General features: G+C 40.7%; 3 protein-coding genes across 3 annotated transcripts; 2 read left to right on the top strand and 1 right to left on the bottom strand.

The window, feature by feature from the left end:
* The first annotated feature begins 3,457 nt into the window (after positions 1–3,457).
* NUDX14 (nudix hydrolase homolog 14) lies at positions 3,458–18,767 on the top strand. The gene is made up of 7 exons (XM_089142542.1): positions 3,458–3,758; positions 4,062–4,167; positions 4,379–4,456; positions 14,494–14,586; positions 14,673–14,765; positions 17,570–17,668; positions 17,990–18,767. Exons 1-7 carry the CDS (start codon positions 3,496–3,498, stop codon positions 18,215–18,217), a joined length of 960 nt encoding a protein of 319 aa, XP_088998668.1. The 5' UTR covers positions 3,458–3,495; the 3' UTR covers positions 18,218–18,767.
* Positions 18,768–23,171: 4,404 nt separating this feature from the next.
* On the bottom strand, positions 23,172–24,749 carry LOC149030248 (geraniol 8-hydroxylase-like). The gene is made up of 2 exons (XM_089152635.1): positions 23,874–24,749; positions 23,172–23,798 (listed from the first exon to the last, which is right to left on the bottom strand). The coding sequence occupies exons 1-2, from the start codon at positions 24,747–24,749 to the stop codon at positions 23,172–23,174; spliced, it is 1,503 nt and encodes a 500-aa protein (XP_089008761.1).
* Positions 24,750–28,446: 3,697 nt separating this feature from the next.
* LOC149030247 (geraniol 8-hydroxylase-like) lies at positions 28,447–50,159 on the top strand. The gene is given in 6 exon segments (XM_089144827.1): positions 28,447–28,497; positions 28,500–28,686; positions 29,335–29,632; positions 49,075–49,453; positions 49,537–50,062; positions 50,065–50,159. Coding segments are annotated over 6 exon segments (1,536 nt in total).
* Positions 50,160–51,123: the final 964 nt, after the last annotated feature.

Here is a 51,123-nt window from a genome sequence, read left to right as displayed (position 1 = left end):
ACAAAAGAAAAGGCTCTAGAGTCGCAACATGTTTCACATAGTTTCAGGTATTGACATCTTATCATTCGATGCAAATGATAATGTATCGATTTGAACCTCCTGGATACTGATATTGAATTGATATTTTGTTAGTTCTATCTATAAGGAAGAGATATGATCAGGTCAAAACTCTAAGAAATTTTCAGGATGAGTCTCTACGATATTATTAATTCATTATGATACCAAATCACATAACATATTGATGTTCGTGACTTCATGTCTTTGTTTTCATATTATGAACTACAACCATTTCTTTTATATATACTAGTAAACACACTCACGTCAATTACACAGGACTTTTCGCTCATCTTCTTTCTTTTATCACTTAGGAGCCGTGTGAGATGAAAGTCTCATGCACAGTTTTGAATGAAAGAAAGAAGATGCAAAATGCAAAACGAAAGTAGATCGATTTTTTTCATTCCAAAGGAAGTGCATATCTTACCCGGATCTTCTTCCATAATGGTATAGAACAATGGTATTATTGGTGTAAATACACGAATCACTTTGAATACAAGAAGCCGAGTAGACTTATTGGTCCTTTTTTATGATTAGAGAGAACAACAGTAAGTATAGATTCTTATCAGAAAAATTATCTTGTGCAAATAAATTGTGTTTTTAATTATTTTTTAAAGATGAAAAAATTTTTAGAGTTTTTTTTTTTTTTTAATGAACTTTGATTGTTAGTGAAGGGTGAGAGTTGACAATGGAGAGACAAAGAGAAGTGGTCGCATCATCTCTGCTTTGACTTGTAATAGAAAGCAAAGGATGTGAATTGGCTTTTGATATCAAAACCATCATCCTATTTTGTGTCTATAGAATAAGTCAAGTTTTTTGTCATCATACATTTTCTAAACCTTAGGTTATGCTCAAATGAGGTTCTTGAAGTGCCATGTTTTCTTTCATAAATAAGTCTACCACTTTTGTTGGTTTCCTTATGTTGGCTTTGCCTTCCAAAATCTTGAAGATTTGCTTTGTTTTATTCCAATCAAGAGATATCAGTTAAGGAATATTTCCTTACACAACTGTTGAGTTCTTTGACCTTGAAGGGGCTTACAATGTTGAAGAATAGTCGAAGTTTCCAGTATACTTATACACATGTAAATGATGGAAAGATAGAGCATTATTGCCTTCTACAGTCTCTCACTGCATTCTAATTGAATATTGGGAAAACCATTTTCAAATTCAATATCCTAATTAAAACCTATGAACAATAATGACATGAAGTGTTTAACCAAGGGATTTGATTACCTATAACCTCAACAGATTCAAATTATTTTCTTATCACTTATGTTCAAAGAGGGTCATCCCATTGAAGTCTGAATTTTTAGAGATTTCTGTTTTGCAATGTAAAGCCTTTGTACACTTGAGACCACCCATCAACCTATACCACAAGAGAGAGTGCAGAAACAAAAGTAGACAATGAGAAGATGCATATGCAACAACCATAAGCTAGAATTGGAGAACAAGGTTAGGATTTCATCAACTTTTTTTCTTTTCTCAGTAAGAGGATTTTAGGAGCTTACCTTCTAATGTCAAACCAGGGATACCAGATGATGATACTTGGTAACTTAAGAGCACTAAGGTTTTGAGACAACCACTCAGCTATTAAGAATTGATTCCAAGGTTTTGAACAAAATATTAAAGTGAAGTTTAAGAGAACTTATCAAAATACCCAAATCTTTGAGTTCACTGTATAATTGAAAGAAAGACTTACAGGTTTGCCATGGGGTTGCAAGGGTTCAAATTCCTTGAAGATGATCAAGAAGAACAAATGAACATGAAATGGAGTGAATTATATTAGTTTAAAGTGAAATGAAATAAACTATATTAGTTTAAGGCTTACATGTGAAAATTTAATAGAAACAATTGCCTCCCCCTTTCCCCTCACATATAGGAAACTAAAATTCAGCTCCTGCTACTTCTCTATGAATTGATCTACCATCAGCATTATTTGTGAATGAAGGTAAAATTTGACAATTTAAGAAACTCTTTAAAACATCCATAAACAGAATGAGTGAGAGAATCAAAATAATGAGATAATTATTTTTTGTTTTCACCGAAAAAAATAAAAAGAATATTATTTTTTGTTTTCACAATAAAAGGAGATAATTATATTTGACAATTAATGTTTTTATGGTCAATTTTGACCAAATAATAAAATTTAATTCTTTCAATATAATAGCTTTGTGAATAGTCTTTATAAATAAGAAAAAGGATAATTTTGTTAAATGAAAGATTTGTCACAAATTAAAATACGTACTTTTATATATAATAATAATAATAATAATAATAATAATAATAATAATAATAATAAATGTACATATAAAAATTTACTTCCAACCTCATTTTATTAAAAAAAAAAAAAAAAATCTATTTGAGGGGTTGTTCGTTATGCTTAGGGCCAAAGTCAAAGTTACTTAAGTGTGCATAAGTTGGCTAAGCAAACTCAAAAAAACCCATGGAATAACTTGGCCAAAGTTAGTTAAGTGTGCATAAGTTGGCTAAGCAAACTTAAATCCTTGAAAAACCATGGAATAACAAGATATATATATATATATATATATATATATATATATATATATATATATATATATATATATATATATATATATATATATATATATATATATATATATATATATATATATATATATATATATATATATATATATATATATATATATAATCATCTTTTGCAAAAGAACAATAGAAAATTGCATTGGCACCCCAAAATGGAGGTTTTAAAACATTGATACCTGATTTTAGCAAATTGCACTAGCATCCCAAAATGGAGGCTTTAAAGCACTAACATCTCACTTTATATTTAAAAGGAACAGAGACCCCAAAATTAGATTTTCATTGAATATATTTGTTAAATTTGTCACTGAAAACCTTTCAGATACTGTTTATTATAAGGACATTTTGAAAAATAAATAGTGATTTAATTGTTTTTAGTGATAAATTTGATAAATATATCCAATAAAAATTCAATTTTGGGGTTCTATGCTTTTTAAACATAAAGTGAGGTATTAGTGCTTTAAGTCATTTATTTTGGGGTGCCAGTGCAATTTGTTCTTAAAAAATAGAGAGACCCCAAAATTAAATTTTCATTGGATATAGTTGTCAAATTTATCAATGAAAATAGTTAAATTATTATTTATTTTAAAAAATATCTTTATTTTTATAATAAATAATATCTGAAAAATTTTTAGTAATAAATTAGACAAATATATCTAATAAAAATTAAATCTTAACTTTTGAAATCAAATATGATATCAATGGTGGCCTCCATTTTGAGGTAACCGTGCAATGGAGAAAATCAATATCATGGTATTCGCCAACGCGACTTAGAGGAAGTCAAGTCATGTAATTCTTTTCTACCAAAAAAAAAAAAAAAAAAAATCATGTAATTCTTTAGTAAAACGATCCGCTACGCTGCCTGCAGGAGCTGAAGGTATGATGACATTAAAGCTTTTTCATTCTTCGAGGCTCTCTTCCACTCCTCTAGCTTCCTGTGCACTCCAGCTATTATCTCAGAAGTTTCCCAACTCTTTTCCTTCTCCGTTTCGTAGGAGAAAAATTAGGATTTCTGCAACAATGTCTACGGTGGAACACTCGCCTCTCACCCACACTATCAGCCTGGCCGTGCCTGCAAAAGGAGGAGTAGAAGAACCTATCCAGATCATTGCAGCGCCTGGGATTTCCCAAAATGAATTCAGGTTCTTCGCTTTTCCTTTTATCATCAGTTCGTAGGCCCTTAATTTCATTTGGGCTTCCGGTTTCAAGCTTGGTTGATTTCTTCTTCACAGTAGCAGTTCTAGGATATGGGCCCTCTAGAGTAGGTTAAGCATAGTGTTTACTCAACGAAGGATTCGAAAAAAAGAGCATTCTGACAAAGGGGAAATTTTTGGATAGTGAGAATGGATAAACAGGATATACTATACATTTCGTTTTCATTCGACTTGCAGATGACCTATCAAAGCAAAATTAACCCTAGATAGTTTTTTTTTTTTCGGTTGCAGGGATGCTATTGAATCCTCTTTGTTCAAGCAATGGTTGAAAAACATGCAAAGTGAAGCTGGTATTTTAGCTAAAGGAGACATGTCTATGAAAAGTGTACTTATTCAGGTAATTCTTTTCTGGGCATCAGTTTGTATTGTGTGCGAGTGTTCCCTCTCCCATAAGTATATGCACAAACACATAATTCCCATCTCTTTTGGCATAACCTTCGATTCATTTGCCTGGAAGAAAAAAAATCCCAGTGAAGTGCTAATGATAGTTCTCATCTAAAATGAAACATTCCCACCTCACAATTCTAATATGTTTCTATGGACATCAGGGAGTAGATATGTTTGGAAAACGTGTTGGTTTCCTAAAGTTCAAAGCAGATGTTATTGACGTTGAAACTGGGAAAAAGGTATTTGATTGGTATCTCGATTGAAAGAATTCAGCTTTATGGAATTAAGTTTGTCTTTTGTAAATCATTTCTGGGAATCAAGTTGCTTTTTCTTTCGGAAGCATACTTTGGCGTCTGACATCAGGAATACTGGGCTGGCTGTATTTCTGTTCTACTTGATAATAGGTTCTTAAGAACTGTGCTGCTTGGATCTTTTCTCCTTGATTACATTTGCAAGTGTTAACAGTTCATGATATTAAAACCTAGGTTCACGGCCTTATCCCCATAGATTAAATACTTGCATGTTTTGTAATCCTAGCAATAACTATAAGAAATATCATGCACAATATTAATGTTGGAGATAATAAAATGATGAATAATTTAGAAATAAAAACTAATCATTGACAAAGAACCACGAAAGGAAGCTTTGAAATAAAATAAAAGAATGCATATCTAGAGGCAACTGCTATGTTTTCTAAGGAATATGAATTGGTTTGCATTAATGATGCCAAAACAAGGGCTGGACATATAAATAAAGAAGTAAAGCAGTCTTTTCAGTTTGGGGTGAACCGGATGTTCGCTCAAACTTCAATCGTCTTCCCAAAACAGGCTCTACCTGTTGCCACTGGAAGTATAAAGGCATGTAAAAGTGAAGATTGAAAAGGCCTTATAGCCTGATCATATCCAATTTAGGATTGAGATGGCTGGAATTTAGTCTGTATTCAAGAACCTGGTTTTGGAGCCCAACCCAATCAGCCAAAAACGGAGTTGGTGCACTTATTTTTGGTTAAGCTGGTTGACTTGGTTGACTTGGTTGACTTGTAGCCATGTTTCTTTGTGAAGCATCCAGTTACAACAAATACTGCGATCTTACTGAGATATGCTCAAGATGCTGAGATACTAACACACACATCCTGTCATGTCTTATAACTTCAAAGAAAGTGAGATTAGGGATCTTGTTGATCTTTTGATATATGACATTAAGGTCACAAAAGAAATGAGAAGGTTGATAGAGTCATCTGAACCCCTAAATTTTTGGCATACAGATGGTCAAGCCAGGCACCAAACAATTAAGTGACCATCTTCAATGGAATAAATGGGTTATGGCTTGAGAAGAGCTACAATGAAGGGATAGTCCCACTTCTTGATATAATCCTAGGTTGAAAGGGATCAACTAGGACCAATAAGTAAGATCTCTTCAAAACCAGCCAATTCAACTTGGCTAAACTGAGTGTGGGGCTCACTTTGTGGTTAGGGCCAATGGTGGGATCATGTCAAGTGGAATTGGAGGGGTATATGCTAAAAGATATAACTAAATATGGTGTTAACTATGAAGTTATGGAGGATTCCTAGTAGAAATATGACTAAAGAGTGAAAGAGTAATTTTGGGAAATCAGCTGGGTGGATGGCTTTGGAACTTGGATCAGCCTCTCTTAGTATTTGAAGAAGATTCAATAAAAATTTCACCAGGTTTTAACGGTTATATTTGGCTGTGTAGAATCTATGTGAAAAAACACCTCTTGTATGTTCTCTTGGAAGATAGCTGCATGTCACGGCCTTAGTTCTTGACTAAGCCAACCATGCTGGCATTTAACACTTACTTGCACTAAGTTAGCCAAAAACCCAACTAGAGAGAGTAGAGAGAACTTAGAGCTTTGAAGAGAACCTTGAAAAATCTTGTATTGATCACTTATTGAATGCTTTATACGAATGACACTCTACCTTATTTATAGGTGAGGTAGGATACAATGAATGGTCATGCTTATGTACAAGTGTCTATCATTTAATGGTTATGAACATCCTAGTGGGTTTAGATATTTCTAGGGACATTTCTAGAGACACGAAATTTTCTACTTGTAAGATTCCTCTAGAATCTCCCTTCTTTCTAGAATGTTTTCTAAGTTTAGTCCATTAATAATTTTGGTTAAGTTGGGCTAGGCCATGTGTGTCCCATTCATACTATACCATTGGGCTCATAACAAATTGGGCCATGTCATAATAAATCGGGCTGTGTCATTCTCCCCCACCTAATCCCTCGACGTCCTCATCGAGTCTTGTTTGTGGAACCTCCTTATGTGCTTTTAGAACTACCATAATGCATCTTCCAGTCCTCAACTTGCTTCGCTTTTGGGCAATTCCTTCCACTTCACCAAATACTCTCTACTCGAAGGTACTCTACGCTTGCGCATCATTCGATCTGCCATTATGTACTCCGCCTCCTTGTCATAGGATATTGTTATGCTTACAGGTGTCATTGTAGAAGTCCCACGACTAGGATCCTCCACATCTCCTTGGTAAGGTTTCAACATATTTGCGTGGAAGACTTGATGGATCTTGAGCTTTGGTGGTAGGTCTAGTTGGTAGGAAACCTTACCTACCTTTTTCACAAGCTTGAATCGGCCTTCATACTGACGGACCAACCCTTTGTGCACTTTCCGTAGGGACTTAAGTTGTTGTTGTAATAACTTCACCATGACCATGTCCCCAACCTCAAAGTTTGCGGGTCGCCTATCTTTATCGGCCCACTTCTTCATCTTCTTTATGGCTTTGTCCAAGCTTGGCTACATGGAGCTTCTCTCGCCACTCCTTGGCAAACTTGTAGGCTGAGGGGCTCTTTCCCATATAGTCTATCATTTTCTTGTGCGGCGTCAATGGTTGTTGGCCCGTGGCAATCTCGAATGGACTTTGATTTGTCATCTCATTCCTTTGGAGAGTGTAGGAGAATTGAGCCACATCTAGCAACTTGGTCCATTCCCCCTGGTTAGCACTCACAAAGTGCCTTAAGTATAGTTCTAAGAAGTTGTTGACACGTTCCGTTTTCCCATCCGTTTGGGGATGAAAGCTCGTTGATTAACACAACGACGTACTCGACAACTTTAACAGTTCGTTCCAAAACCTCCCATAAAGCGAGGATCACAATCACTTATGATTGATTGGGCACACCCCAATACTTCACGATGTTCTTTAGGAATAACCTTGCCGCTTCTTCTGCCGTACAATCCCTTGGTGCCGCCACAAATGTGCCATACTTAGAGAACTAATCTACTACCACCATAATCGACTCACATCCTTCCAACTAGGTGTAGGCAATGGCTCCAGCAAACCTTGTGGTAGTTGTTGCTCCACCTTGTCTTGTTTACAAGACAAGTCCTAGCCAATAATAAGCTGCCTTCAATAGAGCATGTGTGCGTTTTTGCCTTGATTGGCCAGCCCACTTGGTGTTGTGGCACTCACATATAAGATTCCTCCTTAGGCTGTTCCACTTTGGAACATAAACCCTCCTCTTCTTGGCATAGAGAACACCATCCTTCTCCCAAAACCGCCTTGTTTTGCCTTCCATGGCTAGGGCGAGTAAGCTCTTAGCCATTGGATCATGCTTGTACCCCTCCTTGATAAAGCTCAAGAATTCTCTTTCTGGTTGGCTAAGAGATGCCAACTCTGCCTTCCCACTTAGTGCGTTAACCACCTCGTTCGCTTTCATGGGTTTATACTCGAAGGTGAAGTCAAACTCCACCAAGAAGTCTTGCCTACAAGCTTGTTTTGAGCTCAATTTCTTTTGGGTTTGGAAGTAGCTAGTAGCCACATTATCCGTCTTCACTACGAACCTCGAACCCAACAAGTAGTGACATCATGTTTGTAGGCAATGAACCACTGCTGTCATCTCTTTCTCGTGCGCGGTATAATGCCACTGCGTTTCATTCAGCTTGCGGCTCTTGTATGCAATGGGGTGCCTTCTTTGCATTAGCACACCCCCAATGGCAAAGTCCGATGCATCAGTGTGTACTTTAAATGGCTTGCCATAGTTTGGTAAGGCAAGATGGATTCCTTCATCATTGCCTCCTTCAAATCATTGAATGCAACTTGACAAGCATCGGACCACTCCTACGCCTTGTTCTTCTTTAGTAGATTTGTGAGGGGAGCTGCCCTCTTTGAATACCTTGCTATAAACCTCCTATAGTAGTTCATAAGGCTTAGGAAAGACCTCAACACCAACCTTGGTGGGCGCCTCCCATTCTTGAATTGCTTGCACCTTGCTCTTGTCCATCCTCAATGTTTTGCCCCTACCTTGTGACCTAAGAACATCATCTCCTCCTAGGCAAATGTGCACTTCTCCTTCTTTATGTATAGTTGATTCTCTTTTAGGGTTTGAAGAACCAACCTTAGATGTTGTGCATGTTCCTCCAACATGTTGCTATAGATGACGATGTCATCCAAGTACACAACCATGAACTTGTCGAGATAAGGGTGGAAGATCTTGTCTATGAGGGTGCAAATGTGGCCGGTGCATTGGTGAGGCCAAAGGGCATTACTAGGAACTCGTATGCCTCACACAAGTGGTAATACCCTAACTGCAAATCTAACTTGGTGAAGTATCTTTGCACCGCCAAGCCTATTAAAGAGATCTTTCAATCAACAGAATGGGGTACTTTTTTTTAATAGTTACCTTATTGAGTGGCCAATAATCTATTCGAAGCCACAATGAGTCATCATGCTTTCGTTTGAACAACATGGGTGTGCCATATTGTGCCTTCAACGGTCATATGTAGCCTACATCCAATAATTCCTTAAGTTGCTTGCTTAACTCTTCCAACTCTGGCAGGGACATCCTATAGGGTGCCATCGCTGGTGGTTTGGCACCCGGCTCCGACTCAATTGCATGGTCCACCTCCCTCCTAGGTGGTAGTCATTTAGGTAGCTCCGGGGGCATCACATCCTTGAACTCCTCTAGGGCTTTCTCAATAGCTTTAGGCAACATATCTTCAAACCATAGTTGTCACGGCGACGAGGCGATGCGAGGCGGTTTTAGCTTGATGAGTCAACGAGGCGCCCTCAGAGGCACTTTTGAGGCTGTCGAGGCGTTTTAAGTGAAATTTTTACTTTTTAGTGTACATCTCATACACTAATTCATTATAAACCTATCTTATATATAATAAAAAAAAATTAATATTAGCCATTTAGCCTACCTCAAGTCATCCAACATACTACAAACCACACATAGTAAGTCCTAAATAAATTCCAAGTATCATACTATCATTTACAAGAATCAAGATACGATAAAATGTAACTAAATAGTAAACACATAGATGCATGAGCAAAACAAATAGACACTAGACAAATAGAACTTGGTCAAAGGAATAGATGAGCAAACAATTATGGTTGAATGCCATTCTATCATTCTATGAGAATACAATCACTGCTGAAACCTCACCTAGATCCAGCAATCAATCAAGCAATTGTATAAGCATAGACCAATAAAAAAACAGCAATCCAGATTCACTTGCAGTAAAAATATGAAGAGAATAAGAGGAATTTGTATTGAATTACAGATCTACCAAATTAGTAGTACTCATGACAAAGAAGACATAATGGCTGCAACATCCTCTATACTAACACTTGAAAAGCGAAAGAAACACTTACCAAAGACTGCCCAAATAACTTTAAGCCTAAACAATAACAAAAACGGGAAACAGCCAATGCAGACTTAAACCAAGAGGAAATCAAAACCAAAATTCCAGAATAACAGAGGAGTAAGTCAAATAGAGCACACCCGACATGTAACTATCTAATCAGTTAACAATCTCCAAACATAAATTAAAAGTAGCAACTTATAACATTGTTACAACGCAGAAAAAAAAAAAAAAAAAAAGAAGCATTCTGGCAACATACCATCGCTTGAGATGGTGACCAAAGTTACCGGAAGCCGCTACAACTTGGTTGCTGCAGGCTCTGCAACTATGGTGGCTTTCGTATGAGCCTATAAGGGGGAAAAAAAGAAGAAGCAAAAGTAAGAGAGTAGCAGCAAGCGTCGATCAATTTTGGACCTTCCAAACTGAAAAAGAGAGTATAGTGGTGTCGCCGGTGATGTTTCTGGCTGTCGCCGGCGTCGCTGGATGTCGCCGTCGATCGAGTGGAACTCTGGAAGATAGTAGTTGGCATCGATAGAAGAAATGAAAAGCTGAAAGAGAGTAACAGCATCTCTGATTGTCGCTGGTGATGTTTTTGGCTATCGCCGGAGTTGATGACTGTTGCCGGAGTTGCTGATTTCGTCGTCGATCAAGTGGAAGCTGAAGAGAGTAGCAGAGGGAGAGGGTCGAGAGGTAGAGACGATGAGAGATTAGGGGCTTAGGGCTCGCAAGAGTGAAGAGTCTCGAGTGAAATTCTCGGGTTTTCTTCTTTTTGTTTTTTTTTTTTTTTTTTTTTTTTTTTTTTTGATTTAATGTTAGAATGATCCCATGTATCTCATGTAAAACTTATATAAGCACTCAACCATTAGATGACCCCCAATTGGAATCTAATTTCTTTTGGCCTTTGATTTGGAGTAAAAATATGGTGGTTTTTAAAATCCACAAAGGCGGTCGCCTAGGGGTCTGCGGCGTCTGAGGAGTCTGAGGCGACCACCTTATGGACTCCACATGAGGCGCTTCTCGCCTCATCCCCTCAAACTCCACCAAGACGCCAAGGCGTGGTGACGCCTTGACAACTATGCTTCGAGCCATTCTCTTTGTTTTCGAAGGGTGTCGCCAAGTAAGTGACTTGCCCTTTCTTTATCCCTTGCTTTAGTTGTATTGCCGAATGAAGCTTTGGACCTTCCTTGGTCCCTTGCATCGTTGGTACCATATATGGTACACCTTCCTTCATAACGCACACCTTGCTTATAAATGGCATGGGTATGGCTTTGACTTGTATCATGAATTCCATGCCAAACACCAATTGAAAATCATCTATTGGCACCACCAACAAGTCTACAATTCCTTTCCATGCCCCAATCGTCATCTTGACTCCATAGGAGACTCCTTCGATAGGGCACGCCTTTGAGTTGACGACCTTAAGGCTTCCTCTTGCTCATTTTGAGCCCCAAATGCTTTGCCTCCTTTGTCTTGACAAAGTTATGTGTCGCCCTTGTATCAACTATAGCCCTTGCCATCTTACCATTGATACACGCCTCCACGTACATTAACCCCTTTTGTGATGTAGGGGCCTTCTCCTCTTTTTTGCTATGGCCTCCACTGCCTTGGCCTTAATGTCACCAAGCTGCCGTAGGTGATCCCACATGTGCCTCCTTTTCATTCTTGTCTTCGAGTAGCGGACTTAGAGCTTTCTGCTTTGGGCAATCCCTAACTCGATGTGGCCTGTCACAAAGGAAGCACTTGTCTTTGGGTTGGAATTTTTTCTTCTTTTTTCGCTTGCCACCTTCCTTGCTCGAAGAGGGTTTGCTTGTGCCTTCCTTTGTGTGGTCGGTCTTTGACCCCTTTTCTCCCCCACCTTTTCTGTTGTTGCTTTTCTTGGCCTTGGACTCATCTCTTTTGAACTCTATCAAGGACTCCGCTCGCTGCTATAGCCGTCGTAAGATCTTGCACGCCACGGCGTTGTAGCTCTTGCGAGGCCCAATTTTGAAGCCCGTCCATAAAGTCGAAGAGAAGTTCCTCTTTAGTCATACTCGGGACCTCCAACATGAGCATCGAGAACTCCTTCACGTAATCCTGAATTGACCCTATGTGCTTTAGCTTCTTGATGCTCTTCCTTGCCAAGAATGTGGCATTCTCTGGGTAGAACTGCTTCTTAAGCTCCTTTTTGAAGTCTTCCCATGTGTCTATGGTGCAAGTACCCCTTTGTATGTTGTTGTACCTTCATCACCACCATAGAGTTGCAGTCTAGGTGAGGTAAAGCTGCACGGTCTTGATCTTGGTGGGCTTGTCCTCTGTCAACATAGCCTCAAAGTAGCGCTCTATATGCCATAGGAAGTTGTCAACCTATTGGGCATCTTTTGTTCCCTCAAATGCTTTAGGCTTTGGCACCTTCACCTTTGGTGCATCAGGCCACATGTTACCTCCGATCATGGTTCTCCTACACATTGCCAACTTCCCACTCAACTCCTACACATGAGCTTCCACCATGGCGACCCCTTCCACCACTTGGGCACGAAGAGCATCGAACTGTTGTTGTTGTTTGTGCTCCATGGTGTTGAGAGCACCCAATAGGAACTCCTTGAGTTCCTCCATCCCTTGCTCTCCCTCATCGAGGTTTTCCCTTACCTCGGTCATCGCCACTTCCACACGGGTAAGAAGTGGTTCCATAGACCCCCCGACGTCAACGGACTTCTCTTTGCCCTTGCGCTTATCCTTGTTGGTGTGGATCTTCCTCCCAGCAACATTGAGCGCCTTGAATTTGCTCACCATAGTGCCTGCCCACAAGCTTGACGCACGCAACCAAAGCTCTGAGATCACAATTGTCACAACCTTAATTCTTGACTAAGCCAACCACACTGGCACTTTGCACTTACTTGCACTAATTCAGCCGAAAACCCAACTAAAGAGAGTAGAAGAGAACTTAGAGCTTTGCTTTGAAGAGAATTTGTATTGATCACTTATTGGATGCTTTGTACAAATAACATCCTCCCTTGTTTATAGGTGAGGAAGAATACATTGAATGGTCATGATTATGTACAAGTGTCTATCATCTAATGGTTAGGAGCATCCTAGTGGGTCTAGATATTTCTAGGGACATTTCTAGAGACAAGATATTTCTAATTGTAAGATTCCTCTAGAATCTCCATTCTTTCTAGAATGTGGGCTAAGTGTAGCCCATTAGTAATTTTTGTTAAGTTGGGCTAGGCCATGTGTGGCTCATTCATACTATACCATTGGGCTCATAACAAATTGGGCCATGTCATGCAGGTTTCATTTCCAGCAGCATCTTTGAACTTTAAACTTGAATACAATTGGGTAGATGCCATCATCAGGTTTTGGTGGAATTCTTGGGTGGCAGCTAGGATTATTAAATAAAGGGGATGAAGTATGGAGGCTTAGGTTAGATCTTGAATCAATTTGACTGGTAAAATAGAATTGGTGGGTTCCTGTGAAGGAAGATTACCAAAGTGAAGGGAGAAAAGGGGAAAGAGGAGAAGGTGACTCAGATTAGATCCCCTTATCTAGTACAAGTTTCCCAAGTTCTAACCCCTGCTGAAGACTGAATCTACATTCGAAGAAACTAGGACTTTAAACACCCAGCATCCACGATACTCCTGGGCTTTTGAACCACGAGGGAACCAGCATTTGGACTTTAAACACCAAGCATAATTGGTTAAGTAGACCTTAAGCACCAGAAAACACTCTTTCATTGAGAAGGAAGGCAGCAGCCAAGTTTGCTCATGCGAAAATTTGATTGTCACTTATTTCTCCATGATGGGGGTGTATAAAGGGCTAATAAGCTTTACAATGTAGAAGTCCTAGGTCTAATAGGACTTGAAAATCTTATTAAAATAGAAATACAACTCTAATTGACTAGATTACTAAACGGATGCAACTCTAACTAATTTGACACAAAATATAACTAACTTAAACTAACTCTTATCTTTTGGGGGATAAGAAATACATTTCTAAAGCGATATAAGTTTGATTCTATACTCAAAGTGGTCATGTGACCTCTAAATAAACCAATGTAATAACAAACAAATTAAATTGGATAAGATTCGTGTACCATGTTTTAGACCCATAGGGGAGTCCCATTACCAAGTAGACCCCTGGATCAAAAGGCCAACTCTAAGGTTGTTCTTAGGAAAACAAGCCCAGATAGGGGCTGAATCTTCATCACTTGTCTGAGGGCATTACCAAAAGACATCTTATAAGTTGGCCCAGTGAAGCATTCTACCAGTTGCTCAAACTGATTGCACCTGCGAGCCAGGCTCAGAGGTATTTTATACTGATGGGTTGCTCATATTGCTAACAAGACTAGGAGGAATCTACTGAGATAGTCCTGTCACATAAGATGAATATCAGTGGTGCAGCATTAAAGCCATAAAAGGATCTGGGGAGGCTAATAATAAGTTGGGTTGAAGTACTGAGAAAAACAGTGGTACGCCTTTTTTAACGTAATGTATTGAATTTTAGGATGCCCTGTTAAAAAAGTCCAATTTTAGAACCATTCAAGTTGTACATCTTTGTATTTCTATTTGTTTTTGCGTTACTTTATTGGAACAAATTTAAGCCTTTTTTTCCTCCCAATAGTCAAGTATGTTGATTAATGTTCTGCTTTTAAGCATATGAATTAAAACTTGTTAGGTTCCAAGTATTGTATTCTCACGAGGACCAGCTGTTGCTGTGCTACTCCTTTTGGAATCAGAGGGTGAAACTTATGCCGTACTGACAGAGCAGGTAGTTGCTAGTATTTTGAAATGTGTTAAATAATTCTTTGACTTAATTGTTATTTATTCATATTAATAGACCACATGTGCTTGCAGCCCAGGGTTCCAGTTGGGAGGGTTATTCTAGAATTGCCAGCTGGAATGTTGGATGGTGACAAGGGTGATGTTGTCGGCGCAGCAGTTCATGAGGTAAATTCCCTCTGACAAATCCACCTTGGCTAATGCTGTATATTTTTGTCTAATTGTCAGGCTATTGTTTGTTACCAAAAATATTCTTCTTCTCGTGTTTTTCAATATCAAATTGACATTGAGAGGGTGAATCAGTGCCTACAAAAACTTTTTAAACTTCAACTTGTCAACCATCACACTAACGGTGATATGTTCAAGCAAACACTGATTAGCAGGGCCAGTCCCAAGTTTACCAAGCTCACTCAGAGTTCAAATGCAAATCCACCTTGCTGCCACTAAATGGTCAGGTGTACCAGACAATGTGCACCCATTCTCCAACTCATACATACTCCAATGTGCAAGGGAAATATAAAGGATACAAATGACACCAGATGTAAGAAATTTGGCTGAGATGCCTATGTTCACAGAGCAGTGCCCTGGTTGTTCTACGTATATTGCCTGATGTGGTTGATTTCATCCTTCCTTCAGCCTACTAAATAGACTAGGGCTACAACCCCAATTTGATGTGTCAAAAATTTTAGATTAAAAACAACCCCTCCTCCCCCCCCCCCCCCCCACCCCCAAAAAAAGTAAAAGAGTACAGCAGGAGTACAAGTTTTTCATGATTTGTATGAACCAGCCAATTTAAACTAAGTGTGCAGGGTGGGATTGGTCATGGTTAGGTTTGAATGTATGGTTATGATCGGCAAGTGGTGGGGAATCTAACAGTGAAGATTTGGGATTCCACAATAGAGGTTTGAAGGCTAAATTTGAAATTCCAGCAAATTAGCTTTTGGTCTCCAGGTTTTGGAAAGGAGGGAAAACTGGCGATTTAGGGTTTAAAATTTGAATTTTGAAGGGGCTGGGTTTCCATTGTAATTGGCTAACTTGGGGTTGATATACGTAATGGACTGGGCCTTCATTGAGTGGGTTTCCATTGTAATTGGCTAATGGTGAAACTTGTGGTGTCATCCGTCTGATGAAATGATCCACACCTCCTTTCAAATCTGCCATTTGACCTACTCAAATTGATTGCAAAATCAACACATCTGCATAAACGTATGAAATCTCCAACCAGAGTGCATGTGTCTGTCACCCAATATTACTTTCCAATCACTGAAGTGATGCTCTATTATACTACCAATCACTGCTATATATATTTGGATGATTCAGTATCACTGCCAAACACTGTTCTGACCATCCAAGGATTTGGCATTAATTTGAGATCAGCCATAAACTGGAAATAGACAGAAAAGAGAGCATATTCAAGGAGTATAATACTGGAGCTGAACTCAGAAACTAACCTGTTATGGGGAGTTGTTGGGTAGTTATAGGACAATGCTCATTCCAGAAATCAGGTACGAGATCTTCCCAATAAGTACCAATGTCGACCAGCAACTGGAAACTGCAGGTAGTTGGGCTGTAGCTTGTAGAACACAGAAAGAAGAATAAAACCTATCTCATGTCCAAAGTATCTCACCCACTGTATCACATAGCTTTCTTGCAAAAAACGCAATCTTAAAACATCTTGATCAAATCATGAATGGCTTTAGCAGTCTTTGTTGTTTTGCATGGGCTGAAAGTAAACTCCTAACCATTCTATGGATATGAAAATCGAACTGTTACTATGAAGATGAGTACTAAAAGAGCTAGGACAACTTTCTGGAAATCAATCAGTAAAGAGAAATCTAGTAACAGACTGTTTCTACCTGAACTACGAATGCAAATAAGAAAATACTAAACTGGTGCATTTCAACTAAAAATAATTTGTAACAAAAGCCTCCACGCATACGTAATCCAACCAAATGCTCATTTCCTCTAAAATAAGCTTGTTAAGTTCCTTATCTGCATCTGCTGCCCACGAAATCAGGGTTTTGTTGAAACATTGCGTTTATTCCTTCATGCATACTGCTTAAAACTTGCATCAGAGAAACATGGCTGTATGCAAAATTACACATACAAACACATAACAATATGTCAATAACAATCCATAATGAAGTAGAGTAACATAAGAAAAACTAGAACATTCAGCAAAATAAATATATATGGTGTTTATAGTTCAATTATCATTAAGGGAGAAGCAACGGTTGGTTGTAGCTTGGGTGACATGGAAAACTGATGTGGTTTATAGATCGTAACTTTCCACCAATGGTTGAATTGGACAATTTGTGGATTCTTTTTATGTAAAATTGTATAGTTTTGATCCTCATGGGCGTCATAGTTCGTTTCTGTAGCCTATTCCAGTTCTCAGCCCCTCTGCACTGTTTCTTTTCTTGTTGGTTAAAGTGGAGATCTAGTCGTCGTTATTGCCGACAGCTTAAGGGAAGAGAAATTCTAGGGTGCTAGTTTCCCAGCTGATATCTTGAGTCCCTTTGTATCCAGGTTCATGAATTGAACCAGTACTGGCCCTGAGTAAATTGACTAGCTGACTCCTCATTCTTAACAGATTGTGACAAAGCAAGAATAAGTTCAGGCAGCACTGAACCAATAGCCTTGCTGAACCCATCTTAAATGGGTTGAGCTTTCTATGGGTCAGGACCAGATCATGGCTTCTTGGCAAGACCCTGATCAGATTTGGACAGACTTGCAATAGAGACGGGAAGGATGAGGTAGAGGGCCTCTAGTGTTTCGAAATGAACTTATTGCTGGATTCTTACTTTCCTCTATCATCTTCAAATTTTCTTATTGGTTGTGTCCACTTTAAAAAAGAAAAAAAAATCCAAGTGATAAGACTTAAATTCCTGCTTTTTTTGTTGTTGAATTGAAGGATTATAGATTTAATCTCAGGTTTTAATTTTAAGATGCTGTTGAATTGATTGTGACAGGTAGAGGAGGAGACTGGTATACATTTAAATCTGGAAGACATGGTTAACCTGACGGATTTCCTGGAACCATCAACTGGAAGCAGGGTTTTCCCTTCACCGGTATGTTGATTATTGCTTTCATTTATTGTGCTTTGCTTCCCATCCCCCTTCAGAGTACCAGTATTATTATTACAAGTTACAGGTAGCTAACTTCTTGGTACACAACTAACCTAAATAGATACTGCATCTTTATACAACCATGACCTATTAGTATTATAATGCTGAGCCTGGCCTACTAGGGTATGAGACGTAGCTACTTTGTTACAACTGCCTGTGCATGTTCACACTCCATCAAATAAAAAAAGTTTTTCCCCTTTGCTGTTCTTATTATCCCAGTCTTATCTATTATGTCCTCATCTGTACTTTGTTTTCCACTGTCAGGGTGGATGTGATGAGGAAATTTGCCTTTTCCTGTATAAGGGCAATGTCAAGCCAGAGGTCATTACAGCCCTGCATGGAAAGAAAACAGGCCTTCGTGATCGTGGCGAGCTGATTAAAGTGCATGTGGTTCCTTATAAACAACTTTGGCGTGTCACAGCTGATGCAAAGGCTTTAATGGCCATAGCTCTATACGAGATGGCCAAGAGAGAAGGGTTCCTTCCTTCCTGAATCTTACCTGATTCAATTTCTGTATCTGTTTAATGTTGTTCAGAATTGCATACTGGTGCGTCGTGATTCACTGCCCTGACTCATTTTATCAATCTTATGTATAGCAATCAGAATTTCATTGTCTTAGTTTAGAAACAATGGATCATGACTGGTGATAATCTGAAAAGAATCACACCATGGCCTGGTCCTGTATAGCTCGAAATGCAGTTCAAGTCTCGACTACATTGGCCTGCTCATATCCCTTGGTTTTATAATCTGTTTGATTTTAACTAAAAAAAAAAAAGAAGCAAGCTCTGGGGGAAAGTTAAGATGTTTGAATGCGAGGATGGCATTGTTCTAGTCTTCTTAGAACAGCTCCCCAAGATTTATCAAGTGACATGGTTCAGAAGCAAGGGAATAAGCGTAATTGTGAATGCAGCCATTCTCCTGTGATTATTTTTTTCACTACGAAAGAGTTAGTTTGGTTGACTTCTTAGTGAAGAGGTCACAGTTTCAATTCTAGCCATCCTTATTACAAAAGAAATCCCTTTTCTTTAGAGGTGTCAATAAAAAATTGTCGTGCCAAAGCTGCAAGCCTATCTTGAGCTTGTTCAAACTCAGCTGATTTTTCATATTAAAAGGGTGAGTCTGGTTTAAAAATTAACTAATTGTTGTAGGGTTGGGTACTCTTGAAAAAGACTGATCCTTTGAGCTTGAGATTTCTTTTTTGGATAAGCTAGAGAAAAGTTTAAGCTATGGAAATACATTGTTCATCCTTCCTACCAAACGTAGATGGTAAGAGTTACTAGGTAGTCTATGAGTGTGGGATCCTTAAATAAACATACATTAACATTCTAATATAGGAAAGAAGATAAAAAAAAAAAAAAAAAAGATAGGAATTTGGCTGATTGGCATGGAGTTGGTCTTCCTAGAGAATAGGTTGATCGAGCGCTTCTTCACATTGCATCATGCTGTTCTTTATTTCACATACTATCGCTTCCAGCTTGGATCCTTTCGTTATGCTTCCATGGCCCACAAAATGAAATGTTCCCTTCAAAGCGATCCCCATACTCCATGCAGCCACATCTAAAACTGTCTGATACCCCTTCACAAATTGAAGTGGTTAAATCTTAAATGTACTGATTTGAAAGTTTCATACAATCTACTTAATTGACATGTGGTTAAATTTTTTTTGTGGGGATGGGTTTGAGATGTAGAGATTGGGATAGATTTAAATCCTTCATCCATGTAGACACACTATGTATCAATCTCTTTGGGTTGGGCCTCTCGAGGGTGAAAATGCATTGATCTCTTTCTTTCCACATAAAGTAGCACGTGATAATGAAGATAGACATTAGTCATATTTTCAATGCTCTATCTATTGTCCAGGTGTTGATCATCGAGGTGCATAGATAGGTTAGAGATGAAAGTCTAGTTTAGCAGAGCTGTTCTTAGTCCCATGGATGCTGCTGCCTATGTCCTCTTGGTCCATTCACATAAAATGAACAGGTGCCAAGTAGTTTATGTGTTATTACCACAAAGTTGACATACAAGCCATCCATTTGGATAATTGTATTGAGGGGAAGCCCTGCATTCAAGAGTTGCCAGAAAAAAAGTTTTAAATTTAAGATGGATGGGTGTTTCCAAAAGAAATTCCACCAATATGTATTATTGGTAGAAGTATTAGGCTTGAACTTATATAGTGCCTTCGTAGCTAATTTGGTAGAGAAGTCACCATTTTAAGAGCCAATGGAGGTGGGAGAGGTAATAGGGAATGAAGGAAGTGATAGAGAATACTCCTTGTTTTTGTATGTGTCGAGCTTGACCTTTTTAGTAAAGGCCTACTTCCCTACTAGGCTACTAACTTTTTTTTTTTTTGGGGGTAATCGACATTTCATTAAAGAAGGCTGGGGAGGAAATTGAATAAAGAGTTAGCAACCACTCAGAAGAACACAATCAATAACTCGGGCCCTGAACCAAGTAAGCCTTTCGGGCTAGCAAGTCTACTACAACATTGGACCTTCTAGGAGCATAAGAATAATTTTAAGAATAATTTTGGTTTTAAAAAGGCAAAAATACCCTAGAAGGAAATATACAGTAGGTCTTCTTCTTCGAGAATATCTCACAAGAAGTGCTCAATGAATTACTGTACTTTGCCAAGTATAAGATGCTTAACTGGCGACTATGATAAAAACCCAGAATTTTATCAAGTCCATTTCTTTGTCAAAAATGGACCATCCGTTTCCTTCTAGATGAATGACACATGTACATCAGTCAACATCTAAAGTTTAAAATTAAATTAAAATAAAAAAATTTATATCTTCTACATCTTACTTCAACCTTTGGATGTGATTAATGGACATATGTCCTTTATTCAAAGGGAAATGGATGGTCCATTTCTTTGGAATAACTAAAACCCATTTCTAGAAATCAGTAGTGGTTGGTTCAAACCCGACAAGATCCTATCTTTCCCCTTCCTCTCAAATCCCTACCAATTGCCGCAGTGCTTGGAGAAAGGATCGAAACCAGAAGCATCGTAACACTTTTTTTGGGTAGGAAGTAAGTTACTATATTGAAAGGAAAAACCTCGATTACAACCTAATCCTAACATATCATAAAGTAAAAGCAAGTTAATAAGGGGGGAGGGGTGTTGACAATTAAGAATGTTTTCTAGGTAAGAGTGCTCTCTTTAGCTAATGAATCAGCCACCATATTAGCTTCGCGCAAGTACATATCTGAACGATATAGTGTCTAAAGATGGCTCAAGCACCGTAACACGCTTAAGCCATCTCGCCGCGTGGAATTTTGGCCAACAATCTGAGTCTTCTCTCCTCCTTTTCTTCCCTTGCTTCCATCTCTTTTTGTTCTTTTCCATTGAGATTGTTAATGGGCAACAAAATGGATTCATTTATTTCAGACACGCCACGAGTAGGGATGTCAACGGTGTGGTTTGGAGCAGTTTCGGGTTGGGCTTAACGGCTTCGGGACGGTTTCGGTTTGGTGCGGTTTGGGTTCATGCTAACTAACGGTTTAGGCTAACGGTCTATACTCGGGTTGACTAACGGTTTGGGCTAACAATTTATGGTATGCAAAAAAAAGAACAAAAAGAAATAATTGAGCATCTTGCAACAAAAGCCAAAATTCTTTGGAAAGCAAAATTGTTATTGATCAATTTCCATTAAAAAATGATAAGTCATTTCACATTACTTAATTTAACTTGATATGCAAAGACACATTTCTGGATAAATATTTACTTAATTTAAACAAACTTGGTACATTCAATTGGGCATTCATACGTAATCCTTTTAATTTTCCTTTACAAGTAGTAGAAGATTATTTGATCTTTGAATTCATACTCAATTTTTTTGATAGTCTATACCAACTACCTAGTGGTAATACGATAATTCAAACAATATTTAATGTAAAACTATAAAACGGGTTGTACAATGGTTTATAACGGGTTGCGGTTTGGGTTAGGGTTGATATGGGTTCTACCACCCTCAGCCCAACCATAGCCCATTAAGGTTAGGTCCGGGCCGGTTCGGGCTATAACGGGCTGATGTGGTTCGGTTTTAACGGTTTTGAGTTGCAATTTGACACCCCTAGCCACGAGTGACACCAACTGGGCCTTCCCCCCCAAGCTCTAATGTTCTAAACCTTCAATTTCAAAACGATAGTTATTATTCTGGCAAACAAGTGAGGTAGTAACTGAGCTTTTGGAGTCTTACTCAAAAATAAAAACTGAACTTTTAGAGGGAAATGCTTTGGAGACTTATTTCTTTAATTTAAAGAAATTTGTCTCTAACTTTCCCACTCCAAGCAATTAAATAATATACACTTTTAGGATTTAAAGGAAAATATTTGTTTTTTTAAAGAATTTTTTCACCCATTTTTTTCCACCCTACCTTTATTCCAACAAACAAACGCAACCTTAGAGATAAAACTTACTTTGAGAGGGATTGCCATTGAAGACGTAAGCTCGAAGCTAAAAGCTATGAAAAGTCAAATGGAGAGGACGGTGTAAGACAGGATCTTCTTCTTCTTTTTCTTCTTCTTCTTCTTCTTCTTTTTTTTCTTATTCTTTCTTTCTTTTTTTTTTTTTTTTTTCAGTACTAGTACTCTGAGAAATATGGATGTTTACCACTCAACCAATGTAGGACTATAGATATTTACCACTCAACCAACCCTACATTTGGGAATAGAAATGGATTTTGGTTATCCTAAGAAATAAGGTTTTTATCATAGCCATTAGATATGCATCTTAGATGTCGCTGAATGATGTAGCCAACCCGACCCTAGATTTCTTCACCAGTTGCATATATATCGATGCTATATTCTAATCATTAGTATTTATTCATATTATAACTTTAAATTAAAATAAAAACTAGATTAATGATCATTAATGAGAAATCAAGATAGACATCAACCAACGGCTGCGATCTTTTGGTTGCAATGTGGCGCTCATCCTCAGCAAGTCGCTAGATGGCCGCTATGAATGGTGCCACCGAGGATTTCAACCCTGTATGTGTAATCTGGACTTGTTTACTGGGCCAAATGATTCACTCTCAACCCATGCCTCTCACTGGTTCTAGTTTTTTTTCTTTATTATGTAGAATTTACCAGATCTTCAAGAACTTGATTGTTAGTTTCTTGAATCTTGAGTGTCTTTTTTATGGGTTAAATGAAATCGCAGGAACATGATCGGAGAAAAATGGAAAAAAAAAAAAAGAAATCCTAACCAACAATATTTAGAATCAGGTCTCAAAAACGGATTTTTTTTTTTTGTTAAAACAGATCATAAGATGGGTTATTTTCACTTAAAACCATGACTTCTAATCTGAACTATTCATTAAGAATACACCACGTGTCAAATTGTGATGCCACATTCCAGTACTGCGGATGATTTTTTTTCCACTCTAATCATTAGTATTTATTAAAATTATATTTAATTAAAAAAAAATTGGATTGATTAACATTAACGGACGGCTGACCACGTGTCAAATGGTATCGCCCGAAGGGGCAGGGCCTTCTGCAAAGTGATTCCAAACTTATCAGTCATGTTCATTTCCTTGTGGCTCATCCCACCATCAAGCTTCCAATCAAACGATTGCAGAAGTGAAGCCAACATCAGGTTCACCATCTTAATAGCAAGTGGCAAACCTGGACAAATCCTTCTCCCAGCCCCAAATGGTATGAGCTCAAAGTCCCGGCTTCTGAAATCAAGCCCTGCCGACGACCCCAAGAACCTCTCTGGAACGAACGAATCTGGCTTCGTCCATAGGCTAGTATCTCGACTAATAGCCCACGCATTCACCAGAACTTGAGCATCCTTCGGCACAGTGAACCCACATATCTGTACTTCAATTTTGGCTCTGTGAGGGATCAATAGCGGAACTGGTGGATGCAGCCGGAGAGTTTCCTTCACCACCGCATTTAAATAAGGGAGCCGAGCGACATCAGCCTCTTCCATCAATTTCCCTTCACCGAAATTTTCTCGGAGCTCCAATTGAACCTTCACCATGGTGTCTGGATTATGAAGTAGTTCCGCCATCGCCCACTCTACTGTCGTAGAAGTCGTGTCTGTTCCCGCTGCGAGTAGGTCCTGATATTTTGTATAAATTAATGGGCAAATTTATTGTTCAACAAATAAGGAAGAATTTGAGAAATGGAAACTGACCCCAAGCAACGGCTTGATTTCATGACGCCCAAATTCTGAACTGCAGTCATGGAAGTGATCCATTAGGACATCTAGAAGATCGTTGTTCCTCTTGGGAGAAGGAAGTGAAGCTCTGGCTTCCAAACGTTGGTCTATCATTTCGTCAAACACCTTGTGTAGCCTAACCGTATAATTCGAATAACGGCATTTTATACCTTGCAAATCTAATGGGCTCAATACAGGGAAATAATCTGAAAGATTTGGTTTTCCTAACTCTTCCATAATTCCCCATACCAACTCTTTGAACTCTTGTGTGCTATTTGAATCTAGACAAGCAAGATCAACAGAGAACATGATGTTCGTTAGCAGGTTAAGAGCAGTGGCAAATGCGACCTTACCGATATCAACAGCTCGACCCAAATGGGAATTTTCGCGAACATAAGCAACTAGTTCCCCCACTTTCTGACGCCGTAGAGAGTCGCTGGCTTCGAGTCTCTGTGCGCTGAAAATGTGATTGTTGCAGAGCTTGCGCAGGTTTCTCCACTTGGACGAAGCAGGTAGCCACACTATGGACGCCTGGTGGTGGTTCAGCGCCTGAACTGCATCTAAGACGATTCGATCGGCAAGGGCCTGGTCGTGGGTTTGGAGTATCTCTTTGGCCATGGCAGCTGAGGAAGCTACGATGGTCGTCATGTAACCGAATTGAAGAGCCATGAGTGGACCATAAGTCTTGGAAAGTAGGAATAGTGACTCATGAGGTTTGTTACCAAGTTCGAAGAGGTTTCCAACAATGGGGAGAGGAAAGGGACCTGGTGGAAGCCTCTTGTGGCTGGTGCCAAGGATCCACAAAACCCATAGCAACAACAAGAGACCTACAACCAGTGTGAAGAAGTACATAACTACAATGGACTCTTCACTCTTTCAAACCAGCCTCTGGGTTTGCTGCACTTACCGCCATCCAGATATGAGGCTATGCCATATATAAACAGCAGAAAGGAGAAAAATGAAGGTCTGCCAAACAATCTCTAGGTCAGGTTGGGCAACGAAAGGGAGTGAAGATGGTGTATGAAGGGATGAATTTGAAAGTTGCCAAACGTTTTAATTTGAAAGAGGTAAAGACAAGGATACAGAACCGACTTCTATATCAGTCATGTTGATTCCATCGATCACCAATGTTAAGAAGTAGTTATATACAGAATAGAAGCAATGTACATATCTATGATTTTATGGTTAGCAGCAATGTTAAACCTATGTAATAATGATAACAAAACCTAAGATTGGGCGATGATAGGAACTGACCTGAAGATATGCTGTCTTATTTTCGGTTCTATGATTTTCAAGCAATGTTAATTAAGCGTATGCCCTGTGCTTGTATTTTAATGATTATAAAACCAAAGATAGAAATGCATCTCTGTTCTCTGAATTAAGAGGTGAGATATTATCATCGATCGGACAATATGATTCAGGAAGCTGCCCTTATCATAAACATATACCTGAAAGCCTATTATTTGGTATCATCTTGTCATTTATGGAATTAAGAGTGCTATTCTTTTTCTTGGTTGGCTCTCAAGTAACCCCAAACTAATAGTAACATGGCAAGGAATTATTGTCTAACAAAGTGTGAGGTCTTATGTTTGGTTCTTCGTATTCTTGAAGGCACAAGTTTGTATCCTCTCCTGCTTGGAGGGACTTTTCCAATAAATGCTCAATGAATCATTGGACTTAGTCACATATTATATTCTAAACCAAGGGTTAAAGTAAATCCAACAAGTGTCATTGGATTAGAATATTATATGTGGTTGAATTTTATAAATCATTGAGTACTTATTGGAAAATTTCCTCCAGGGAGAGGAACCAAATACTAATGTCACTAACATGAGGTGTTTATTGCTGTCACTGCTCTTCATGGAAGTTAAATGATTCTCATTTAACCTGAGTAAAATCCATCGATGAAGAAGATGAAGAAGATGAAGAAGAAGAAGAAAGAAAGAAAGAAAGAAAGAGGAGGCACTCTCAGGTGTATATTCACCAATGGCACTTTTAGTTGATTCAAACCCTACTTTGATTCTTAGTAATGTTTGATGGCCAACATATGGTTGAGCTGTATGTTTGCCATACTCTCCAAATATGCCCAAAGACACAGTTTTGCCATGCAGCATGTTGGAAGCCTCTTAATAAATTCTAGACTCTTGAATATTATTTTTTGGGGAAAACATCATGTGTTGTGCATAACAATGAACTCATATGTCAAATAAGTGCACCACCAAAGAGCCTAACGAGTTGTAAAGCTTAATTGAAAGATGGAATGAGGGGAAAAAGATTCAGTAACAAATCGTTTTCTTCTCCTTCACATTTAGTCCCCCTTATTTGAGCTAGTTATCGATTCTTGTTTAGGTACAATCATCTATCACAAACCTGGCGGTCACGTTTGTTTTTATAACGATTAAGTTTCTTCATGCCCAAGAATTCTCTAGGTTATCCTACTGCTCTAGTTTTACCCGATATGGACCGCTTGTTTTCAACTCAACCCAATCGGGACCCAGTCTGACCCGATGGGCTTGTTGTTATTATTATTTTTTTTTAGAAAAAATGTAGCTTTGTATAAATAACAGAAATAAAATTACATACGATAATAGAGCATCTCATCCACATCATTTCTGATTAACCGAGCAAGGTCATCAGGAATGTTAGGAGGGAAGAAAATAACTTCATTTACAAAGTGACAAAATCTCGCCAAAAGGTCAGCACCAATATTTAACTCCCAAATGTGGTGATGAAAAACACAATAGTCGAACTGTTGCGAGAGGTCTCGAATGTCCACAACTAACTCTTGAGCAAACCAAGAAATGCTATATTTGCCCAATAACATTGCTACGGCAGCCTGAGAGTCCGACTGCACCTGGACACGGACATAGGCTAAATCAGATGCTTATTATAATCCGCGAAGAATCGCCTTCAGCTCCATTAGGAATATATTTGTTTCAAACACAGACCTTGCTATAGCAAAAATAGCAGCTCCCGTTGCATGTCGTGCAAGAGACTGTTGTTATTATTTTTAGGGTAATTTTCATATGGACCCCCTGAGGTTTGGTCCAGGTCACTTTTAGTCCAGTTTAAGTTTCCTTTTGCATATGGCTCCCCTGTAGTTTCAATAAATGATTAAATAAGGACAAGTTTAACAGAAACTGTTAATTTAATAAATTTGGTGACAAAAATACCCTCGTTTGAAATTTTTTATTTTTTATTTTTGCTTCATCCCACAAAAGCTTCCTTCTTCTTCATAATCGAATTTTCAAGCGAGAAGAGAAACCCTAACAGCAATAACTTTAGCTCTTATCGTTCTGAATTCAGTTCAAATCACAACCTCTCAAACCCTAAAAAACATCAAAATGGAAGTCATGAGGAACAAATTTCAAACTTCAATTCCATTCAGATCTGAGTTGAAAGATTATTCGTGAGATACCATACCTGTTCTCACCACTGGTTCTATGAGAAAAAAATAAAAAACGATGGATCCACAATCCAAAAAAAGGCAAAACAAGAGCACTTGCAAAAACGTAAAAAGAAAGTCAAAAGCCAAAAAACAAAAACTGATTTTTTCTATCCATCGAATCCATCTAAAATAGAAGAGAAAAAAATTGAAAAACAGAAAGCTCGTAAAAAAGAAAAAAGATCATCAAACAAAGTCAGAAACCTGAAAAAAAACTGAAAATTAGAAATGGGTATATTCATGTATTCAATAATCCCAAAAGAACCGATTCGATGTTTACCTCTGCGATTCTACAGAATGAAGCAAAAGATCCACTTCCAAGAAAAATAGCAATTGATCCAAGCTTGAAACATGAGAAAGGTAACACTTTTGAAGAGTGGTTACCCCGGTTGCAGACGGAGACCAGCAGTAGTAGCAGAAGAAGAGTAAGTCGTCCTCATTTTCTTTTTTTGTGGAGTCGCATGAGCATGAGGATCACAGGTATGGTTTTGATCTCCAAATGTGGCTCACTCTCAGATCTTCTTCTTCTTCGTCTCCAAATGTGGCTCACTCTCAGATCTTCTTCTTCTTCGTCGACGGCAAATGTATTCCGACTTCAACCGATAACTGTTCAAAGGGAATCGATGACTGTTTATTATTTATTTATTTGAGTAGATTAAAATTAAAATATAAAAAAATCCAAATGATACAAGGGTATTTTTGTCACAAAATTTATTAAACTAACAGTTTCTGTTAAGTTGTCCTTAATTAATCATTTTTTGAAACTATGGGGGAGCCATATGCAAAAGGAAACTTAAACTGGACTAAAAATGACCTGGACCAAACCTCAGGGGGTCCAGATGAAAATTACCCTTATTTTTACTTATCAATAAGAATCGCACGTCATGGAAGCACATGATGGTGCTATCGAGACTCATCTTTAGTATAAACAAATAAATAAATATTTTTGGAAAGTTGTTTAAGCGCAATAATACACCCTAAAAAAAATCCCTTTTTTTTTGGTCCAACGTAGGAAACCCAGTTTTAAGATAGAGAAGCTCCCTTCATCTCAGTTGTTTTGCAGAGACCAAATTTTCTTTTGGTGAGGGAGGGATAAACGAGAGCATGGAGTTGTTCATTTTGGTGTTAGTTGTGTTAGTGGTGGTGTTGCTGTGTAGAGTTTGAGGGCATGGAATTTCCCCGTCATCTTCCTCGGCAGCACCAGCAAACACACAAGGCTCCCACCAGGACCGGTTCCCCTGCCAATCGTTGGGAGACTCTTCGAACTCGGTGACAAACCCAACGAGTCTCTAACCAGACTCACCAAGATCAACGGTGCACTCATGACTCTCAGGCTTGGTCGCAGGGGCGGAGCCAGGATTGAACTTTGGGGGGGCCGAATGTATGTGGCCAATGTGGGACCCACTGTAGGTCCCATATCAGAATATATTATTATATTTTAATGTGGAGTTTACATTAAAAATTAGGTAAATTAATAGAAAATTCGTGAGTGAGAGAGAGAGAGAAAGGAATAATTTGAGAAAGAGAGAGTGAATACCTGATGTGGAGAAGATTTAGGAAAATTTCAAAATTTGCTAACTACTTCAATATTTTGTGAGACGTGTGAGAAAAAAAAAAAAGAGAAAAATAGGAATAAAAGAGGAGATTCATGAGAGAATAAATAGAAATGAAAATAGGAGAAAATATATAAGGAGAAATTCATGGATCATGAGTTAGTTTAAGTTAGTTTTTAATTAGAATTTAACATTTTATTCCTTAAAACTAGGGATTTAATGATAACCATTAGATAAAGATTATGAATGACATTTGTACCCATCATCTTTATCATAAATTTTTATTTTTAATTTTTGAAGGGGGGCCCAATAGTGGTGTTTCACATTTAAAGATAGAGAGATAAGGAAAAAAACAAAGATATTTACAAATTCAAAAAATCCGGGGGGGGGGGCATGGCCCCCTCCGGTCCCAACGTGGCTCCGCCACTGCTTGGTCGTGTAACGACTGTCGTTGCATCCTCGGCTGCAATGGCCAGAGAAATCCTTCAAACCCACAATCAGGCCCTGGCGAGTCGAATGGTCTTGGACTCAGTTACGGTGCAAAACCACCACAACACATCAATTGTGTGGTTCCCTCCCTACTCCCAGTGGCGAAGCCTCCGCAAGCTCTGCAACAATCATATCTTCTCTGTACAAAGACTTCAGGCCACCGAATCGTTGCGGAACCAGAAGGTTCAGGAGCTCCTTGTTCACATTAATAACAATGCCAAGGTGGGTCAAGCAGTTGACATTGGTAAGTGATACGGAAAGATGGGCACCAAACGGGTATAACCCGAATAATACGCATCGTCATATTAATCTGGTAACACCCGGTTCTTACAGGACGAAACGTGATCGGGTCCTGGCCGAATGGGGCTCCACATTACGGTTAATCGGGAAGGATGCCGATCTTCTATAACCAAAAGCGCAACGTACGCCACAGATATAGCAATCATCCTTGTTATAGAAGGTCAACTCAGCAGCTGATTGAATGGGACCAACGACAAGGGAGCATGATCCGAGGAGAAACATCAGCCCTTGTTTGGCTAACTTACCAAATATATAAAAGGTAACACCCACACTATAAATGCATAGATCTACCCTTCCGGTAAGCAATCCAATACACTTTGAGCATAATCTTGTGTAGCTTTTGAACGAGACCTCATTCGGTTCATCATCTAACTTTGCCATCGGAGGCGGCTGCCCGGCACACAAGCCGGCCCGCATCTAACCTTTCTTGCAGGACTCATTGTCCCGGATACGAGAGGAGGCTCAATCGGATCCGAAGCATAATTGATCCGCATCGGTTTGGCGCCGTCACGTGGGAACGACAAAATCTTCAAGTCATGGTGCGACGAACTAATGGACGTTCCCGACAAGAAAGTACGGGGGATGATCGAGTAATTCCCGAAGAAACGATTAATCCGTCGGTTCACGAAGAACAAGAGATACTTCCGGACAACATGGTTCTGGATGATCCAAATGAAGAAGGGACATCACGAGGACCCCGGGACCAAGCCATTATGGCAGATATGGACGAACTACATAAAGGCATGCTCGAAATGCAAGGGGTATTACGTGGTTTAGTACATCAAATTGGGGTCGAACAAGGACCAAGGCGTAATACCCAGTCGGGAAGGCTAATGAAAGCCTTCAGGACGGTGCGAGGAGCCCGACATCCAAGGCGCATCCCGAGAACAAAAATTACTCGGGAGCAAAGGGAAATACAATCTGATCGTAGCAAGCGCCAAACCACGCCTAATGGGACAAGGATCAGTGCTTTAGAACGCATTTCGTTGCCGCCTAAAACAGGGTCCTTGCCCCCGAGGTATAGTCGGGAACAGGTCGATGAGATCGTAGAGAAGGAGGAAGAAGGAGAAAGCCAACCCCAACCTTCAAGGTCGAGAATTTCGACCTCTCGGGCACCATCCCAAAGGAAGGAGACTACAAACCCTCGCTCAAAAAAGGAACGTGTCGAATCCGATGAGGAGGGTACAAGGCAGAACCGGCTGCGAAGGCGAGTGGCCGAGGTCGAGCGAAAACTGGAAGATCGGGATCATGACGAGGATCTTGACGTAGTGGATCGGGAGCCGTTCTCAGACGAAATCATGAACATGCCTCTACCAAGGAATTTTATCATGCCGACCTTCACCCCTTTTGAAGGGAAAACAAATCCAAAAGAGCATATCAGCTACTTTAAATCGGTAATGACGGTGCTAGGTCGGGAGGATGAATTGCTCTGCAGAACTTTTCCAGCATCACTTAAGGGCCCGGCTATTAAATGGTTTAGTAGTCTACGACCGGCATCAATAAATAATTTCCGGGAGTTGGCCCAAAAATTCATAGCTCGGTTCCGAAGCGCAATCGGGAGTAAAAAGACGTCTAACAGTCTCTTTGGCATACGACAAGGCCGAAATGAGTCCATTCGGGATTATCTGAAAAGATTTGATGAAGTTGCCATCGAGATCGAGGAGCTTGATGATCAAGTAGCATACAGTGTGCTTTGGAGTGGCATTACCCACCAAAGGCTTCTGGAAGTCTTGCTTACGGACAAGCCAAGAACGTACGGCATGCTGTTACGCAGGTGTCAAAAGCAAGCCAGTGTCTATGAAGTGATTGACGCTCGGGTTAAGGCAGATCGGGACAGAAGATCAGATCGTGAGGAAAAACCATCCCCAAGTGACAAGCATCAGAGGCCAAAAAGTAACTGGAAGCGTGAACAAGTAAACTATACTCCTTTAAACTCGAAGCCGTCAGAGATTCGATGAATATTCGGGATAAAAAGGAGTTGAAATGGCCCGGGAAGATACGTGCACCTCCAGAGGATTGGGATATGACAAAATATTGCCGATTCCACCAAGATTACGGACACCATACGGATGCTTGTCGGAATCTGAAGTTTGAAATAGAGAAATTGATTCAACAAGGAAAGTTGGGTCAATATGTAAGGCAGTCAGGGAAGAGCCAAGCATATTCACCGGCGCCAAAGAAAAGAGGTCGATCCCCAAGTCCAAAAGAGCTTGACAAAAAAAGCGGACAAAGGAAAAGAGAAGGTCGATCGGGAGGAAACACCTGTGTACGTCATCATGGGGGGACCAACTGTGGAGTCGATCAGAAAGGCAAAACAAAAGGCTCGGTTCGTGGGGGCTGTTCATTTACCTAAGAAAAGGCAAAATCCGGTATGTCCCGAGCCTATAACCTTTACTGACGCCGACCTGGATGGTGTCACGTCACCACATGATGACGCGATTATCATCGAGTCAAAATAGCAAACCGGGAGGTTCACCGAGTTCGGTGGACACGGGATCCTCTGTCGACCTCATCTCGTATGATGCCTTCGAGAAGATTAAAGTTGGCTGATGATTTGTTAACACCATCATCAACGCCACGTATGTGGTTTCGCAGGATCATCCACGGTGGCAGAAGGAACGATCCATCTGGATCTCAAAGTGGGAGTGTCACCCCGAGATACTTTGGTTCGGGTAAACTTCATGGTGGTCCGGGAACTGTCGGCATATAACGTCATACTGGGACGACCAACATTGAACGCACTTGAAGCAGTGGTGTCCCCCAGGCATATGAAGTTAAAATTCCCGACCGAATCCGGAGTCGGGGAGTGTTGCTCAGATCAATCGGCTTCCCGACAATGTTATACAAACTACTTGAAGGAAAAGCGTAAGCCAGAAAGTTCGGGAACGGCCATGAACGTCGAGGTTCGGGATGATCGTGATGAAGAAAGCATGCAACGGGCAGAACCCGTGGAAAAGCTGGAAAGGATCCAACTTAGTCAATCCTTTCCTGACCGAGGAACGTTTATTGGCTTAGAGCAGCCAGACGATTTCAAGAAGGAACTTACCCGGTTCTTGTGTGATAATGCGGATATCTTCGCATGGTCAGCAAATGATATGCTCGGGATAGACAGACGAGTAGCAGAGCACAAACTCTGGATACAGAAGGATGCTACCCCGGTCATCCAAAGACGAAGAAATTTTGCGATTGAAAAGCATGAGGCAATCAGGGTCGAAGTAGAAAAATTGGAGAGGTCGGGTTTCATAGAACCAATCGAATGCCCGACCTGGCTTGCCAATGTAGTTATGGTGAAGAAAGCAAATGGGAAATGGAGAATGTGTACCGACTACACTGACCTGAACAAAGCCTGCCCTAAGGATTGCTACCCTCTCCCGAGGATTGATCTTCTGATCGATGCCACTGCTGGTCATGAAGTCCTTAGTTTCATGGACGCATACTCGGGATATAACCAGATCTTAATGAGTCGAGAGGACGAGAAACACACTTCCTTTATGACTGATCGGGAGAGTTATTACTACCGAGTAATGCCGTTCGGGTTAAAGAATGCGGGGGCAACTTATCAGAGAGCTGTCAATAGGATTTTTCAAAGGCAAATCGGGCGGAACATGGAGGTATATGTGGACGACATGCTTGTAAAAAGCTTGGTTCGGGCAGGACATTTGGCTGACTTGGAAGAGACATTTGATGTTCTTAGGACATACCGAATGCGCCTGAACCCTGAAAAATGCGCTTTCGGGGTTTCCTCGGGAAAGTTTCTTGGGTTCATGGTTTCCCAGAGAGGAATCGAGGCTAATCCAGAAAAGATTCAAGCACTGATCAAAATGACACCACCAGTTACCATAAAAGAAATCCAGTGTTTAACCGGGAGGGTGGCCGCTTTGAATCGTTTCATATCCCGAGCTGGGGAAAAGTGTAACACGTTCTTCAAAGCTTTGAAAACTACGTCAAGCTCGGGAACAGTCACTTGGACACCAGAATGCCAACAGGCCTTCGATCATCTTGTAACATATCTCGGGACAACACCTGTTTTGGCCTGACCTCTGTCTGGAGAGGCTCTCACGATCCATCTGGCAATCTCGCCAACGGCGGTCAGTGCAGTTTTGGTTCGGGGTGATACCGTTCAAAATCCGATCTACTATGTGAGCTATGTGCTTATAGATGCCGAAAAGCGGTACCCGGACATCGATAAGCAGGCGTTGGCACTTCTCGTGGCATCACGAAAACTAAGGCCTTACTTCCAGTCGCACCCGATAATAGTCCCGACTAACTTCCCATTAAAGAAAATACTCCAAAGGCCTGATGTAGCAGGGAGGATGGTCGGGTGGTCTGTGGAACTTAGCGAGTACCAGATTGAGTTCAGGCCAAGGACGGCCATAAAAGCCCAGGTGTTGGCCGACTTTGTTGTCGAAAGCACTATACCAGAGAAGAACGACCAAATGCCGACGGATGGAGTATCTGAGTTGTGGATTATACATGTTGATGGTTCGAGTAGTGTTTCAGGATCGGGAGCAGGCTTGACCCTCTGTAGTCCCGAGAACTTCACTATCAGCTATGCAATAAGATTCAAATTCCCAGCCTCAAACAATGAAGCAGAGTATGAGGCTGTCATAGCAGGCTTGCGAGTGGCCCGAGCCCTCAGGGTTCGGGAACTGGAAGTAAGAAGTGATTCTCAATTGGTTGTCAACCAAATCAGGGGGGAGTATGAAGCAAAGGATGAAAGAATGGCTAAATATTTGGTCAAGGTTGGACAGTTTCAAACCTTCTTTGAACGGGTAACATACCGACGGGATACCAAGAAAGGAGAATGAAAATGCGAGATGAACTCTCCCGACTGTCAATGGCAAGTTACAAAAACTTGGACTCGGCGGTTTACATTGAAGAATTAAATAGCCCGAGTATCCAAGAACTGGAAACCTTTGAGATCAGCAAGGAACCAGACTGGACCACACCTCTGATTACGTATATTCGGGATGACATTCTCCCGACTGATCCAAAAGAAGCAAAAAGAGTTCGGAATCAAGCCGCTCGGTTCACCATGGTCGGGGAACACCTGTATAGGAGGTCCTTCACGAATCCCCTCTTAAGATGTGTTGGGCCATCCCGAGCGAGTTACGCCCTAGCTGAAATCCACGAAGGTATATGTGGTGCACATATGGGCGGGAAGGCGTTGGCACAAAAAGTATTAAGGTCGGGAATATTCTGGCCTACAATACAAAAAGACGCGATTGAATATGTCCGTAAATGCGAACGATGCCAGAAACACGCTAATGTCCCAAAGTTACCAGCGGTCCCCATGATATCCGTCTCCAACCCGACGCCATTTGCGATGTGGGGAATGGACCTTGTCGGGAAACTACCGAAAGCTCCTAAGAATCGGGAGTACATGGTGGTTGCAATAGATTACTTCACAAAGTGGGTCGAGGCTGAGCCATTATCTTCCATCACGGAGAAACAGATGGAAAAGTTTTTTCAAGAGAAGATAATATATAGGTTCGGGATACCCCGGATATTAGTGACGGACAATGGCAAACAATTTGAAGGCGCCGGGTTCAAATCCTTTTGTATGAGGTACCATATAGAACATCGATTCGCTTCGGTTGCCTACCCCCAGAGCAATGGGCAAGTTAAGGTCACCAACAGGACACTTCTTGATGGGATCAAAAAAAGGTTGGAAGATAATCGGGCAATGTGGATCGAGGAACTCCCGAGCGTCCTCTGGTCATACAGAACTACGGTGCGAACCCCAACTGGCGAAACCCCTTTTTGTTTAGCTTATGGGACTGAAGCCCTAGCTCCCGTGGAAGTATTGGCTGGATCATTGCGTTATGATACGTTTAATGAACAACAAAATGATCAAGGGCTCAGGGAGAATTTAGATCTTTTGCAGGAATCCCGGACAAAAGCACAACAGAAAAATCTATTGTATCAAAGGAGAGCGGCACAACACTACAACTCTCGGGTAAACAACCGAAGATATAGATCGGGGGATCTGGTTTTAAGACGAACAGGGGCTTCAGACCCAAGAAATCAAGGAAAGCTAGCTCCAACATGGGAAGGGCCTTACCTGGTGGAAAAAGAAACAAGGCCGGGATCATATCGACTGAAAAGAATAGAAGACGGAAGCCCGATTGATCGTTCATGGCATTCCACAAATTTGAAGAAGTTCTACCAATAACCACTATAGACGTCGGGTCAATTTCGTTTGTGACTTCACATTTTACCAGATCAAATCTTTCTAAAGAAGATACAATAAATTCGGGTTCATTCCCGCTTGATTAACTCTGGTTGAAAGAACATGCATCTTTTCTCAAAGATACCATTCACTCGGGTGACTCCCGTTTGATTAATAATTCCTTTTTAAGGAAAATTGCATCTTTTCTCAAAGATACCATTCACTCGGGTGACTCCCGTTTGATTAATAACTCCTTTTTAAGGAAAATTGCATCTTTTCTCAAAGATACCATTCACTCGGGTGACTCCCGTTTGATTAATAATTCCTTTTTTAAGGAAAATTGCATCTTTTCTCAAAGATACCATTCACTCGGGTTCATTCCCGTTTGATTAATTACTCCTTTTTTAAGGAAAATTGCATCTTTTCTCAAAGATACCATTCACTCGGGTTCATTCTCGTTTGATTAATTACTCCTTTTTTAAAGGGAAATTGCATCTTTCCTCAGAGATACCATTCACTCGGGCTTATCTCGATGATCCCCAGGGGGAAATTGTTTGGTAGCTTATGCAAAAATGGAAAAAACTTGATTCATTCATAAAAAGATTACAATATTCAGCATTAAGACTTAATCAATTTTAACTGAAGGACTCCCGGGAAGGTCTTCTCCAGCAGCTGGTTCAGTCGCGCCCTCTAGGGACTCCAGCAAGCCTACAGTATTGGCAGGGGAACCTTGGATCTCTTCCTCATCCCGATCATGCTCCTCCGGCAGCTCACTATCTCCCTCCCGAGCTGTTGTCTCTTCATCTTCACCTTCCTCTCTTACCTCGTCTTCAGGAGAGGGTTGGGGAAGAGGATCAATATAATCCACAGCATCGGGAAAAGGAAAATCCTCAAGCTCGGGAAGGCCTTTGGGACGAGGGCGTTTGAGTTCATCGTAAATCAGAGGGTCCAGCAGCTTCTCCAGCTCTTGGGGGCGAGGAAGATCAGTTTGCTCCAGAGCCTTCTTAAAGGCAACTCGCATACCTCTCCTAAAGGAGGGAGTAGCAACAGCCAGAACGAGACTCTTGAACTCTGGAGTCGTGAAGTATTCCTCCAGCACACCTCACCTTGAAGCTCCTGTACCCGAGGACTCCAGCTCTTTCAGCTTGTCTCTCAGCTGGGCATTCTCATTCTTCTCCGCCAATAAGAGGGCTTCAGACGCCCTCAGATCTTCAGACACCTTCCCGACCTTCTCTTCCAGGTCACTGACCTTCCCTTTGTACTTGCTTTTGCTTTTGGAAAGGACATCCCTTTCCTTCTTCAGCTTGGCCGCTTTCTCTTCGGCGTCCTTCAGCTTCTTCTCCGCATCTTCCTTTGCAGTAATAGCAGTGCGGGCCCTAACGTTCGACTCCCCGTGGAGCTGTTCGGCCAGCGCTAACTGCTTCGCTTGGTCCCGAGCCCTACGAAGAGACTCAGAAAAAATGTGCACGGCACCAGCAACGTATCTGAAAAAAGATTACCCGGGTAAGAAGATGGATAATAGTGATTCGGGAGAAAAAGGAAGAAAGATAGGTACCTGTATCCTTCATTAAAAAACTCCCTATTCGGGAGGTTGCACAGATATGTTGCATCAGCATCATTAGTGGCCTCATTTAGCCACTGTTCAGCATACTCCGAGTCACTGAAAACGGAGTTAAAACCAAGGTCACCACCCGAAGAAGAGGGGGCAACCTCCCGAGCTGGTTCGTCGATACGAACCCTTTTCGAGAGACGAGGAACGCCGTCTCCTTTACGCTTCTCAGCTCCCGAGGAAGGAGCCTTCTTCTTTAGACTCTTGTCCGGAGATGGCCTGGGAGGAAGGGCTATCGCCTTGGCGGCCGCAGGAACTTGAGCGGGGGCTTTTTTAAGTACTCCCGAAGGAGTCTTGCTTGTAGGCACATGCTTCCGTCTCCTTGCCTCGTCCATGTTCCCGAGCGCCATTGCCAGAAGATCATCTTCAGAGATATTTTGACTCACTGAAAAACGAAGAGTACGTATCAGGTCAGCACAACATAGACGACACAGAAACAATAAAAAGAGACTTACTCGGGGAGAAACCCCATAGCTGAAGAACTGACTCGTACTCCATGGAATACCCATGGACTGCGAGCTCGTCATCGTCAACCGAGTTTATTATATCAATATAGTCTTCCTCCTCGGGATGAAGGGCGACAGGAATATTCAGACGGTCGATCTTCCCCTTGGGGACTTCTTGGAATTGAGTACGGAAGGTGTGACACCCGTGTTTTGGGTAGGCCCCATTCGGCCCGGCGCCCGATGTGTTTTGGGTGAAGTCGGGTTTTGTTTAATGTTGACTTTGAAGTTTGACCGTGATTTCAGTTTTACTATCTTTGAAAATGAAGGAATATGTCCTTGTGGGCCATCTCAGTAGAAGATATGGTGTTTGACCCAAAACCCATGGATATTGATGATGGTGTTTCCTTATGGAAACCTTACTTGATTTGGTGTTGAACTATTTATTTGTTAAGAAGAACTTGGTTGATGGACCTAAAGCTTAGTTGGACCTAGTTTGAAGACTTCCCTCCATACTAGGTAAGTAGTATGATGTGTTGAAAGAAGCCCATCCAAAAATATTGAAGTTTAGCCTATTAAATCCCTATTTTTGAACAAGCTGTCCAGGCAATGGCATTTTGGTAAATATCTGTTTTGAAGGTTTTCAAAAGCTTTATTTCCTTTAATTTCGTGGTAAACTATTCCCACCATGTTTCTAAACCTTTAGATAGTGTGGGATCGACCTTTGAACTTCCTCTTTGGCAACCAATCAACCAACAGGGTCAGTTTGGTCAGTTTGGTGAAACCCTAGTAACTCTTGAACTCTTTGTGCTATTTAAAAGGGGGAACTCCATGTGTTTCACTCTCAATCTGTTTCTAAGTCTTTGGAGAACGTGGGAAGATCCCTAGAACCTCTCCTTCGAAGCCAAGAAAGATCCTCAAGTATCTGTTCAGGTTTCTTCAGCGGTTTCTCTTCTAAAAGGTTGGTATTCAATTCGCTTCTTCTTTAATTCATTCTTTCTTCTCTACTTCTGATTTTCTGATCATGAGAAGGGTATTACACTACTGTAATGACCTCTTCTTTAATTCTTTTGCCCTAGAGTGAATCCCCCAATTCACTCTATGATCTTGAAGCCATATGGCGATGATCCTTGAATTTGATCCCACCAAAGCTCTTAATGATACTTTCCCTAATTTCCTACCTATCTTTATTATTGTGGGGAAGGTCTCATATTATTACCATGACCTTCCGTTGTGTCATCATGATTGAGGAGTTGATCCTTGTTTTTCTTTGGAACAATTGGCAACCCTTTTATTTTCTATTAATTCATTGGACCCTCCCCAAAACCTTTCTTGATTGTAAATTCCTTGCCCTAAGGGTGAATCTTTATTCTCCTTAGTCTTTTCGTGGGATACACGGATTCTTGTTAGTAAATCCCTAATTGTATGATTTGAATTTGTTTCCCTTCACTTTAATTGAGAACCTTATTTTCTCTCATTAGTAGACCCTTTCTAATTCCATTCTTTATTTTGAAATACTAATGAGATTTTCCTTTATCTATCTTGGGTTGTTTTTATGAGAATTAATTATGGGTAACTCTCATGGGAGGTAACCAACTCTCATGAGAGGTAACCATATATGAAACCCTATTGTTCTTTTATTTGTTGGAAACTTCCCAACACTTTTTCAGATTTTGCATTCTTTGTTTCTCTTTCCCTTGGGTGATATTTGTGTTAACCTAAACTTGATCACTATATTTTCTTCATGATCCATGTTTAACCTAATTAGGATTTCTAATTATTCCTTCTTCGTTCTTGTTCTTTTTGAGATCAGGAAGAAGATGATGCATTCTTGCAACCATCTATTCCATGATCTCATTCTATTCTTTGAGATCTATGATCATCATCATGATCTTAACCCTAGCTAATAGATTCTTGAAACCTTAACCCTAACCCTTGAATGATCTTTCTGAAACCTCTTGTAACCTTCCATGTGTGGGAAACCTCATGGGTAATGTTTCGTTAACATAAACTAGATTTCCTATGATTTCTTGTTATTTTCTTGATAACAATCATTCCCTCTCTTTCCGTGATCATAACCTTTTCATGAGCCATATGTTATGATGAAACCCTAACCTCTTTGTTACAAACCTATTATGATTGATTTTTCGGACTATGATCTCCCCCATGTCTTCATTTGGGTTTGGTTGTACTTGGTCTTCAACCCCATGAGCAAAGCACCCTTGTATAGCAATATACTTGGGGGCGGTTACTAGTGGCGGTTGATTAAACCAAGCGACCGCCTGCGACCCCGGTTACGCGGGAAAATGCCCTATTTTGCCCCCTGTTCGTTATAAATAGCATCCCTCGCCCTATTAACGCATTATTTTGTTCGGGATTGCTATTTTGGGCGATTAGGCGGCTGTGGAAACATGCGGGATTTAGGTCTGAAGTGCTGTTAATGATATGAAACCTTTTCTCTTCTATTCTTGGTGATTCTTATTAAGGTAATGAATCTCCATCTGCATTCTCTTCTTTTAACCTCTAATTGATTTGAACCCATCCCCTTTTTGTTGGTGGTTACCCAATTGATTTGTTGTACTCCCTTTCCAATGTTCTTGATGAGATCCTGTCCAGAAACGAATCCCCGCATTTGTTTAATGGATGGATCCCATCAAGGGGAATGATTTGGGTAATAAATCTTTGTTAATTTTAGGGTTTCTTGTTACCCCCTTGTTCTAGACTTATTAAGCTTGAATTTCGGACTAAGATCATCCCAAAACGGATTGAAATCGGATGATAAAAAGTCTGATTTTCGGAGTTGGAAACTCTCTTGAAAACGGGGCGGTCGCTTGTGGAGGTCGCTTAACTTAAGCAACCGCCACAAGCAACCGGCTGGTTTCCGATAGTCGTGTAGGTTTGATTTTTGAATTGTTTTGACTCTTGACTCTTATACATTCTTGTAACCCTATGCCTAGGTGTTCTCTGTTTCAAATAAAAGTCTTATAATAGTTTTTGGATTGCAAGTTAGAGGACTTCTACTAAATTACAGGTAAGGACATGCATTCTTATTTATATGCAATTACATATACATGATGATTCTGTTGTTCTATTTACTATTCTTTGATCATGTAACTTGCTGTAATTGTATAAAGTATGTGAATCTTATTGTACACTTGCTGTTTGTGGTATTCATTGATGTACTTCATCTTTTATGATATTGCACAACTGTTCATGGTATGATAAAGAGTGTTGTAGTGTGATTGTGATGGAAGGGGTATTCCATTGGGATATCTTGGCTTGGGATATCGAGGTCTGTGGAATGGGACACATGCTGCTGATGTCTCCAGCACTATCATGATTACTTGATGACATACTTAGGGAGTCTAGAATTGCATGGCTAGGTACCCCACATGCTATTACCCTTTCGGCGGGGAATTGAAGCCGGGTGACCCGTGACAATGGTGACGTGACTATGTTTCATCCAACAGCGGTAACCAGTCCGTGCGGAGACTCGGTGGTCCACTATTGGTCATGTAATGGTAGGGTTGCATATGTTAGGGTTGGGCTCATGGACGTCCAAGGAGCGGACCGGGTGTCACGAGGAATCATGAGAGCATCCGCCCCAATAATATGTGGATGACCATAGGGTTAAGGAGTGGAGTCCAACAGAGGTAGCCGATCCGTGAGGATTCACACTCCTAGGTTGCGAAGGATCTTGAACCAAGTTGGTTGGTGCCATAGGGGAGAGTATCTGGACTTCATATAGTATGTTACCATTATGACTTGCATTGGATTAGAAACCCCGACATGCGCCGGTACTCATTGCCAATGGTCGTGGTGAGAGAGTGTTGACTTAACCCCTAGCCATGGTTTGAGAGCCAGTGTGGACTTACCCCTTTGCCCAGGATCCCTACGAGAGGTAACCAGTCCTTGCCGGATCGAGTGATGAGACTTACCCAAAGGAGGGCTGGTGTATATCTTAAAGCATGTCAGCCATTAGAGACTTGCATAGTTAGATCTTAGTAGCATTCATATTTCGCATATCATCCATATCATTTCATATGTGCATTCGTGGATTGTATTGACATATATATGAGAATTGCTTGTTCCTTCGAGTTCGTTGGAACTCATTCCTTTCATTGTATGTATTATATAAATTGTACAGATGGTTGCACAATGTCGGAAGTTGGAGATGATTTGTATGAAAGAGCCTTCTCGTTTGAAGCTGATGTGGCACAGACAGTGATACATGAACTTGCAGAGCATGAAGCCTCCTGAAGATGAAGACTATTTAGTTACTTATTTTGCTTCCGCTGAAGTCGATATTACTTTTGATTCTTGATCTTCCTTCTTTCGTTCGTTCTTGGATTTTTATTGGAGTATTTGGACTCCTGTAACCTTTTTATTGATTATTGTACTATTTCTTGCTCTTGATTCATGTATTTGTATTTATTATTATTGATAGACTAAAACCATGGATCCTGTGACGGATCGCACCCACGGGTTGTCGGGCGGGTAACCCGGGCCTGGCGGGCGGGGTGTGACAGAAGGGCTCGGGAGAAGGTGGTTTAAAGAAGAGATAAAACTCCCGCCATTTCTTGGTGGTGGACGGGAGGGAATCCTTTAAAATAAAGTTCCCTTGAGAAGGGGAAATTCTCTTGGATAGGAAAAACCAACCGCGTTGGCTGTGAGGATGAAGGGAATAATAATGGTGGAATAAGCCGAAAGTAGGGAAGACCCCTATTGACTTACAAAAACCGACGAACCCGATCATAATCCTCCAACTGTTCGGGCTCAAATTGGAAGGGCTGAGCTTATAATGCTCAAGCACATCTATGAAAAGATCATGCAACGGGAGGCGCAACCCCCCGATAAAGGCGTCATAATACAAGGGATAGAATCCCTCGGGAGGACTATTCACTCTTTGGCTATCAGTCGGGATAATAACCTGATATCCCTCAGGAATACCAAAACTACCCAAAAACCTATCCAGATCCTCGGGAAACAGGGAGCAGAGATAGAATTCAGGTCCCGAGGAGTTCTGGACAAAATTAATGTGCCAGGGAGTTAAGGGTTCGGCTCGAAGGATTTCTAAGGCTGCGGAGTCAAGTTTCTTACAATCAGGTTTACGGGGAATGGTGTCACACCCCGCCCGCCAGGCCCGGTTACCCGCCTGACGACCCGTGGGTGCGAACCGTCACAGGATCCATGGTTTTAGTCTATCAATAATAATAAATACAAATACCTATAATCAAGAGCAAGAATAGTGCAATAATTAATAAAAATGTTACAGGAGTCCAAATACTCCAATAAATATCCAAGAAATAATCAAAGGAAAGAATCAAGAATCAAATGTAATATCGAGTTCAGCGGAAGCAAAATAAAAACTAGGTAATCTTCATCTTCAGGAGGCTTCATGCTCTGCAAGTTCATGTATCACCTTTGTCGCTGCCACATCGGCTTCAAACGAGAAGGCTCTTTCATACAAATCATCTCCAACTTCCGACGTTGTGCAACCATCCGTACAGTTTATATAATACATACAATGAAAGGAATGAGTTCCAACGAACTCGCAAGGAACAAGCAATTCTCATATATATGTCAATACAATCCACGAATGCACATATGAAATGATATGGATGATATGCGAAATATGAATGCTACTAAGATCTAACTATGCAAGTCTCTAATGGCTGACATGCTTTAAGATATACACCAGCCCTCCTTTGGGTAAGTCTCATCACTCGATCCGGCAAGGACTGGTTACCTCTCGTAGGGATCCCGGGCAAAGGGGGTAAGTCCACACCGGCTCTCAAAACCGTGGCTGGGGGTTAAGTCAACACTCTCTCACCACGACCATTGGCAATGAGTACTGGCGCATGTCGGGGTTTCTAATCCAATGCAAGGTCATAATGGTAACATACTATATGAAGTCCAGATACTTCCCCTATGGCACCAACCAACTCGGTTCAAGATCCTTCGCAACCTAGGAGTAAGAATCCTCACGGACCGGTTACCTCTGTTGGACTCCACTCCTTAACCCTATGGTCATCCACATATTATTGGGGCGGATGCTCTCATGACTCCTCGCGACACCCGGTCCGCTCCTTGGACGTCCATGAGCCCAACCCTAACATATGCAACCCTACCATTACATGACCAATAGTGGACCACTGAGTCTCCGCACGGACTGGTTACCGCTGTTGGATGAAACATAGTCACGTCACCATTGTCACGGGTCACCCGGCTTCAATTCCCCTGCCGAAAGGGTAATAGCATGTGGGGTACCTAGCCATGCAATTCTAGACTCCCTAAGTATGTCATCCAAGTAATCATGAGAGTCTTGGAGACATCAGCAGCATGTGTCCCATTCCACAGCCTTCTGATATCCCAAGCCAAGATATCCCAATGGAATACCCCTTCCATCACAATCACACTACAACACTCTTTATCATATCATGAACAGTTGTGCAATATCATAAAAGATGAAGTACATCAATGAATACCACAAACAGCAAGTGTACAATAAGATTCACATACTTTATACAATTACAGCAAGTTACATGATCAAAGAATAGTAAATAGAACAACAGAATCATCATGTATATGTAATTGCATATAAATAAGAATGCATGTCCTTACCTGTAATTATGTAAAATCCTTCTAACTTGAATTCCAGAAACTATTATAAGACTTCTACTTGAAACAGAGAACACCTAGGCATAGGGTTACAAGAATGTATAAGAGTCAAGAGTCAAAACAATTCAAAAATCAAACCTACACAGTTACTGGAAACCAGCCGGTTGCTTGTGGCGGTTGCTTAAGTTAAGCGACCGCCACTAGTGACCGCCCCAAAAATAGAGAGTTTCAAATCCGAAACTCAGGCCTTCTATCATCCGTTTTCAATCCGGATTTCGAGTGATCATGGCCAAAGTCTCAAATCTAACACTCCAAGAGACACTAGGTGAAAAGAAACCTAACAATTATCATAAATGGATTATCCAGAAACTCTCCCCTTGACTGGATCTATCCATTAACAAATGCAGGGATTCGTTTCTGGAAATGATCTCATCAAGAACATTGAAAAGGGAGTACAACAAATCAATTGGGTAACCACTAACAAAAAGGAGATGGGTTCATATCAATTAGACGTTAAAAAGAAGAGAATTGCAGATGGAGATTCATTACCTTAATCAGAATCACCAAGAATAGAAGAGAAAAGGTTTCATATCATTAACAACACTTCGGACCTGAATCCCCTTTCGATTCCACTTCGCCGCTAATCGCCCAAAATAGCAATCCCGAACATAATAATGCGTTAATAGGGCGAGGGATGCTATTTATAACGAACAGGGGGGGCAAAAGAGGGCATTTTCCCCGCAAGCGAGACCGGGCGGTCGCTTAAGGCGGTCGCTTGGTTTAATCAACCGCCACTAGTAACCGCCCCCAAGTATATTGCTATACAAGGGTGCTTTGCTCATGGGGTTGATAACCAAGTACAACCTAACCCAAATGAAAACATGGGGGAGATCATAGTCCGAAAAATCAATCATAATAGGTTTGTAACAAAGAGGTTAGGGTTTCATCATAACATATGGCTCATGAAAAGGTTATGATCACGGAAAGAGAGGGAATGATTGTTATCAAGAAAATAACAAGAATTCATAGGAAATCTAGTTTATGTTAACAGAAACATTACCCATGAGGTTTCCCTCACATGGAAGGTTACAAGAGGTTTCCAGAAAGATCATTCAAGGGTTAGGGTTTCAAGGAATTTATTTGGTTAGGGTTAAGATCATGATGATGATCATAGATCTCAAAGAATAGGATGAGATCATGGAGTAGATGGTTGCAAGAATGCATCATCTTCTTCCTGATCTCAAAAAAGAACAAGAACGAAGAAAGAATAATTAGAAATCCTAATTAGGTTAAACATGGATCATGAAGAAAATATAGTGATCAAGTTTAGGTTAACACAAATATCACCCAAGGGAAAGAGAAACAAAGAATCAAGATTCACCCATGGGAAAGAGAAACAAAGAATGCACAATCTGAAAAAGGTGTTGGGGAGTTTCCAACAAATAAAAGAACAATAGGGTTTCATATATGGTTACCTCTCATAAGAGTTGGTTACCTCTCATGAGAGTTACCCATAATTAATTCTCACAAAAACAACCCAAGATAGATAAAGGAAAATCTCATTAGTATTTCAAAATAAAGAATGGAATTAGAAAGGGTCTACTAATGAGAGAAAATAAGGTTCTCAATTAAAGTGAAGGGAAACAAATTCAAATCATACAATTAGGGATTTACTAACAAGAATCCGTGTATCCCACGAAAAGACTAAGGAGAATAAAGATTCACCCTTAGGGCAAGGAATTTACAATCAAGAAAGGTTTTGGGGAGAGTCCAAAGAATTAATAGAAAATAAAAGGGTTGCCAATTGTTCCAAGGAAAAACAAGGATCAACTCCTCAATCATGAGGACACAAGGGAAGGTCATGGTAATAATATGAGACCTTCCCCACAATAATAAAGATAGGTAGGAAATTAGGGAAAGTATCATTAAGAGCTTTGGTGGAATCAAATTCAAGGATCATCGCCATATGGCTTCAAGATCATAGAGTGAATTGGGGGATTCACTCTAGGGCTAAAAGAATTAAAGAAGAGGTCATTACAGTAGTGTAATACCCTTCTCATGATCAGAAGATCAGAAGTAGAGAAGAAAGAATGAATTAAAGAAGAAGCGAATTGAATACCAACCTTTTAGAAGAGAAACCGATGAAGAAACCTGAAGAAACCTGAACAGATACTTGAGGATCTTTCTTGGCTTCGAAGGAGAGGTTCTAGGGATCTTCCCACGTTCTCCCAAGGACTAGAAACATAGTGGGAGTGAAACACTTGGAGTTCCCCCTTTTACATATCACAAAGAGTCCAAGAATTACTAGGGTTTCACCAAACTGACCAAACTAACCCTGTTGGTTGATTGGTTGCCAAAGAGGAAGTTCAAAGGTCGATCCCACACTATCAAGAGGTTTAGAAACATGGTGGGAATAGTTTACCACGAAATTAAAAGAAATAAAGCTTTTGAAAACCTTAAAAACAGATATTTACCAAAATGCCACTGCTTGGACAACTTGTTCAAAAATAGGGATTTAATGGGCCTAACTTCAATATTTTTGGATGGGCTTCTTTCAACACATCGTACTACTTACCTAGTATGGAGGGAAGTCTTCAAACTAGGTCCAACTAAGCTTTAGGTTCATCAACCAAATTCTTCTTCACAAATAAATAGTTCAACACCAAATCAAGTAAGGTTTCCATAAGGAAACACTATCATCAATATCCATGGGTTTTGGGTCAAACACCATATCTTCTACTGAGATGGCCCACAAAGACATCTTCCTAATATTTTAAAAGATAGTAAAACTAAAATCACGGTCAAACTTCAAAGTCAACATTAAACAAAACCCGACTTCACGCAAAACAGATCGGGTTTCCGGGCTAGATTTGGGCTGGGTGTCACAAATGGCCCCCCGAAAACCGCTAGGACGTTGAAAGGGCGGTCGAGGGGGAGCCTTCGATCTAGATGCACGGGAGGTAGATGGGACATCTGTCCGAAGGAAAGCTTGGGAAGATACAGCAGGGGGATCCCGGGAAGTGGCCGTAGACTCAGGTCTCAGGGCACTGTGGGCAGAAGGAGTGGCGGAATCAGAAACAGGGGCTGGGTTCGAATTGAAACTTTGATCGGGACCCTCCCGGGAATCTACGCTTGGAATGGTTTCAACCTCGGCCTCTTCCTCGGCCTCTTCCTCTGCCTCTACCCCGGTCTCTACTTCCCCTTCCACTTCATCGGGTACGAGGGACGAAGTCAAGGCTTGCATCGCCTGCCTCTCTTTGTCCTTACGGAACATCTCTTGGATCTCATCATAGAGTCGGGGATCGTCGTCCTGGGTTGAGCAGCTATTAGATTTGGATTTCTCCTCATCAGAAGATTGCTCGTGGAGTTCTTTCAGGCGATCCCCGGTCAGATTGTATTTTTTCGTTTGATCGCTATCACCCTCACTCGTATAACCCTCGGCCCGACGACGCCTATCACGGTAGATGGGAACGGGAACCTTGTTCTGATACCTAAACCCTCTCAAGCTTACTTTTGGCTTCTTCGGGGCCTTATATCTCCTCGGGGCCATAAGGAAAAGGAAACTTACCGATTAAAAGCGAGGAAGGCTTGAGAAGCTTCGAAGTCGATCGGGAGCGTCGCTAAGTCGAGAGCGAAGAAAACAGTGGGAAGAAAATGAAGGGAAAGGCCCCTATTTATATTGCCGGAGGAGGCGTTACACTTCTTGATCAGACGATTACGACTCTTGACGATCAACAGTTACAAAGCGAAGACGGTTCGCCTCCCCCGAGGCTCTCATTATGAGCCTACGCCTAGCCACCTGACGTGTCAATCCCAGGTTGGGCGAAGTCCTGAGGACAGCCGTTACAAAAAAACAGCTGATCACTTTAGTGCGCAGGCATTTAATGCGCCCATTAAAGGGTATTCCTGGAATGTCCCGAGGAAAGGGAGCTCGTGGAATCTCCCGAGGCACAACTCGTTCCAACCACTTAACTATCCCGAACCCCGCAAGCAACGATCGGGATAGGGGGCTTATGATACGGAAAGATGGGCACCAAACGGGTATAACCCGAATAATACGCATCGTCATATTAATCTGGTAACACCCGGTTCTTACAGGACGAAACGTGATCGGGTCCTGGCCGAATGGGGCTCCACATTACGGTTAATCGGGAAGGATGCCGATCTTCTATAACCAAAAGCGCAACGTACGCCACAGATATAGCAATCATCCTTGTTATAGAAGGTCAACTCAGCAGCTGATTGAATGGGACCAACGACAAGGGAGCATGATCCGAGGTTGGCTAACTTACCAAATATATAAAAGGTAACACCCACACTATAAATGCATAGATCTACCCTTCCGGTAAGCAATCCAATACACTTTGAGCATAATCTTGTGTAGCTTTTGAACGAGACCTCATTCGGTTCATCATCTAACTTTGCCATCGGAGGCGGCTGCCCGGCACACAAGCCGGCCCGCATCTAACCTTTCTTGCAGGACTCATTGTCCCGGATACGAGAGGAGGCTCAGTCGGATCCAGAAGCATAATTGATCCGCATCAGTAAGCTTTCATTCACCACCACCCTTAACTTGCTGTCGAACACTGTCTTCTCTATGGACGTGGCCCGTCTGGATTCGGAGGCTGCGCAGGAATTCAAATGGGCCGTCTGGGGTGTTCTGGAAGAAACAGGGAAGCCTAACCTTTTGGATTATTTCCCTGTTTTGAAACCATTTGACCTCCAAGGTGTAAAGTGTCGTTCGGCGATTCACTTCGATCGACTGCACAAACTGTTCGACGAAATGATAGACGAATGGTTGAAAATCAGAGCTTCAGTTCGCTCTCTTACCACAAATAACGATGATCTACTTGATGCCCTGCTCAATCACTTCCATGACAAGAGTTTGGACTTTGGCCGTTTCGATATCAAAGCGTTGCTTTCGGTCGGTATCCATTCTCAAAATTCGCTCTTATTTGTTCATTCTCTCCTCTGGGCTCTGACCATATATGGGTTTTTCTGTATCAGGACTTATTCATTGCAGGTATAGACACAACCTCTACGACAATAGAGTGGTCGATGGAAGAGCTACTCCATAATCCAGAAAAGATGGCAAAGGTTCAATCGGAGCTCCGAGAGAACGTTTCCGAGGGAAAACCAGTGGAGAAGACTGACATCGCTCGGCTTCCTTACCTTCAAGCGGTGGTGAAGGAGACGATGAGGCTGCACCCAGCAGCTCCTCTCTTGATCCCACACAGAGCCGAAACTGAAGTGGAGATATTGGGGTTTACCGTGCCCAAGGATGCTCAAGTGATAGTGAATGCGTGGGCTATCGCTCGAGATCCCAGCAACTGGACAAACCCCAATTCATTCCTTCCAGAGAGGTTCTTGGGTTCTTCAGGGATTGATGTGAAAGGCCGAAACTTTGAGCTCATACCATTCGGAGCTGGGAGAAGGATCTGTCCAGGTCTGCCACTGGCTTTGCGGATGTTGCACTTGATGCTGGGCTTCACTTCGCAATTGTTTGATTGGAAGATTGAAGGTGGGGTTAGCCCCAGGACTTGGACATGGCTTATAAGTTCGGGATCACTTTGCAGAAAGCTCTGCCTCTAAGAGCACTACCACTTGCGGTGATCCAATCTCAAGGGTAACCCAGAATACAAACTCGATAGTTCATCAATTGGAATTTCATCAAACACGTACGAGTTTAAGAAAACCACCATAATAATGTTTGCCTGATGGGATCTTTAGATGATTGGTAATTATTTGGAGATGACATCATAATTCATTGATTAATTGGAGTGATCTATTTTAGGGTATTTTACTCTTTTAACAAGGTCAAGGGTTAAATCGTCATTTGACACACCTAACATGTAAAACTGTTTATTAAATTATGGATTACAGTTTATTACATTTCCACAAGGTTACATATTGAAGCCAGGAGAACCTTCGGATAATCTATTGCCCGATCGGTAGAAGAGTCAGGGGCGGAGCCCGGATTGAACATGGGAGGGGGCCGAATATACCTGGCCAATGCGGGACCCACTTGTAGGTCCCATATTATAAAACTTTATTATATTTTGATGTGTAGGGCCTACATTAAAAATTTAGGTAAATTAAGTTGAAATTCTAAGCGAGATTTGAATTTCCATTAATAGGAATGAAAATTTGGGAAAAAGTTAAAGGATTAAAAAAAAACCAATGATTATGATTAGATCTGATAAAACCAATGGCTGAATTCTAACGAGATACAAATTGCTATTAGTAAAATCAAATTTTAGGAGAAAGAAAGAACAACTAAATAAAAAAAATAAAATTATACTTTATGAAATGAGAAAGAGACAGTGATATACTGATAATTGTGTAGAAGATTTCAAAAAATTCCAATGTCTGTTAACTACTTTAATATTTTGTGAGACGTGTGAGAAAAAAGAGAGAGAAGAAATATGAATAAAAGATGAGATTCATGAGAGATTAATAGGAATGAAAAAATGAGAGAGAATATAGGGAGAAATTCATGGATCGTGAGTTAATTTTTAATTAGAATTTAACCATTTATTCCTTACAATTAGAGTTAATTTTTAATTAGAATTTAACCATTTATTCCTTAAAACT

The sequence above is a fragment of the Hakea prostrata genome, chromosome 1, assembly GCF_041222555.1.
Source record: "Hakea prostrata isolate BN-2017 chromosome 1, UWA_Hpros_2, whole genome shotgun sequence".
Taxonomy (NCBI): domain Eukaryota; kingdom Viridiplantae; phylum Streptophyta; class Magnoliopsida; order Proteales; family Proteaceae; genus Hakea; species Hakea prostrata.
This window is presented reverse-complemented; position numbering and strand designations above follow the sequence as displayed.

Bases quoted from the DNA above. Each gene is read 5' to 3' on its own strand.
- NUDX14 (XM_089142542.1), top strand. From the start codon at position 3,496: ATGATGACATTAAAGCTTTTTCATTCTTCGAGGCTCTCTTCCACTCCT. The intron at 3,759-4,061 runs GTTCTTCGCTTT...TTTCGGTTGCAG, and splicing joins ATTTCCCAAAATGAATTCAG to GGATGCTATTGAATCCTCTT. The intron at 17,669-17,989 runs GTATGTTGATTA...TTCCACTGTCAG, and splicing joins GCAGGGTTTTCCCTTCACCG to GGTGGATGTGATGAGGAAAT.
- LOC149030248 (XM_089152635.1), bottom strand. From the start codon at position 24,749: ATGTACTTCTTCACACTGGTTGTAGGTCTCTTGTTGTTGCTATGGGTT. The intron at 23,799-23,873 runs GTCAGTTTCCAT...ACAAAATATCAG, and splicing joins AAATCAAGCCGTTGCTTGGG to GACCTACTCGCAGCGGGAAC.